This window comes from Oncorhynchus gorbuscha, linkage group LG02 (genome assembly GCF_021184085.1).
Source record: "Oncorhynchus gorbuscha isolate QuinsamMale2020 ecotype Even-year linkage group LG02, OgorEven_v1.0, whole genome shotgun sequence".
NCBI lineage: Eukaryota > Metazoa > Chordata > Actinopteri > Salmoniformes > Salmonidae > Oncorhynchus > Oncorhynchus gorbuscha.
Window position 1 is genome coordinate 63,512,668 of NC_060174.1, and position 71,494 is coordinate 63,584,161.

Below are 71,494 nucleotides of genomic sequence, written 5' to 3' on the forward strand. Positions count from 1 at the left end.
GTGATGTCATCAGCGGGAGCCATGCTTTTACTCCTGTTTGCTCAAAGCGTGATGAGAGCTCTGTGCCCTCATGTTCTGGCGGACCAGTTACCAACACCAGAAAGCATGAGGGGTTTGAGCTGATTGTATGGAGATTGTGACAGCTGGTTAAATGGTGTCCCTTGACAAGGCAAGAACAAGATGTCAGGAGAAGTGCAGTATTATCATAAGGAGACACTTGGAATACGGAGGGGGAATGGAGGGGAAAAGAGAGAGGGAGGAAGATGGTGAGCTTGAGTAGGTTAAAATTTTGGAAAAATGGAGATGGCTTGTAAAAGAAGAATGGTAGAAAGTGTAAGCCGAGTTAGTTGAAGACAGGAGGAGAAATGGAAGTGAATTGAGGGCAAAGTGTGGTAGGTGTGGTGAAGTTCTTGGAGCATGAGGCTTGCACCGAGAGTCAGGATAAAGATGAGTCTGTGACAGTAGGACTGAAGCTTTTTGGAAAAAGTGGACCCTTGCCTTTTGTCTGATCCATTTGTGGTTACAGAGTGGGTGAAAACAGAGTTGGGTGCTGTGAAATCTGTGAGGGTAACCAGTAGTGGTCTAGTGATAATTGTTTGTTTCTGCTGGTCAGGAGGGAGCAGGTGTTCCGTGTTAAATGAACGGGGACAAGACAGGTGAATTGTTTTGCTCTCAAGAAAAGGGCAAAGTGATTACTGGGGTAGCGGTAAATGTAAAAGCTGACGAACTGAAGGGGAAGATTCCCGGTGTGATGCACTGCACTGAGGCTAGGAAACAGTGTCACCACCAATAAATCCACTATAATTGATAATTTCAATAAGCATTTTCCTACGGCTGGCCATGCTTTCCACATGGCTACCCCTACCCCGGTCAACCGCACTGCACTCTCCACAGCAAACCGCCAAAATCTCCCCCATTTCCCCTTCACCCAAATCCAGGTAGCTGATGTTCTTAAAGAACTGAAAAACCTGGACCCCTACAAATCAGCCGGACGAGACAATCTGGACCCTCTCTTTTTAAAATTATCTGCCAAAATTGTTGCAACTCCTATTACTAGCCTTTTTCAACCTCTCTTTTGTATCGTCTGAGATTCCCAAAGATTGGAAAGCTGCCGCGGTCATCCCCCTCTTCAAAGGGGGAGACACTCTGGACCCATATTGCTACAGACCTATATCTATCCTACCCTGCCTTTTTAAGGTCTTCGATAGCAAAGTCAACAAACATATTAGCGACCATTTTGAATCCCACCGTACCTTCTCCGCTATGCAATCTGGTTTCAGAGCTGGTCATGGGTGCACCTCAGCCACGTTCAAGGTCCTAAACGATATCATAACCGCCATCAATAAGAGACATTACTGTGCAGCCGTATTCATCGACCTGGCCAAGACTTTCGACTCTGTCAATCACCACATTCTTATTGGCAGACTCGACAGCCTTGGTTTCTCAAATGATTGCCTCGCCTGGTTTACCAACTACTTCTCTGATAGAGTTCAGTGTGTCAAATCGGAGGGCCTGTTGTCCGGACCTCTTGCAGTCTCTATGGGGGTGCCACAGGGTTCAATTATTGGGCTGACTCTTCTCTGTATACATCAATGATGTCGCTCTCGCTGCTGGTGATTCTCTGATCCACCTCTACGCAGACGACACCATTCTGTATACTTCTGGCCCTTCTTTGGACACTGTGTTAACTAACCTCCAGACGAGCTTCAATGCCATACAACTCTCCTTCCGTGACCTCCAACTGCTCTTAAATGCAAGTACAACTAAATGCATGCTCTTCAACCGATCACTGCCCGCACCTGCACGCCCAGCATCACTACTCTGGATGGTTCTGACTTAGAATATGTGGACAACTACCTAGGTGTCTGGCTAGACTGTAAACTCTCCTTCCAGACTCACATTAAGCATCTCCAACCCTAAATTAAATCTAGAATATTTTGCACTTATTAGCAAATGAGTAGTGTATTGGTGTACTACATTTATAAATTGAAATGTGAGTCTTTTGAAAATATTAACATGTACAATGTACTCTGGCTCCCCAATGGTGGAACAAACTCCCTCACGACGCCAGGACAGCGGAGTCAATCACCACCTTCCGGAGACACCTGAAACCCCACCTCTTTAAGGAATACCTAGGATAGGATAAAGTAATCCTTCTCACCCCCCTTAAAATATTTAGATGCACTATTGTAAAGTGGCTGTTCCACTGGATGTCATAAGGTGAATGCACCAATTTGTAAGTCGCTCTGGATAAGAGCGTCTGCTAAATGACTTAAATGTAAATGTACAATGCATTTTTTGTAGATTCAAATTTGCTCAAAGTTCTATTAGTTCTATTGAGCACCAACTTGCCTTCTGAACGTTCTACTCTCAGCCTATTGTTCTATGTCACAATGCATGCGATTGCTATTGTTGGCAATGAGAACTGCCCACGTTGCTGGTAGAAAACAACAACAAAAAATTACTCATAGGACTCTGAGGTTGTCCTATTGTTTCCTATAGGGAAATATAGGTACAGTTGAAGTCGGAAGTTTACATACACTTAGGTTGGAGTCATTAAAAGTTGTTTTTCAACCACTCCACAAATTTCTTGTTAAACTATAGTTCGGTTAGGACATCTACTTTGTGCATGACACAAGTAATTTTTCCAACAATTATTTACAGACAGATTATTTCACTTATAATTCACTATATCACAATTCCAGTGGGTCAGAAGTTTACATTCACTAAGTTGACTGTGCCTTTAAACAGCTTGGAAAATTCCAGAAAATGTCATGGCTTTAGAAGCTTTTAATTATTTTTTTGATTATTTTTTAACCTTTATTTAACCAGGAAGGGCTCATTGAGATTCAAATCTCTTTTTCAAGAATCTGGCCAAGATAGGCAGCACCAAGTCATTACAAAAGAATTACAGACAGACAACATGAAAAACTACAAGTAATCTAGTAGAAACCATTGAATTCACAAGAGTATAAAACAGCAAATTAAAAACATTGACAGGTCAGGGAATCAGCCTCAAAATCCTTCATCAGTGATTTTAAAAACACCAATCGGGACAAGTTCTTCCAGTTTAAAACTATTTTGTAAGGTGTTCCAAGACGATGGCGCAGAGTACATAAAAGCCCTTTTACCAAATTCAGTTCGGACATTTGGATCAGTTAGCAGGTTAAAGTCCAGAGAACGAAGAGAGTCCCACCACATTTCTGAACAATAAAAATGCACAAATAAAAAAAGGTAGTAAACCCAAAATGGCTTTGTAAATAAAAGTATACCAGTGACTGAGCCTACAAGTGACTAGAGAAGGCCAGCCAACCCTGGTATACAAAGTGCAGTGGTGCAAAAGGGTTTTGCAGTTTAAAATACATCTCAACGTGCCATGGTAAAGAGTGTCAATTGATCTCAAACAGTGAGCGGAAGCATTCATATATAAAATATCACCATAGTCTAGTAAAGGCATAAATGTAGCTGATACTTGCCTCCTGGCTTCAAAAGAAAAACAGGCCTTATTCCTAAAATAAAATCCCAATTTCAGCTTTTAAAGTAAGTTGTTGAATATGCAATTTAAAAGAGAGGCCGTCATCAATTAAAATTCCAAGATATTTATATGAGGTTACAACCTCCATCTCCTTGCCCTGACTGGTAGTAATAGGTGAAAGGTTCAGAGGTCTATTTCTTGCATTAGAAAACACCATTAGTTTAGTTGTCAGTATTGAGGATAAGGTTCAATTGACACAAGGTATGTTGAAAAGTATAAAAAGCAGTTAGCATGTTCTGGAAAGCTTTTGTAAGAGACGAGGCACAACAGTAAATAACAGCATAATCAGCATAAAAATGAAGTTGTGCATTTGACATTGGTCTAAATAATTTATATAAATAGTGAATAAGAGAGGACCAAGTACAGAGCCTTGGGGCACACCATTCAAGACAGACAATTTAACAGACATAAGCCCATCAAATTGAGTGCACCGAGTTCTATCAGACAGATAGTTAACAAACCATGCAACAGCATGCTCCGAAAGACCTACACTCGACAATCTCTGCCTTAGTATTGCATGATCAACTGTATCAAAAGCCTGTTTTTTGTCAATGGCTTCAGTGATATCATTTAAAACCTTCATGGCTGCTGTAATTGTGCTATGCTTCTTCCTGAAGCCCGATTGGTACATTGATAAAATAGATTTAGTAAATAAAAACTATTTTAGCTGTTCACTTACAAGGGTTTCAAGTATTTTCACCTGTGGTGACAGCTTTGAGATTGGCCTATAATTATTTAAAAGAGTTGGATCTCCCCCTTTTAAAAGAGGTAGGACAAATGCTGATTTCCAGATCTTTGGAATTTCATTACATTCCAGGGTTAGATTGAACAGAGATGTAAGTGGTTCAGCTATGAAATCAGCAGGGATCCAAAAGATCAGGACCTGCAGGCTTTCTCTGATCTAAAGATTTCAGGGCTTTATGTACCACCTGCACTGAGAATGGCAAAAAGCTAAAAGTTTGACCGGCTCTCACTGGTTCATCCACACAGGGTTGTACAGAGACAGAGGACACTGAATCAGACATCCTACCAGATGATACAAAGTGCTCATTGAAACAATTCAGCATTTCAGTTGTCATATATAGGAACATAGTCCTTCAAAACACATGACGGTAATTCATTAACATTACTGTTACCAGACATAGACTTAATAGCATTCAAAAACTTTCTAGGGTCATTCATGTTATCAGTGGTAATATTCAGACTTGGCCTTCCTGAGAAGAAAAGAACACTTGTTTCGTAACTGCTAAAAATAACTAAAAATAAGCCAATCAGCATCAGAACATGATTTCCTTGCTTTAGCCCAGACTAGATTACAGTCGTTAATAATACAAGACAGCTCAGAAGAAAACCATGGATTAGCCCGCCCTTTAACCCTGAACCTGCGGAATGGGGCATGTTTGTTTACTATTTGGGAAAAAACATAATGAAATAATTTCCAGGCAGTTTCCACATCAGGGATAAACTCAATCTTGCTCCAGTCAAAATTAAACAAATCATGAAAGAAAGCCTGCTCATTAAAACACTTCAAATTTATTTTACGAATAAAATGTGGGTTTGTCTTTGGAACCTTAGTATTTCTAACAGCACAATGGCTTTAACCAACACCAGTTGAGATCACCAATCAAGATCATTTCACTGTAAAGAAGTTTAGACATAAGGTGCATCAAAGAAGAAAATGCATCACGGAGAGCAATTCCAACTGTTTACAAATAGTTTCAGACTTTGCCACACTTACATGAAATTTAGATTGTACATATATAGCCACACCCCCAAATTTCTTAACCCGATCAGTGCGATAAACATTGTAACCACTTATTCAAATATCAGACTTGCTGAGTCAGGTTTCAGAAAACACGATTACATCAGCATCAGTTGATTTAGCCCAAATCCTAACCCCATCATTTTTGACAACAGGCTGCGTACATTTAAATGAAAAATACCAAAACCAGATCTTGATTTAAAATCAGGGGATTTGGAGACATTGCATATCAGGGCCAGGGTTAGGTTGCGCGTTACTTGATATCAACAAAATAAGAATAACTAGGCACCTCTGTTGAATAACCTTGCAGGGCTTCTCTTTTTTAAGATACCTACTGCAAGTGAATTATACAAGTGAGTTTCCAGACAATACAAAACAGTCATTTAAAACCATTAGACTTCGGTAGTGACACAAATTCGTACTGTTCACATCATGCCACAAATACATCGGCACTTGGACGAGTGGACCAAGTGAAAAAGAGCAAGTTCCTGCAGACAAAATGTCCAATGGACGGGAGTCAAATGTACTCACCCAGCGACAATGTTCGTTTTCTCCAGAGTTCAGTAAAGTCAGTGCACGAAGCAATACCACGAAAACTATCATTTTATCTGACAAAAAAAAATAGAGGCCAACGAAGGTAAGGGGAGAGAGAGACAGCGTGTATGTATGAGTCTGAATGAGAGAGTTTGCGCGTGTGAGTAGATTGGGTGTTGAGGTCGAGAGATCGTTGAGCTGCCACTGACATCCAGGCGAAGAGCAAAAAGGAGCAGCTTGGACAAGACACTCCGCAGACGAAGGAGGAACTCAGGCCAGCCAGAGATGGGGTTACTTTGGTAAACTTCAAGTAATGAAGTGCCGAGTTGAGGAGGACCCGTGATCTTTACATCAGCAAAAATAAAATAGTTTGCACTACACAACAACGAAGTTACGCAACCATAAATAAATAGGTTATTAGTAGGTCAAAATATACTGATTGACTCAAATTATGTCAATTTGCCGATTGGAAGTGCCAATGTGGATGTATTTCAAGACCTACCTTCAAACTCAGTGCCTCTTTGCTTGACATCATGGGAAAATCTAAAGATATCTGCCAAGACCTCAGAAAAAAACTTGTAGACCTCCGCAAGTCCGGTTCATTCCTGGGAGCAATTTACAAATGTCTGAAGGTACTACGTTCATCTGTACAAACAATGACCATGGACAATGACCCCAAGCATACTTCCAAAGTTGTGGCAAAATGGCTTAAGGACAACAAAGTCAAGGTATTGGAGTGGCCATCACAAAGCCCTGACCTCAATCCTATAGAGCATTTGTGGACAGAACAAAATGCGTGTGCGAGCAAGTATGCCTACAAACCTGACTCAGTTACACCAACTCTGTCAGGAGGAATGGGCCAAAATTCACCCAGCTTATTGTGGGAAGCTTGTGAAAGGCTACCCGAAACATTTGACCCATGTTAAACAATTTAAAGTCAATGCTACCAAATGCTAATTGAGGGTATGTAAACTTCTGACCTACTGGGAATGTGATGAAAGAAATGAAAGCTGAAATAAATCATTCTCTCTACTATTATTCTGACTTTTCACATTCTTAAAATAAAGTGGTGATCCTAACTGACCTAAAACGGAATTCTTACTAGGATTAAATGTCAGGAATTGTGAAAAACTGAGTTTAAATGTATTTGGCTAAGGTGTATGTAAACTTCCAACTTCAACTCTGTCTGTCTATTTTGCCAAATATCTCGCAATGTGTATATTTCGATTTTTTTCAAATTGGACACCATTTTAATAATGAGAATCTCCTCTTTCTAATTATGTAAGGCTGGGCAGCATACTCCGTTGTCGGACACCATTCTAATCAGAATAATCTTCTCTTTCCAATTACATAAGGTTGGGCAGCGTACTCTGGTGTCATCGATTGTTAGACCAGAAATAGTCAAATGTTGCAATTTCTTCCAAATTCCTCATTATGTAGACATAAGCACACTTGCAGGGATGCAAACTAGTCACCTTTCGGTGAAATTCGATGTTTTCAATCCAAAACAGGTGACCTACATGATTCGTGTAGATCGAATGACAAAAGTTTGGGTGGGGGGGGGCTTTGGATCACTATCGGCTGTAAACGAATGAGCAATGCGCATTTGGATCAATACTGGCTGTATCTAAAACTCAGCCAATCGTTCACATAACAACAGAATGAAGCAAGTGACTGAGGAGAGACTAGACAACCAATTGCTAGTTACAGCATCAGCGCGTGCGCTCTGTAAAGACAGTAGGTGAGAAGCTTGACCTGGGTGAGGTGATGAAGCCTACTTCATGAGCTTCAAGTATTGTTAGCACTGTTAAATATCTTGCAAGCTGGATCGAATTCTCTGTGTCACATCTGCTCCTGCCACACCCCCTAGTGGACATCCGGTGTCTCATTGACCTGCAACCGTTGCCTCTCCCTTTCTCTCTGTGTGTGTGTGTGTGTGGTTGGAGACAGGTGTGCTTGAGTCAGAGCAGTTCCCCACCAGCTGCAACCCGTTCCATAATTAAGAACTCTACAAATATTCAGTCCTGCCACTTCCACTCGGCCAGATCTTAATCTCTGCTCATTTTGCCACTCTGGCTCCTGTTCCACATCTCGCTACCCTGTTCTGGATTCACCACACCACCACTCCATTGGATTCCTCTCCAGACCTGTTTACCCTGTTCCAACCCAGCTCACTCCAACCTCAGCTTCCACATCTAATTTCCTAATACTCATCCGAGCTTCCCTGGATCTGCACTCCATATCTCCCTGTGTTAAAATAAATACCTTGGTTCATTCATCCCTGTTTCTTGGTCTGTGTCTGCTCTTGGGTTCCCCTGTGTCGCTCCACCTAACAGTTAGCTAGCCAGAGAAATGTTGAGCAACATTAGCCAATTCAACTGATAAAATAATTGAGTTTATGGTGTGAAAATTAGCTGGCTAATAAAGTCAGACAGCTAACTTAGATGAGTTAATATTAGTAACCTAACCAATTCGCAATAGTATTAACTGGTATACGAGTCCTTGTTGTTCCTCAAGTTATAATGCGTTAGTTACTTACCGGACCCTGGCAATCTGTGTGAGATCAAGTGTAGCTGTGCCTAGCTTATGGAACACCACACTCTTTCCCTCTCTCACTTTTCCAATGCAGTGGATAAAAAGGGGTATGCCTGAAAGAGATCAATTATGCCAACAAAGGGTATCATGCTCTGCTGGCACATTGTAGAACAGATGCCCACAGGCAGAAAGTGTACAATGTAATAATGTGCAGTGTAGCCCAAAGATATTGCTTTTGTTGTGTTGAACTTGAGTAACACTTGTGAGGGGGGATTATTCAATGTTTTACTCCATGAATGTTATTTTTGCACATGTAACCAACTTCACATAACCCCCCAGACGAAAGGTACACGGGCACCCACACTTCAGGTTGACTCGGGTTTTATCTGCAGTAAAAGATGTCAAACAGTGATGACGGGCATTGACAGGATGGTCACAGCCTCGTTCACTGCCTTCAGAATATCTCTCAGACTCAATCCACAAAGTGATCATATAGTATACATGCGTTGTGTTTAGAAAATAACAAAAATACAGAAAAGTATACCTGCAGTAAAATATATCAAATGGTGATGACAGGCATTGACAAGACCGTCATAGCCACATGTTCACTGGTTAGGTAGGACACAAGATATATTTTAGATAGGAGCAACTGTAATGATACATGCCCTCAATGTGAAGTGATATTAATCCATAAATACAGAGCACAAGTACAACCCTTTTTATATAAACCTTTTAAGGTAGTAAAAAAATAAACATTCACTTAATATTTCAATAAATCACCTGCTAGCAATAGATAGCGTGACATTTGTTAAGGGTTGTGTCAATCGAATCTGGTATCAGGATAAGTATGACACTGAGTCACCTAATTGTATACTATGTATTTTTTATTAGATAAGCAATAAGTGGTAAATGCAATTTTCGTATATACGGTCTCTCTGTCCCACCTCGCAGGGCAAACAGAGAACTGACTTGTTCCTGACAAAGTTATTATAATATACTCTGACAGAAGTAGTTCCTGCTTCCGAGCCGGCCTGTCAGAGTAGAGACTGGGCGTGGTTTAAACTCACTCAGGCTATCGTTGATTGTTGGCGCCCGAGCTGGTCCCAGCCCCCTAGGCGCTTCAGCGGTCAGTCGTCGTAGTTTTGTAGAATATCTATGCGCTCATGCTTGATACAGTTATCACACACCTGGCTCCTGTTATCTAACAAAATACCGTTTGTTCTCGCAACACTACGTTCTGAATGTGCCCCCACAACTCAATGCACAGTTCCTGCCTTCATGTTATTCTGTAATTTTCCATCATGAGAAAGGTCCATGGCCCTGAAACTGTTAACAATGTCTCAAGTCAGCTATGTTGCATAACACATACACCCAAACAAGCCAACAGCAAATAAAATTCCATCACATATGATATGGTAACGGGCTATAGTGTATAACACAGAACCTCACACATTGCAGTGCAGTGACCGACGGCGCTAGTTAGCTCGTTATTAACATGGCTAGCTAAGCCAGCATCAACTTGGTTAACTTGCCGAAATAGGTCTTAAATACATTAACGGAAAGATAAGATAAATGGTTTCACCCACTACTCTACCCGCGAACTGAGCGTTCTTTGATATCTACATTGCGCGCGAGGTTGATGGAAACTACATTTTTACATTGTCACACACATGTGGCCTTGAGCACTTACTCGATGTCTACTAGAGTGGCCACTATAATAGAGCAAAATTAGAATGCCCGTGTCACGATCGTATGGAGGGAACTAAAGCGCAGCGTGGTTAGAATACATTCTTCTTTATTGAATGGAGAACACTTAAACAAAACGAACGTGACGCTATGATACCGTGTGTTGACACATGCAACTACACAGACAATAACGCACGAAATACCCAAAGAGGATGGCTGCCTAAATATGGTTCCCAATCAGAGACGACGATAAACACCTGCCTCTAATTGAGAACCAATCTAGGCAACCATAGACCAACATAAACACCGAGATGAAAACAACCCCATAAATCTACAACAACAAAAAACCTAGACAGTAACAAACACCCGAGAATGAGACAAAAACACACATATCCCCCATGTCACACCCTGACCTAAAGAAAACAAAGAATACTAAGGTCAGGGTGTGACAGCCTGTTTGTTTCTACTTTAAAATGTTTTGGTTTTTTTCCCAAGTACAATATTTAGATGTGTATGGTCACAAGCATTCTATTATAAAGGCTGTCATGGGTAACTGCAATATTAGTGTATTGTTTTTTCTCAAGACTTGAGTGTCATTTGCAGGTAAGTCTAGGAAACAAATAACACCGGGTTGCTTTCTTTACATTTTTTAGCTGTGAGTTAGGTTCACATTAACCACTTTTTAATTTACACAATAGACTGATCATGTAGATCATATTCTTTGTTGTATAATTAGTTAAAACCTGCATTTCCCCCTAGCAGGGATTTTTTTTGCAAGTGTCACCTTTTTGGGCCCTCACCAGTTTGCATCCCTGACTTGGCACCATCGAGGTGCGGATGTTTCCTTTCTACATTAGTTATTTTTCAGTTTCGTCCTAATAACAGATTGTAGTGGTAAAATAAAAAGGGCAAAAAATTTTGGTGCCATTTAGGCGAAATGGAATTCTAAGCGTCACTCCAGTCAGAGGCTCTGCGAACTTCAATTCCATTTATTTGCTATGGGCTCGCGCTAGTGTTCCAGTTTAGCCAACGTTATTTTGCCATTTGTCAGCCTTGGGTGAATTTTGACTCTTTCTATTGTCCAGCCTAAGTCCAGACGGCAGCATAAACGTTTGCCTTCTATTTGTATCCATTCCATGCAGTCATTAAAATAGAGACAACCGGCAGAATTATGTCCAGAGCCTTCTCTTCCCTTCCACCTACACCTCACCAGAACACAACGCAAAAAGGTACCGGTACAGAACCGGTTACACATGCACAAAGCCCCACTGCTAGCAGGTGACACGTACTTCTCCAGCACCTGTGATGCCACCATAATAATCCCACCACTGCCACAAATGTAGCGGGAGAGAGAACAGCTGACAGGCTTGATCTTAGTTTTATGGCGCAGTCTTCCAGTCTTATCGAGGCTACTGCTCTACCACCTGTAACATGAAAGCCCAGGCCTTAGGTTGAGGCAGTAGAATACCCAGTCACAGCTGTAGGCTAATACACTGTAATTTACACAAGCATTTTTATTATATTTGTGTGCAAAGCAAGAGAAGAGAAAATAAACAGCCATAGGAGTGGAAAATGTTTTTTGGGTTAGGGTTAGGGTTAGTCTTGCTCAAGTTGAAGTTCTAGTTCAGGTGGATGGCACATTGTCCATATCATCCAGAGCAAGCTGTCTTGTCCACAAGCAGAGTTTCTCTGCTTCCTCTTCCCACTCAGAATCCGAGAGGGAATCCTCACTGGAGTCTTCCTCCAATCCCAATGGCCAACCTATCTGGGGTGCTTCGGGCTTTACACTTCCTTCCATGTCTTTCTCTTGCTCTCCTCTTTCTGGGTTGTGTTTTTTCTCTGTTGTTTCATTACTCTCATCCTGTAGAACGATGTAGAAATAAACTGATCAGGAATCGAGGCTACCTCTGCTATGTCCTGTTATCTACTGCACAGCGCTGATTGACCCCCCCCCCCCCCCCCACCAAAACAAAACATCTGAGCAAGTACAATTTATGGTGTGTATATAAACTGAACAAAAAAATTGACGCAACATGTAAAGTGTTGGTCCCATGTTTCAAGAGCTTCAATAAAAGATCCCAGAAATGTTCCACAGGAGGACAAAACCCCCGAATTTCTCTCATTTTGTGCACAAATTTGTTTACATCGCTGTTAGTGAGCACTTGTCTTTTGCCAAGAAAATTCATCCACCTGACAGGTGTGGCATATCATGAAGCTGATTAAACAGCATGATCATTACACAGGTACTCGTTGTGCTGGGGACAATAAAAGGCCACTCTAAAATGGGCAGCTTTGTCACACAACACAGTGCCACAGATGTCTCAAGTTCTTAGGGGTGGCGTGCAATTGGCATGCTGACTGAAGGAATGTCCAACAGAGCTGTTGCCAGAGAACTTGATGTTCAGTTCTCTACCATAACCCGCCTCCAATGTCATTTTAGAGAATTTGGCAGTACATCCAATAGGCCCCACAACCGCAGACCACGTGTATAGAGTCGTGTGTGAGTGGTTTTCTGATGTCAACATTGTGAACTGAGTGCCCCATGGTGGCAGTAAGGTTATGGTATGGGCAGGCATAAGCTACGGACAACGAACACAATTGCATTTTATCGATTGGCAATTTGAAAACTGTGACTTGATCCTGAAGCCCTTGTGAGGCCCATTTTCTTTAAAGATATCTGTGACCAACAGATGCATATCTGTATTCCCAGTCATGTGAAAACAATAGATTAGGGCCTAATGAAATTATTTCAATTGACAGATTTTCTCATATGAACTGTAACTCAGTGAAATCTTTGAAATTGTTTAATATTGCATTTATATTTTTGTTCAGTATATGTTTCATATAAACTCACCTTTGGTGTACCCCCAAGGATATAGAGATGTCTCATGCGGGCAGCTGTGGTGCGTGCACGGGCAGAGCGACGAGTTGAGGGGAGGGGGGTGGAGCTAGTGGCAGTTTGTGAGGCATGGCGTGCTGTAGAAACCACAGAAGAAGGGGGAGCAGCAGGAGACCTAGGATCAAGTGAAGACTATTGCCATCATGATGCCATTTGTCATGAGTAGTAAACTCACAGTTACTCAAGTAATGTGTATATACACTGAGTGTAGAAAACATTATGAACACCTGCTCTTTCCATGACAGACTGACCAGGTGAAAGCTATGATCCCATATTGAGGCCGTTATTGTAAATAAGAATTTGTCCTTATTAACTGACTTGCCTAGTTAAATAAAAAAACGTGTTAAATCCACTTCAATCAGTGTATATGAAGGGGAGGAGACAGGTAAAACAAATATTTTTAAGCCTTGAGACCAGTTGAGACATGGATTGTGTATGTGTGTCATTCAGATAGTGAATCGGCAAGTCAAAAGATTTAAGTGTTTTTGAATGGGGTATGATAGTAGGTGCCAGGCGCACTGATTTGTGTCAAGAACTAGGTTTTTCATGGTCAACCATTTCCTGTGTGCATCAAGAATGGTCCACCACCCAAAGGACAACCAGCCAGCTTGACACTTTGGGAAGCATTGGAGTCGACATGGGCCAGCATCCATGTGGAGCGCTTTTGACACCTTGTAGAATCCATGCCCTGACGAATGGAGGCTGTTCTGAGGGTAAAAGGCGATGTAACTCAATATTAAGGTGTTCTTAATGTTTTTTACACTCAGTGTATACAGTATATCTTCCTATTGTAAATGCAAGAAACCACAATAATGACCTAATACAGTAGGGAATCTCACTCATAGTGCCCTCCTGAGCTTGTCTTTATGCTTACCTGAGCATCCGAGGTGGGATTGCTCCTCCAATCAGAGGGCAAGGAATTTGAGGCGCTAACAGCAGCAGCTCTTGCCTTAGCCTGTCTGCCACAGTGCCCTTCCCGCCCACCTCCAAGCTATCCCACTGTAGGATGTTTCGTGACAGTCCTTGAAGAGAGAGAGACCTCCAAGTGTTCTCTCGCCCTCCAAGGTATGCAGGTAGCTCGTCAAGGTGACTTGAGTACTAAAATTATGGTACATACTAGTGCTGTCAGATTTGTCTGGAAATCATGTCCATTGCATATGGTACAATTGTTTCATGTATGATGTAAAACTATTGCTCTAAAATACTCTGAATGTGAAGACTACTCTTATCAAAAATGTACTCAATCTCACCTGCATAAAGTCCCTCATACAGCTGATATAAGACGTGTCAGAAATCATTCTCCCTTGCCTCTGGATCTCATCAGCAATAATGTGATTGATGAATATCCTATTTCCCATCATCCTGCAGGTGTCTGTTGTGGCCTACATGGAAGTACAAATAGGTTTAGATGATATGAGACATGTCGAACCAACTAAATCATCCACTTGTATTGACCACATCTTTGCTAATGCTGCAGAAATCTACTCAAAAGCAGTATCCATACCCATCAGATGTAGTGATCATATCTAGGAAAACCAGTTCCAAAGACTGGACCTAAAATAGTGCATAAGTGATCAGGATTTGCCATGATTCCTATGTTGAAGATATGAAAAATATTTGTTGGTCTGATGTGTGTAATTGAGGAACATCCTGACGCTGCACTTGAAACATTTATGAAATTGCTTCTTCTGGTTACTGACAGGCATGCACCCATGAAGAAACTGACTGATAAAACTGCCAAATCCCCATGGATAGATGATGATTGAAAAACTGTATGGCTGAGAGGGATGTGGCTAAGAGAATGGCAAATAAGTCTAGCAATACAGCAGATTGGCAAAAATACAATAAATTGAGTAATCACGTAACTAAACTAAACAAAAAGAAGAAGAAACTACCGTAAAACTTAAATTAATAGCCCAGTCATTTCTTTTTCTTAAATCACAGAACACAACAGGTGCTTATTAGAGGCTGGCTTCTATTTGAGCCAGGTGTCTATTTCATTAATGTACATAGCTTTTGCTCATTTGCATAGTTCATTGTTTAATTCCAGCATTCACTTCCAGCAATTTAATGCATTTCTTAATTTGTTGCACTAATGTGTTATCATTTACACGATGTGTCACATTTATTTTGTCTTATTAGGACAAAAAAAATAAGAATAATGATTCTTGCTTTGACTGTGCATTTTAGTCAGTTCTTACTTTCGCCACTAGGCTGATTTCTGGGGGTCTACTCCTAAAGTTGACTTTTTGTGCTTCACAGTTAGCTAGTAGTTCTCAGCTGTTAGCAGCCAACGGCAATTATGATTGGCATCATTTTTTGTTTGTTATTACTGAATTATTTAATATAACAAATCAAACATTTAACTTGCAAAAAAATCATGGTAATTCATGGTAACCTCATAAACAATTCATTTAGACCCAGCACTTATTTGAAACACTGAATTGTGTGCCATTGCCGGCTATCAAAAGGGACAGGCGGCTATTTGAGACTTAGTGTTTAATTGAAGTTTTACAGCATACTGTAGAACAAAGATAAATGATATAAAGAATGATAGCAAAAAGCTATTGAGCAAATTCCAATTCTAAAAAGCTCTGGAGGACATTAAATTCTAGGCAGAAAAGCTAACTCAGCTCCAGGCTGGTGGATCATTCATAACATAACCCTTTGATATTGCCAACCACTTGAATAACTTTTTTGTTGTTGACAAGATTAGTAAGCTTAGGGATGACATGCAAACAACAAATGCTGAGCCTTCATATTCATGCATAACGGACCATATAATGAAAGATGAGCCCTGTAGCTTTGAATTTCGCAAAGTTGGTTAGTGTGGAAGAGGTGAAAAAAGTATTGCTATTTAATAAATAAGGACAAACCATATGGAACCGACAACCAGGATGGTAAATTACCGAGGTTGGTAGCGGAATACATTACGACTCCTATTTGCCACATCTTCAATCTAATCCTAGAAGGCGGAGTGTGCCCTCGTGCCTGGAGGGAGGCAAAGGTCATTCCGCTGCCCAAAATTAGCGAAGCACCCTTTACTGGTTCAAACAGCAGACCAATCAGCCTGTTAACGATGCTTAGCAAACTTTTGGAAAAAAATAAAATTTAACAACTTTAACAACTTACAAATTAACAACTTTCAGCATGCTTATAGGGAAGGGCACTCAAATAAATGGATAATAATAAGATTGTGGATGCTGTTTTGTTAGACTTCAGTGCAGCCTTTGACATCATTGATCATAACATATTGCTGAAACGTAGGTGTTATGGATTAACTTCCTCTGCCTTTATCATGGATGGACAGTTACTGTACCTATCGAATAGAACACAGAGGGTTTTATTTAATGGAAGCCTCTCTAATGCAAATTTGGTTGAGTGTGGTGTACCACAGGGCAGCCGGCTTGTACCATTATTGTTTTTTTTGTTTATTAATGACCTTCCACTGACTTTGAATCAAGCCTGTGTGTCCATGTACGCTGACAACTCAATAGTATACACGTCAGCTGCAACAGTGAAATAAATAACTAACGCCCTTAACATAGAGATCTAGTCAGTTTTAAAATGGGTAACAAGAAATAGGCTCAAAAACAAACTTCATCTGGATCTATTATTGAATAATGTGGGTATTGAGTAAGTTGAAGAGACCTGACTGCTGGGTGGCACCGTAGCTAGGAATCTATCATGGAATCTATCCATATATCAATCTATCAAAACATATAGACTCAATGGTTACTAAAATGGAAAGAGGTCTGTCCATGATAAGGTGTCGCTCTGCTTTCTTGATATCTCAGTCAACCAGACAGGTCCTACATGCCTTAGTTTTGTCGCACCTGGTCTACTGTCCAGTTCTATGGTCAGTTGCGGCAAAGAAGGCAAATTGCAGTTGGTCCAAAACAGAGCATCACATATTGCACTTAGATGTACACGAAGGGAGAATGTCAATGGCATGGATCTCTCCTGGCTCAAAGTTGAGGAGAGATAGACTGCATCACTATTGGTCTTTGTTTGAGATGGTGATGTGTTGAAGGTACCAAACTCTCTGTTCAAGCTGTTGGCACACAGTTCAGACACTCATCTGTATCACACAAGACATGCAACCAAAGGTCTCTTCACAGTCCCCAGGTCCAGAACAGAGGCTGGAAAACACATGATATTAAATAGATCCATGACTAAATGGAACTCTTTGTCACCGCAGCTTTCTCAAGCTAGCAATAAAACCAGAATTTAAAAAACAGGTAAAAGAACACCTTACAGCACGACAGGGACTGTGAAGAGACACACAGGCATTTTTATGCATCTTGCATTGTATTATGTATTGTACTACAGTGCATTCGGGAAGGATTCAGACCCCTTGACATTTTCCACATTTTGTAACGTTACAGCCTTATTCTAAAATGGAATAAATAAAAAGAAAATCCCCATCAATCTACACACAATACCCCATAATGACAAAGTAAAAACAATTTGTCTAATATATAAAAAATGTATTTAAAAAATAACAACATATTTACATACTGTAAGTATTCAGACCCTTTGCTATGAGACTCGAAATTGAACTCAGATGCATCCTATTTCCATTGATCATCCTTGATGTTTCTACAACTTGATTGGAGTCCACTTGTGGTTAATTTAATTTATTGGTGTCACGCCCTGACCATAGAGAGCCTTTTTATTCTCTATGTTGGTTAGGTCTGGGTGTGACTAGGGTGGGTAATCTAGTTTTTTTTTCTATGTTGGCCTGGTATGGTTCCCAATCAGAGGCAGCTGTTTATCGTTGTCTCTGATTGGGGATCATATTTAGGCAGCCATTTCACCACTGTGTTTTGTGGGATCTTGTTTATGTGTAGTTCCCTGTGAGCACTCCCTAGCTTCACGTATCATTTGCTTTTTATTGTTTTGTGCGTTTCACAAATAAAAAGATGTGGAACCCATATCACGCTGCGCATTGGTCCGAATGTTATTTCGACGATCGTGACAATTGGGCATTATTTGAAAAGGCACACACCTGCCTATATAAGGTCCCACAGTTGACATTGCAAGTCAGAGCAAAAACCAAGCAATGAAGTTGAAATAATTGTCTGTAGAGCTCCTAGACAGGATTGTGTCGAGGCACAGATCTGGGGAAAAGTACAAACAAATTTCTGCAGCATTGAAGGTCCCCAAGAACACAGTGGCCTCCATCATTCTTAAATGGAAGAGGTTTGGAACCACCAAGACTCTCCCTAGAGCTGGCTGCCCGGCCAAACTGAGCAATTGGGGGAGAAGGGCCTTGGTCAGGGAGATGACCAAGAACACGATGGTCACTGTGACAGAGCTCCAGAGTTCCTCTGTGGAGATGGGTAAAACCTTTCAGAAGGACAACCATCTCTGCAGCACTCCCCCAATCAGGCCTTTTTGGTAGAATGGCCACATGACAGCCCGCTTGGAGGTGCCTAAAGGACACTCAGACCATGAGAAACAAGATATTCTGGTCCGATGAAACCAAGATTGAACTATTTGGCCTGAATATCAAACCGTCACGTCTGGAGGAAACCTGGCACCATCCCTACAGTGAAGCATGATGGTGGCAGCATCATGCTGTGGGGATATTTTTCAGCGGCACGGACTTGGAGACTGGTCAGGATTGAGGGAAAGATGAAAATAACAAAGTACAGAGAGATCCTTGATGAAAACCTGCTCCAGAGAGGTTCACCTTCCAACAGGACAACGACCCTAAGCACACAGCTTCGAGACAAGCCTCTGAATGTCCTTGAGTGGCCCAGCCAGAGCCCAGACTTGAACCCAATGAGACATCTCTGGAGAGACCTGAAAATAGCTGTGCAGCGACGCCACCTGACAGAGTTTGAGAGGATCTGCAGAGAAGAATGGGAGAAACTCCCCAAATACAGGTGTGCCAAGCTTGTTGCGTCATACCCAAGAAGACTCAATGCTGTAATCACTGCCAAAGGTGCTTCAACAAAGTACTGTGTGCAGGGTCTGCATACTTACAGTGGGGCAAAAAAGTATTTAGTCAGCCACCAATTGTGCAAGTTCTCCCACTTAAAAAGATGAGAGAGGCCTGTAATTGTCATCATATGTACACTTCAACCATGACAGACAAAATTAGGGAAAAAATCCAGAAAATCACATTGCAGGATTTTTAATGAATTTGTTTACAAATTATGGTGGAAAATAAGTATTTGGTCACCTACAAACAAGCATGTCATGGCTTTGGTTGAGAGCTTCAAGTTCCTTGGCGTCCACATCACCAACAAACTAACATGGTCCAAGCAAACCAAGACAGTCGTGAAGAGGGCACGACAACCTATTCCTCCTCAGGAGACTGAAAAGATTTGGCAAGGGTCCTCAGATCCTCAAAAGGTTTTACAGCTGCACCATCGAGAGCATCCTGACGGGTTGCATCACTGCCTGGTATGGTAACTGTTCGGCCACCGTACGCACTACAGAGGGTAGTGCGTACGGCCCAGTACAGCACCAGGGCCAAGCTCCCTACCATCCAGGACCTCTATACCAGGCAGTGTCAGAGGAAGGCCCTAAAAATTGTCAAAGACTCCAGCCACCCTAGTCATAGACTGTTCTCTCTGCTACCGCACGGCAAGCAGTACCGGAGCGCAAAGTCTCGGTCCAAAAGGCTTCTAAAAAGCTCCTACCCCCATGCCATAAGACTCCTGAACAGCTGATCAAATGACTACCCAGACTTCTGCATTGCTGCTGCTACTCTGCTGCTACTCTCTGTTATTATCTATGCATAGCCACTTTAGTAACTCTTCCTACATGTACACAATTACCTCGACATCGGTGCCCCCGCACATTGACACATTGACTCTGTACCGCTACCCCCTGTATATAGCCCCGCTATTGTTATTTACTGCTGCTCTTTAATGATGGGGGGGTATTTTCTTAAAACTGCATTGTTGGTTAAGGGCTTGTAAGTAAGCATTTCACTGTAAGCTCTACACCTGTTCTATACGGTGCATGTTACAAATCAAATTTGATTTGATTTGTACTGTACTGTATTGTGTTCTAATGTACTGTGCTCTACTGTACCCTAATTTACTGTTCTGTACTGTGCTCTAGTGTACTGTACTTTACCCTACTGTACTTTACCCTTACAAATTGAAGGACCCATGGACTCTTGATCTAGTGGTCTTGGTCTTGAGACCACTCAAGATCACATCAATTTGTTTTTTAACTTGTCATGGTCTCAACTCACTGGGTCTGGATCTTGGGACCAATGTCCTGGTATTAATCTTGGTCTTGGCTCCAAATCATAGGCAACCCAATTTGAAGAAGATCATTGGCTGATCACTCCCAACCCATAGGAATCCCCATCCAGTTGACTACTTTTAAATAGTGGAAGCCCTCAATAGCTTATTTAAAGGTTTAGAAAGTCTGGTTAAAGTAATGTTTTCACTATTTTGTTAATTTGGTATGCAAATACAATTTATTAAATGAATCTGTAATAGGTTCATCAAAATGATCACTACTGTGCATTATTCTCTCTTTATTGCAACTTTGTCACAGTTTCAGTAGTTTCACAGTTTCAGTTTCACACATTTAGTGGGGTGGTAAGCAATTCAGGTAAAATGTCAAAATGCAACACAAAATATGTGTGTGTGTGTATTATATGACATATGTTGGAAGACTTGTGCTGTACATTTGGGAGGAATAGGTTACATATTTTTTTTTCAACCCCCAATTTATACCTCTTATGTAGAATGACCCATACAGTATATTATGAAAGGTGAGATGTCTCTCTCAGGCTTACCTGATTAGATGGTCGGAACACTCTTTTCCCAGAAATATATTGTCTTCCTCCTCCAAGGTGGAAGATCTTGAAGACAATCACTGGAGGAAACTGGGAACCTGAAAATCTATCAGCCAAAGAACAAAAACAGGTCCATTACTGTGTTAGTGAGGTTTAGCATGCAATTTGGTCTCTTTGAATAGAACTACATCCACATGCTTTTTACTGTCAGCATTTTAATTTGGATTTACCAGACAATCTTTACACTTGTTGAGACCATAGCAGCAAAATGGGTATTAGGTCTACAGATGGTGTACCTGAATCTGACCTTGCAGTGCATGCTTGGATCTCTGACCAGATCAGCTTCTCTGGGGCTGAGTTGGCGGAGAATAGCAGGTGCAAGACAGTGCTCCTGAACAGTAGCATGACAAAAACAAATGACTCACTTCCTAGCCCACTTATAGTGCCTTGCAAAAGTATTCATCCCCCTTGGCGTTTCACAAATTGGTGAAGTGAAATTGATAAAATAACTTGTTTAAAAAAATGAAAAACTGAAAAGCGGTGCGTGTATATGTATTCACCCCCTTTGCTATAAAACCCCTAAATAAGATCTGGTGCAATCAATTACCTTCAGAAGTCACATAAAGTCCACCTGTGTGCAATCTAAGTGTCACATGATCTGTCACATGATCTCAGTATATATACACCTGTTGTGAAAGGCCCCTAAGTCTGCAACACCACTAAGCAAGCAGCACCATGAAGACCAAGGAGCTCTCAAAACAGGTCAGGGACGAAGTTGTGGAGAAGTACAGATCTGGTTTGGGTTATAAAAAAATAACATAAACTTTGAACATCCCACGGAGCACAGTTAAATCCATTATTAAAAATTGAAAGAATATGGCACCACAACAAACCTGCCAAGAGAGGGCCGCCCACCAAATCTAGGCAAGGACGGCATTAATCAGAGGCAAAAATGAGACCAAAGACAACCCTGAAGAAGCTGCAAAGCTCCCCAGCAGAGATTGGAGTATCTGTCCATACAACCACTTTAAGCCGTACACTCCATAGAACTGGGCTTTAAGGAAGAGTGGCCAGAAAAAAAGCCATTGCTTAAAGAAAAATGTTTGTGTAAATTTGGTGTTCGCTAAAAGGCATGTGGGAGACTCCCCAAACATATGGGAGAAGGTTCTCTGGTCAGATGAGACTAAAATAGAGCTTTTTGGCCATCAAGAAAAACGCTCTGGCACAAACCCAACACCTCTCATCACCCTGAGAACACCATCCCCACAGTGAAGCATGGTGGTGGCAGCATCACGCTGTGGGGATGTTTTTAATCATCAGAGACTGGGAAACCGGTCAGAATTTAAGGAATGATGGATTGAGCTAAATACAGGGAAATTCTTGTGGGAAACCTGTTTCAGTCTTCCAGAGATTTGAGACTGGGACGGAGGTTCACCTTCGTCACATTTAAATGACATTGATTGGCCTTGTCAAAGCCCAGACCTCAATCCAATTGAGAATCTGTGGTATAACTTTAAAGATTGCTGTACACCAGTGGAACCATCCAACTTGAGGAGCTGGCGCAGTTTTGCTATGAAGAATGGGCAAAAATCCCAATGGCTAGATGTGCCAAGTTTATAGAGACATACCCCAAGAGACTTGCAGCTGTAATTACTGCAAGGTGGCTCTACAAAGTATTAACATTGGGGGGTGAATAGTTATACACACTCAAGTTTTCAGTTTTTTTGTTTTATATCTTGTTTGTTTCACACAAAAATATATATATATTTGCATCTTCAAAGTGGTAGGCATGTTGAGTAAATAAAATTATACAAACCCCCCCAAAAAATATATTTTACTTCTAGGTTGTAAGGCAACAAAACAGGAAAAATTCCAAGGGGGGTGAATACTTTCGCAAGCCACTGTATATAAGTGAACATCTGATATAATGATTATATCAGATTTTCACACAGCTACCCTATAATTGAGTTCATATTAAGGCTATTTAGCCTATGATCAATTGAAATCTGAATTGCAATGTTGTGTTGATCAGTAAGGCTGCCAGGCTTCAACTCAAGCACTCACAGCAGCACGAACAGTGAGCGACATCAGCTGGAAAAGTCTTTTGTCTTGGTGAGACCTCCAGTATTTCTGGATCTTCTTCGCGGAAAATACACGCTCCTCTTGATTGAATCTGAATGATGTAAATTCACAATCAGAGACTCAGAATATATCAATGTCAGACATTTAACAACAGAAGCAGACTTTATCATGTGCGAGGCCTCGTCTTGTACAATTAATCTACGGACCGGACCCTTACCCATATTCCATTTTCCACTCCAGCAATGCTGTTTTCTCTGCCTGTGTTGTATCTTGTTAGAGACGAGTTGCTAAGGGACGATTAGAATACTAACCTCACCGGCCAGTAAAGACACATTTCCTGAGCTAATCAGAGTGTTGGTGCTATACGGAATCGTTGCGACGCCCATACCCTAACTCCTACCCTTAGCCTAACTTTAACCTTAATCCTTTCCTAACCCTAACCATTTTAAATCGGTTAGGGACCCTTCCTTACCTTAATCATTTTCAATGTTAACTTCAATGAGGATAGGGATGTCCCAAGGATCCCAGATAGCATTGTAAAAAGCCTGCAAAAAAATGTACAAACTGATTGTCGACCTTTGCATTCTTATGTGTTAATAACGTGTTTATTAACAAATAGTTTATTATCAAGTAATTATCTGGTTAGTCATTGGCCTTATTACGAAAACACCGGCCTATGAGATGAAGAGCTGAGGGAAGATAGCGAGAGTCGGATTGGAATGCGACCTGAGGCGCAGCATGTTCCCTTTCGGACACCGTAAGTACTCGAAGCTTGGCACGTTAAAAAAAAGGATCATGTACAAGGTGAGAATAGAAACTTTATGTACTACGTAATAACTTGATGTTAGGAAATTAATTTATTTCCGATTCAGTCCACACTGAGTTATGCGTTTTATTAATTTACTGTTTTAGTTGAATAGCGATCTGTTTCAATAAAATTAAGGGGAATCGATCCCCCGGTGAAGCACAGAGGGCGTAAGGACAGCGAGCAAGACACCATGATTATCAAGGGCATTGCATTAAATGCACAACACAGTATATATTTTTCTTCATTGTGTCGGAGTCATTCATACTGATACTTAGAGTTTCTGGCGCTCTGAGGTAGATGTCTCTTGTCACTCATGCATAGCCAACTAAAGTCGAAAGTAAGAAAACTCAGCTAGTTTTTCACACGCGTTCGGGCTGAGTTTAACACACTCTGTAGGTCCTTACTTGGTCTATCCACGGGGTACTTGAGGAGACACATGAGAGCATATGAAGGGGTACTCTGGGCAGAACAAAATTCAGTTGGTGGTACAGTAACCGAAAACGTTTGGGAACCACTGCTTTAGGCTAGAAGTTCATGAACTAGACAGACATTCGATATACCGGTATTGTCACATGCCTACTTAATGGGATGAACAATATACTTTTTTTTTACACTAGATGGCGCCATTGATCTTCTGTAAGACTTAAGGGCCACAATTCTCAATTCCATTACAACTTCTAGCTTCTACTCTTTTGGTGTTTCCAGGTGTGAATGTACTGCTTGACAGGTGAAATTTCCAACATTGTGATGGCCCTCACTAGGTAATAGCCTGGCTGACTCGATTCACGTTACTCACCGCGAGACCTACCATCTTCCCGTGAGAAGGTGTAGACCGAACTGCAAATGTACACCTGAGACTTACCCCAGTGTTTTACCAAAAAGGCTCAGTGGAACTGCTTTGACTGTGCTTGGTACTTTTCAGCTGGCATTTTAAATAACAATGGCTAACTGTGAACATGGGTTTACACGTTCCACGGTTAACACCTTCTCACAAAGCAACTGCCTTGACGATGCAGAGGTTGTTGATTCCACTCACTCCAAGTCTTGTGTCAAACACAGTTCCCGAAGAATAACACTTGAGCCTACGTTAACATAAACGCTGGCCACAACACTGGCGTGGGTTAAGTCTCAGATGGAAATGCCCCATTGATGTCCCAGTCATCCTGTGTCTTCCCAGGTAGCAGGTGTGGCTGCTGTGCCTGGAACCCTATGCCTGATTTCAGGGACTGTGTTTGCTGCCACCAAGGACAATCCAAATGTCACCTTAAATACAGATGAGGTACCGCATTGTGCGCACAATCACACTTTCTGAAGTCTTTCAGCATACATCCAATCTGAGGCAAGCCCACATTGGGATGAGGTAACTGACCCATATTGTTTGTTACAGCTCTCCCTCTACACTATACCGCAGCAGAAGTTCCGCTATGTGGAGCCGGAGATAGGGCACTTGGAGCAAGGTGTTACCACTCTAAGGAAACTGGCAGAGCCCTACACTACTTGGTGTCAGGTACATTGATATCCCTACTCACCTGTGAGCTACTGGGTGATAGTAATTCTTTCCTCTGTTAGGAACAGTCTTTTCTACCCGAAAAAATAAGGACAGTTGTTGGGTGTTTGTTTAGATATGCAACTCCAGGCAAGATTCATAATGTCTGATACCCCATCCTCACTCCAAAATACCTTCACATGGCCACTGTAAGGTGAAATGTTTTTGCCCTGCTTTACATTATCATCACAGCTGCTTTTGCGTATTTTACAATGCATCCCTGCAAAGATGTACTGTGATTAGTTGTAACGGGTAAATATTAACCACAGTAGGTCTCACTAATATCAATTCGTCTTTGTTTTCTCTTTGAGTATGAACAGTACTTATTTTCCCAGAGACCAGTTAATATTTACTGGTAATTCCTTTGTGTCTAGAGCTATTATACATCCTGTTTCACAATGGCCGGTAAATCTGTACAGTGTTTCGTCATGGCCAGTAAACATTTACTGTTGATTCCATGCTGCAATCAATAATCATTGCACGTGTTGAAATGATTTTGTCTATCACCAATGAAGTGTTAGTCATGATTGTGCTGCTCTGCTTCTGCCCCTGTGATCACGCCAATGATCTGCTCCCCTTTCAGCAAACAAGCCATTCAGCAGTGGAACATGTTCAGGTACTCCCCCATAGCCACTCACACATGATTAAAATCAAAACAAATCAAGCTTTATTTATACAGTGCATTTCAGACATGGAATGCAACATAACGTGCTTTGCAGGGGGGGGGGAAACAAATAAAATACAATGAAAATAAAAGCTGAAATATTTACTGCACAACAAGTATAAGATTTAAAAAATACAAAAAATGAATGACAAACTGAACAATTAAAAAAGACCCTAAGGAAAAGCAACGCTAAAAATGTTTTGATATCTCTTTTGGGCTCCTGAGTGGCGCTTTGGTCTAAGGCGCTGCATCTCAGTGCTATAGGCGTCCCTACAGACCCTGGTTTGATTCAAGGCTGTATCGCAACCGACCATGATTGGGAGTCCCATAGGGCGGCGCACAATTGGCCCAGCGTCATCCGGGTTTAACTGGGGTAGGCAGTCTTTGTAAATACGAATTTGTTCTTAACTGACTTGCCTAGTAAAATAAAGGTTAAGTAAAAATATGTCCACAGTTTTGTATCAAACTTCTCATCAGGTCTTGCTTGACTGATACCCAGCCTAATATTGATTATCTTATCTTTGAAATATGCTGCAAACTCATCACATTTAGATGAGGAAAGTTCACATAGGTTTGCGGGGGTAGGATTTATCAGGCCATTAATGGTCAAGAAGAGCACTCTCAAATTATTCTGATTTAATAGTAATCAAGTTATAAAAATGAGCCTGTCTGGCATTTCTAATTGCCTTGTTATAAATGCCAAGTTGCTCTCTCAGAATATCATAATGGACGTGCAACTTTGACTTTCTCCACATCCGCTCTGCAATTACTTCTTAATTGATTCGTTTCCTCACTCATCCAAGGGAATCTCCGTTTGGATGTGACCTTTTTCAACTTTACTGGAGCTATGGCATCAATGGTTGTCCTTAATTTGCTATTAAGGTTTTCAACTTAATCATCACAAGAGGAAGACAGAACAGGTGGTGGAGTATTGTTCATACATTCAATAAAAGCTGTAGCAACTTCAGAGGTAAGATAGTGTTTCTTAATAATGCGTTCAGTATTACCCTGTGCTATGGGCAACAAGGTAGTGAAAAATCCACAGTGGTGATCAGATTAAGCAACATCAACAATAGAGGATACAGTGGGACAAACAAGTATTTAGTCAGCCACCAATTGTGCAAGTTCTCCCACTTAAAAAGATGAGAGAGGCCTGTAATTTTCATCATAGGTACACTTCAACTATGACACAAAATTTGAGAAAAAAATCCAGAAAATCACATTGTAGGATTTGTAATGAATTTATTTGCAAATTATGGTGGAAAATAAGTTGGTTAAAAACACTGGTGGGCTAGCTCTGTTAGCGTTAGCCGTTAGCCTGCTCTGTTTTCACGATGGCTTGCATCTAACTGCTACTTATCAGGAATCCGGAACACAAAATTGCGGCTGACCGGGTCGCGGAATCTGTAGCAATACAAACTTTGAAAACTTTTTCATAAAAATATCAAATCGAGTATAGACCGTACACCGTTCTGTTGTGCGCTTTGATGACACACACAATCATCATAAACTCACAGAGAGGGATTGAGATTCAGCTGGTTAGTTGTTATGTCTAAAAGACTGGTAAATTACTCTGTAAATGTTTTTTTCAAACCCATTCAGCCTCTCCATTTTTGCTCGGCCAGGCTGTTCCATTTTTGCTCTAGAAGCTTCTGTTTGTGGCTGTGATCACTGCTTCTAAGTCACCCATCTGACCTCATGCCCCATTGGCTCCCTCAGTTAGGAGATAAGCAGCTCATTAACATACATCACATGTTTGTCAGTAAAGTGCAGTGGTTGGAACTTTATTGGTAGTTGCTCTTTTACAGTGCAGAATGTCTTTGCAACGTTTCAAGGGTACACAAAGTGTTGTTTGTTGATGTTTCAACTAGAGCTCCCTACTGGGTGACAAATTGACCTGTGCTTTAGGCTGTAAAACCCAATTTACAAATCGTGATTGTAAACAGTCAAATAAACCTTTGTATTGTAGGTAATTCTGACTCTATTGCAGGGTAAATAAAGACAGGTTTCTTCGTAGGCAAACAGAACTGTATGAGGGTTCTAAGGGCGTGGCAGTCCTACTGTAACCGGTTCTGTACCAGTACCTTTCTGTGTTGTGTTCTGGCGAGGTGTAGGTGGAAGAGAAGGCTCTGGACACACTTCTGCCGGTTGTCTCTCTTTTAATGGCTGTATGGAATGGAGGACCTGAGCCCTAGGACCGTGCCCCAGGACTACCTGACATGATGGCTCCTTGCTGTCCCCAGTCCACCTGACTGTGCTGCTGCTCCAGTTTAAACTGTTCTGCCTTATTATTATTTGACCATGCTGGTCATTTATGAACATTTGAACATCTTGGTCATGTTCTGTTATAATCTCTACCCGGCACAGCCAGAAGAGGACTGGCCACCCCACATAGCCCGGTTCCTCTCTAGGTTTCTTCCTAGGTTTTGGCCTTTCTAGGGAGTTTTTCCTAGCCACCGTGCTTTTACACCTGCATTGTTTGCTGTTTGGGGTTTTAGGCTGGGTTTCTGTACAGCACTTTGAGATATCAGCTGATGTACGAAGGGCTATATAAATAAATTTGATTTGATTTTTGATTTGATACAAATGCAAGGCAAACTTTAATGCTGCCGTCTGGACTAACATGCACAACAAGTATGTTTGCCTCTCATCTCGCTTTGAGCAAACTGAGGAGTAAAAGCATGGCTCCAGTTGATGACGACCTTATCAACACAATTTAGAAAATAAATAAAATAATTCATCCTTGAAAGTAGTGTAATACATTTCAAAATAACCATAAAATAACAAATGAAAATAAATATGAGAGATTTTCAGTAAAATACATAAAGTATATTTTACACCTGTTACACTACCACTAGTTATACTACCACTATAACAATCACAGTACAAACAATATAAAGCTATCACAAGTACACAGTAAACTTGAATTGAAGATTACTGAGCAAGAGCATATTTACTGTGAAATACCATATTATCATGTTATTAAATGTCAACTTGTTCTGTAACAATGAAAAATAAGCATTGATCCATTATTGAATGGCTCTGAAGGTGCAGAGATTGGGTGACATGGGCTGATGTACGTTACGTGTTCACTGTACTGTCCTCTTCTCTTGTGGGATTCAGGGTGCCATTGGACAAGTGAAGCCCAAGGTTGAAAGTGCCATCCAATTAGGAAATGGTAAGAGAACACACACCCCATGATACACATAAATAAAGTGGACTCATTACTCATACACTGTAATGTACACCCATTTGTACAGATAGGATGTCCGTTTCAGTTTGGTAACAGAGTCACTTTCTGTTATTTCAGAGACTTTCACTTTCCTGCAAAACCCTCCTGCTGAATTCTACCCCCGGGCTGGGGTCATTGGTTTTGCTGGTATCCTTGGACTCTTTCTTGCAAGAGGTAAATAGTGGGTGTAAGTTTTGGGTTTGGATGAAGAGTACCCTGTTTTTGATCCCAATTGTTTTAGGGGTTTTATCCACTTGTCCTTGTGCTAAGCAAGCACTCTGTGAGTCACTGTGCCAGAGGCTGATCTAGAGGTAGAGCTGTAGCCTCCAGACCATACAAGGCCGGGGTACAAATCTCAAACCTACTGCTGCTTCCTGTTGCCCTCTCCGGCTTCCTTTTCTTGTTTTTAATCTCCTTGAATATGGTCCATGTGACCCTCTCTCCTATGTCTTCTAGGTTCCAGGGTGAAGAAGCTGATCTATCCTACAGGACTGATGGCTGTGGGCTACACTATGTATTACCCCCAGCAAGCCGCATCAATCGCCAAGGTGAGTTAGCGTGTCAATACTGTATGTCAGATGTTTTTTTTTACCTACTCGTGTGGGAGATAATGCATATTGTTCCATACCAAGACATAAGACGGTGTTGTAGGGTCATTCTTAATCCTGTGATGTTTGATTCTTAATGTATACTATTTTGCTTAAACCAATTTATCGGTTCCCCTCCTTCCCACAGAACACAGGAGACTCGTTGTACGATTTTGCCCTGCAGGGCTACGTTAACATAGAGAAGGTGTTCAAGTCAGTGGAGGGGAAGGTGAGCTCATCTTGTAAGGTCAAAAACTAGTTTGATCCTGAGGATGGAGATGGTACAGAGTTACTGTGCAGATCAATGCAGATTATTTGGAATGGGTTGACCAGTCTGAATTTTCACTTCCTACCATGAATCCTTCCACAGCCAATGAAAAAAGAGAAAACAGAGGAAAAGAAACCAGAAGAAACCAGATGAGAAGAGCTGCAGAGGCCAAACCATGATCACAGCAGGTACAACAAACCTGAACATTTTCGCACAATAACAGCCTGCCAGCCTGCCAGCACCCAACACTTTAATCATTGACCTAGTGGTCAACCTGCAGGCTTATGTAACACCCCAATAACTTGCCACAAAATGTTGTCAATTCATTATAAATCCTTTTATAGTAACATTTATGCCAACTTTAAAATATTTGGGGGGGAAAGCAGAGAACAAACCAGTGTACTTTTCATATCAGGTGCTAATGCTAGCAAAGTCTTGTCGATAAAAGGCTAACTGTTATGCTGGTGAATGAGGACCCAAAAGCGACTTAGCGAAAACAGAATCTTTATTCCAGTAAATGGCAAAAGTAATAATCCTGGAACACTAAAGAAGAAAACAAAACAGGAAAAAACTTAAATCCACTCGTAGTAACGAGGACAGACTGGAGACTCGACCATTGACTGCAGGTTGCTTCGGGAAGGCACCGACCGTAGCAGACTAAGACACCTGCTCACACGCAGCATCTGAAGGAGACAAGACACGACAGGGCGAGACAAGGACACAGCACAGCGAACATCATACAAGGATCCGACAAGGACAGAAGTGGAAAACAAGGGGAGAAATAGGGACTCTAATCAGAGGGCAAAATAGGGGACAGGTGTGAAAAGACTAAATGAGTGAGTTAGGAGAATGAGGAACAGCTGGGAGCAGGAACGGAACGATAGAGAGAAGAGAGAGAGGGAGGGGGAGAGAGAGGGATAGAAAAAGGAACGAACCTAATAAGACTAGCAGGGGAAACGAACAGAAGGGAAAGCACCAGGACAAGACAATATATGACAAAACATGACAGTACCCCCCCACTCACCGAGCGCCTCCTGGCGCACTCGAGGAGGAATCCTGGCGGCAACGGAGGAAATCATCAATCAGCGAACGGTCCAGCACGTCCCGAGATGGAACCCAACTCCTCTCCTCAGGACCGTAACCCTCCCAATCCACTAAGTACTGGTGACCACGTCCCCGAGAACGCATGTCCATGATCCTACGTACCTTGTAAATAGGTGCGCCCTCGACAAGGACGGGGGGAGACGAACGGGGTGCGAAGAAAGGGCTTGACACAGGAGACATGGAAGTCAGGATGGACGCGACGAAGATGTCGCGGAAGAAGCTTTTCGCACAGCGACAGGATTGACGACCTGGGAGACACGGAACGGACCAATGAACCGCGGAGTCAACTTACGAGAAGCTGTCGTAAGGGGAAGGTTACGAGTGGAAAGCCACACTCTCTGGCCGCGACAATACCTAGGACTCTTAATCCTACGTTTATTGGCGGCTCTCACAGTCTGCGCCCTGTAACGGCAAAGTGCAGACCTCACCCTCCTCCAGGTGTGCTCACAACGTTGGACAAACGCCTGAGCGGAGGGAACGCTGGACTTGGCGAGCTGGGACGAGAACAGAGGAGGCTGGTAACCCAGACTACTCTGAAACGGAGATAGCCCGGTAGCAGACGAAGGAAGCGAGTTGTGAGCGTATTCTGCCCAGGGAGCTGTTCTGCCCAAGACGCAGGGTTTCTAAAAGAAAGGCTGCGTAGTATGCGACCAATCGTCTGATTGGCCCTTTCTGCTTGACCGTTAGACTGGGGATGAAAACCGGAAGAGAGACTGACGGAAGCACCAATCAAACGACAGAACTCCCTCCAAAACTGTGATGTGAATTGCGGACCTCTGTCTGAAACGGCGTCTAACGGGAGGCCATGAATTCTGAACACATTCTCGATGATGATTTGTGCCGTCTCCTTAGCGGAAGGAAGCTTAGCGAGGGGAATGAAATGTGCCGCCTTAGAGAACCTATCGACAACCGTAAGAATCACAGTCTTCCCCGCAGACGAAGGCACACCGGTAATGAAGTCTAAGGCGATGTGAGACCATGGTCGAGAAGGAATGGGAAGCGGTCTGAGACGACCGGCAGGAGGAGAGTTACCTGACTTAGTCTGCGCGCAGTCCGAACAAGCAGCCACGAAACGGCGCGTGTCACACTCCTGAGTAGGCCACCAAAAGCGCTGGCGAATAGAAGCAAGTGTACCTCGAACGCCGGGATGGCCAGCTAACTTGGCAGAGTGAGCCCACTGAAGAACAGCCAGACGAGTAGAAACAGGAACGAAAAGAAGGTTACTAGGACAAGCGCGCAGCGACGCAGTGTGAGTGAGTGCTTGCTTAACCTGTCTCTCAATTCCCCAGACCTTCAACCCGACAACACGCCCATAAGGAAGAATCCCCTCGGGATCGGTAGAAGCCACAGAAGAACTAAAGAGACGGGATAAGGCATCAGGCTTGGTGTTCTTATTACCCGGGCGATAAGAAATCACAAACTCGAAACGAGCGAAAAACAACGCCCAACGAGCTTGACGTGCATTAAGTCGTTTGGCAGAACGGATGTACTCAAGGTTCTTATGGTCAGTCCAAACGACAAAAGGAACGGTCGCCCCCTCCAACCACTGTCGCCATTCGCCTAGGGCTAAGCGGACGGCGAGCAGTTCGCGGTTACCCACATCATAGTTGCGTTCCGATGGCGACAGGCGATGAGAAAAATAAGCGCAAGAATGGACCTTATCGTCAGACTGGAAGCGCTGGGATAGAATGGCTCCCACGCCCACCTCTGAAGCGTCAACCTCGACAATGAATTGTTTAGTGACGTCAGGAGTAACGAGGATAGGAGCGGACGTAAAACGCTTCTTGAGGAGATCAAAAGCTCCCTGGGCGGAACCGGACCACTTAAAGCACGTCTTGACAGAAGTAAGAGCTGTGAGAGGGGCAGCAACTTGACCGAAATTACGAATGAAACGCCGATAGAAATGAGCGAAACCTAGAAAGCGCTGCAACTCGACACGTGACCTTGGAACGGGCCAATCACTGACAGCCTGGACCTTAGCGGGATCCATCTGAATGCCTTCAGCGGAAATAACAGAACCGAGAAAAGTGACAGAGGAGACATGAAAGGCGCACTTCTCAGCCTTCACGTAGAGACAATTCTCTAAAAGGCGCTGGAGTACACGTCGAACGTGCTGAACATGAATCTCGAGTGACGGTGAAAAAATCAGAATATCGTCAAGGTAGACAAAAACAAAGATGTTCAGCATGTCTCTCAGTACATCATTAACTAATTCCTGAAAAACAGCTGGAGCATTAGCGAGACCAAACGGCAGAACCCGGTACTCAAAATTCCCTAACGGAGTGTTAAACGCCGTTTTCCACTCGTCCCCCTCTCTGATACGCACAAGATGGTAAGCATTACGAAGGTCCAACTTAGTAAAGAACCTGGCTCCCTGCAGAATCTCGAAGGCTGATGACATAAGGGGAAGCGGATAACGATTCTTAACCGTTATGTCATTCAGCCCTCGATAATCCACGCAGGGGCGCAGAGTACCGTCCTTCTTCTTAACAAAAAAAAACCCCGCTCCGGCAGGAGAGGAAGAAGGCACTACGGTGCCGGCGTCAAGAGAAACAGACAAATAATCCTCGAGAGCCTTACGTTCGGGAGCCGACAGAGAGTATAGTCTACCCCGAGGGGGAGTGGTCCCCGGAAGGAGATCAATACTACAATCATACGACCGGTGAGGAGGAAGGGAGTTGGCTCTGGACCGACTGAAGACCGTGCGCAGATCATGATATTCCTCCGGCACTCCTGTCAAATCACCAGGTTCCTCCTGAGAAGAGGGGACAGAAGAAACAGGGGGGATAGCAGACATTAAACACTTCACATGACAAGAAACGTTCCAGGATAGGATAGAATTACTAGACCAATTAATAGAAGGATTATGACATACTAGCCAGGGATGACCCAAAACAACAGGTGTAAAAGGTGAACGAAAAATCAAAAAGGAAATAGTCTCACTGTGGTTACCAGATACTGTGAGGGTTAAAGGTAGTGTCTCATATCTGATACTGGGGAGATGACTACCATCTAAGGTGAACATGGGCGTGGGCTTCCCTAACTGTCTGAGAGGAATGTCATGTTTCCGAGCCCATGCTTCGTCCATAAAACAACCCTCAGCCCCAGAGTCTATCAAGGCACTGCATGAAGCAGCCGAACCGGTCCAGCGTAGATGGACCGACATAGTAGTACAGGATCTTGATGGAGAGACCTGAGTAGTAGCGCTCACCAGTAGCCCTCCGCTACTGATGAGCTCTGGCTTTTACTGGACATGAATTGACAAAATGTCCAGCAAAACCGCAATAGAGGCACAGGCGGTTGGTGATCCTCCGTTCCCTCTCCTTAGTCGAGATGCGAATACCTCCCAGCTGCATGGGCTCAGTCTCTGAGCCGGAGGGAGGAGATGGTTGCGATGCGGAGAGGGGGAACACCGTTAACGCGAGCTCTCTTCCACGAGCTCGGTGACGAAGATCTACCCGTCGTTCTATGCGGATGGCGAGTGCAATCAAAGAGTCCACACTGGAAGGAACCTCCCGGGAGAGAATCTCATCCTTAACCTCTGCGTGAGTCCCTCCAGAAAACGAGCGAGCAGCGCCGGCTCGTTCCAGTCACTAGAGGCAGCAAGAGTGCGAAACTCTATAGAGTAATCCGTTATGGATCGATCACCTTGACATAGGGAAGCCAGGGCCCTAGAAGCCTCCCTACCAAAAACTGAACGATCAAAAACCCATATCATCTCCTCTTTAAAGTTCAGGTAATTGTTAGAACAATCAGCCCTTGCCTCCCAGATAGCTGTGCCCCACTCTCGAGCCCGGCCAGTAAGGAGTGAAATGACGTAAGCAATCCGAGCTCTCTCTCTTGAGTATGTGTTGGGTTGGAGAGAGAACACAATATCACACTGGGTGAGAAAGGAGCGGCACTCAGTGGGCTGCCCGGAGTAACATGGTGGGTTATTAACCCTAGGTTCCGGAGACTCGGCAGAACAGTAAGCTGGTGGCACGAGACGAAGACTCTGAAACTGTCCAGACAGGTCGGAAACCTGAGCGGCCAGGGTCTCAACGGCATGACGAGCAGCAGACAATTCCTGCTCGTGTCTGCCGAGCATAGCTCCCTGGATCTCGACGGCAGTGTTACGAGAACCGTAGTCGCTGGGTCCATTCTTGGTCGGATCCTTCTGTTATGCTGGTGAATGAGGACCCAAAAGCGACTTAGCGAAAACAGAATCTTTATTCCAGTAAATGGCAAAAGTAATAATCCTGGAACACTAAAGAAGAAAACAAAACAGGAAAAAACTTAAATCCACTCGTAGTAACGAGGACAGACTGGAGACTCGACCATTGACTGCAGGTTGCTTCGGGAAGGCACCGACCGTAGCAGACTAAGACACCTGCTCACACGCAGCATCTGAAGGAGACAAGACACGACAGGGCGAGACAAGGACACAGCACAGCGAACATCATACAAGGATCCGACAAGGACAGAAGTGGAAAACAAGGGGAGAAATAGGGACTCTAATCAGAGGGCAAAATAGGGGACAGGTGTGAAAAGACTAAATGAGTGAGTTAGGAGAATGAGGAACAGCTGGGAGCAGGAACGGAACGATAGAGAGAAGAGAGAGAGGGAGGGGGAGAGAGAGGGATAGAAAAAGGGAACGAACCTAATAAGACTAGCAGGGGGAAACGAACAGAAGGGAAAGCACCAGGACAAGACAATATATGACAAAACATGACACTAACAATGAGTTCTCTCTTTTCAGATACGTTGTGATACTAGGATCGTGACAACAAAACAAGATTAGCAGTCTTCCCAGGTCCTCCCAATGTATGCTACCATAAGTCATGGTTAGGCTCGCTCCCATTTGCGACTAATGACCAGCTTTTGCACTAGCCTTTCTCTCTGGCATTTACCTAGGAGGGGGCAGGACCTATCAAAGTTTTAAACTTTATGTATTGAAGGTTCAGCTTTGTGATTTGAATGTATTTATGTAGACCGGAATAAAATCTATATTGTACGATCTATTGACAGCGTTGATTTTAAAATAAAAGGCCACCGAAAACTGTAGAGGTATTGTACATAGGCACCCTAAGCGTGTGTGAGAACTACTACATGAAGAAAAACATTGTTTGACAAGACAGTTAAGAAGTCTGTCCTTCCATAAACAAGCACCCACTTCTCCTTCTGAGCCAGACGTTATCGTCGAGCCAGTTATAAACCATCTATACCTGCTGAGTCATGTTGAAATCTATGTTCCAGTACAAGGTCACATGACTAGGATAGTTCTCCTTTTTGTTTATGGAAGGTCAATCAACCATTATAAGACATGAGTAAATGAAACGTACTGACTTCGAGTTTCAAAACCACCCAGATGTATAACAGGTCTTGCAGGAAGAAGTTGAACAAACTGTTTTTGTATTTATTTATTGAAATACATATTTATTTTAAAGAACATTGACATCAACAAATGAAAGGGAAGGCATTTCCGATAATGGTCATTTGCTGAATTTATCGTTTCTTTGCAGAAATCTTCAGCAGGTCATCCTTATCAATCGCATAGAGTCGCCAGCCCTCCTCATCGGACAGGTCTGAGGCTCCACGCCGCTTGTAGAACTCTATGGACGACTTGTTCCACTCTGCTACGATGAAGTGCATGCTACTGCAGCGAGTCTTAACTGCCGTCTGAAGAAGGGAGGACATTAAAACAAAGTTAGACAGGGAGGGTCATCATATAACCTTGGCTATAGGATGTACTGATCTATGTGATCAGTAAATTGATTGCAAAAAAGTCCTATAGACTTACCTCACTCAGAACCTTCAGGATATCTGACCCAATACCATAACCTGAGAAAACAGAATCAAAGATTGGCAGTTAAGTCCTGGATCCAAGGACCCTGATTCAGTTGCCAGCGTTGGGCCAGTAACCGAAAGGTTGCTAGTTCGAATCCCCAAGCCGACTAGGTGAAAAACCAAACGATCTGCCCTTGAGCAAGGCACTTAATCTTAGCCCAGTGTTTCCCAAACTCGGTCCTCGGGACCCCAAGGGGTGCACGTTTTTGATTTTGACCTAACTACCCAGCTGATTCAGCTAGGGCAAAAAACAAAACGTGCACCCCTTGGGGTCCCGAGGACCGAGTTTTGGAAACCCTGCCCTAATTCCACCAAGGTCGCTGTAAATAATGGCTGATCCTTGGCTGTGACGTTCCCTTTCCGAGGGTGTCAATAATGGCTGATCCCTGGCTGTGACGTTCCCTTTCCGAGGGTGTCAATAATGGCTGATCCCTGGCTGTGACGTTCCCTTTCCGAGGGTGTCAATAATGGCTGATCCCTGGCTGTGACGTTCCCTTTCCGAGGGTGTCAATAATGGCTGATCCCTGGCTGTGACGTTCCCTTTCCGAGGGTGTCAATAATGGCTGATCCCTGGCTGTGACGTTCCCTTTCCGAGGGTGTCAATAATGGCTGATCCCTGGCTGTGACGTTCCCTTTCCGAGGGTGTCAATAATGGCTGATCCCTGGCTGTGACGTTCCCTTTCCGAGGGTGTCAATAATGGCTGATCCCTGGCTGTGACGTTCCCTTTCCGAGGGTGTCAATAATGGCTGATCCCTGGCTGTGACGTTCCCTTTCCGAGGGTGTCAATAATGGCTGATCCCTGGCTGTGACGTTCCCTTTCCAAGTGTGTCTCAGGGGGTGTGGGATATGCAAAAAAAACACTGTTCTATTACACACCACACACTTATACATGTGTGAAACAGGACAAATATAATCAACCCTATTTATTTAATGTAACACACCATCATAGACTTACCCCTGAACTCTTTCATCACATAGAAGTCCTCTAAGTAGAGAAGCTTCCCAATCCAGGGGTCATAGGTGAAGTAGTACATGGCAAACCCAACGACAGTGTATCCTAAAACAGTGAAAACATCCACACCGACAGGTAAGTGTTTGTGTAAAACTACTAGGATCTGACAAAATCCCACTTGGCTTTTTGAGTATGATATTTTTGTGTTATGATGAAGGGGATTTTCATTGTCAGGGAAACACTTGGGCCCTAATTATGATATCACTGAGAATTTAAAAGGAGTTTCTCCGAGAATTGAGAACATTAAATTCCAAACTCCAGATCACGATTCACTTTGAGTTCATGCCCACCAACACTACCCAGACATTGTGTTGTGTCTACCAACACGTACTCTTGTTTACCTTAGCAGCGCTTCCGTTTTTTTTTACTAGCCATAAATGTTTGGAATCTTGATTGTCAAACCTTTGCACTATTTCCTTACGAACTGACATTCTGTGAAACAGGATTACAACATGATTTACCGTCTGAGCTCTGCTTATCCTCAGGAACTTCTGCAACGACGCAATGGTAGAAGGGATGATCCCCAAAGCCGTCCTCTAGTAGTTCTGAAAGTAAATTGTAAAGTCAGGGACTTCTGATTTGTTGGGGAAACATTTGATATGTTTACAATAATCAGCCATCACACACAGTAGACTTAACGTTACCTTTCTCCGTCAAGATGACCTGCTCTTCCATTTTTTCAAATTTCGCAAGTTCCTGAAATAGTTTTTTTTTTTAAAGCATTGTTGTTAGTCAAATGTCATAATATTGAAAAATATGCTTAGGCTATGTCTGTGATTATAACTTAAGCTACGGATATTTAAACACATACATACACACATATACATACATACATACATACATACATACATACATACATACATACATACATACATACATACATACATACATACATACATACATACATACATACATACATACATACATACATACATACATACATACATACATACATACATACATACATACATACATACATACATACATACATACATACATACATACATACATACATACATACATACATACATACATACATACATACATACATACATACATACATACATACATACATAGTTGAATACACGCATCCGTTTACCTTTATGAGTCGCAATATGTCTGACACGTCCTTGGGCTCGGCTTTCCGTAATATGAAATTTGACATTTTCTTTTTTTACTCTTTTTCCCTTTTCTTACAAGTCCTCTGAATGTGAAAATAAGCAAAACCTGTTTCTTCATCCGCTTCTTAGGAGTTGACCCCCTGCAATACGTTTAGGATTCCAGTACGAGCGGAATTACATTCGCTTTGGTCGCTGGCAGCTAATGACTTTACTGAGCGCTTCACCCTCTTTTAAACGCATTCTGTAAACTCGTCACAATCACATCCCGGAAGACTAAACGGGAAAATAGCTTACCAAATAACTGTTGACGTCATCGGGTCTCTACTTCCCATGACTCATAAGCGGTGCTAATTATAAGCCAGCTGGCTGACGATACTACACTTTCTGAAAGACGCGAACCAAATGCACATATAGATCAATGTCATATACAGTCCTTTTCCAAAGTATCGGGTCTATATCTTAACATTAATCAATGTGAACTCATGGCTGTCAAAGATTGTGCGACACCTTCATATTATGGTGTTCCGGTGAAAGAAGAACTTACTTATTTAGGAATAACCATTACTAAGGATCAGAAGTCGAGAGGGTTACTAAATTTTAACCCTCTTATTAAAGAAAAACAAAGAAGCTAAATCAATGGCTACAGAGGGACTTATCTTTTAAAAGAAGAGTTCTAATAACCAAGGCTATCTCTAGGCTAACATATGGCGCTCATTTTATTTTTTTGACAGTTAAATAAGGAAGGAGTAAGACCTGATGTTTTTCAACTTTCTGTGGAGAAACCGTAACCATTACATTAGGAAAACTTGTACTGAACACATGAGTATGGTGGGCTGAATTTTCGGGACTTTAATACCTTAAACAATACTTTTAAGATCAATTGGATCAACAATTCCTAAGAAGACCAACTTCTATCTGGAATTGTATTCCTCATCATGTCGGTCTTCTCTACTTTTGGTGGCCTTAAATTCATGTTGGTTTGCAATTACAATATTGACAAAGTTCCAGTGAAACTCTGCTTTTCATCGGCAGTTTTTCTTGTCATGGTCCTTCATTTATAAGCATAATTTTCCCCCACATAGATATTATATATAGAACAATCGGGATATATTGTATAAAAATACTCATTTGATTTTAGAACATTGGTTCCGAAATAATATCCTATTGGTGAGCCAACTTGTAAATGCAGAGGGCTTTTACTTAGTTATAAGGAATTCTTATCACTTTACAAGATTCCTGTAACGCTAAAATATTTTGTGATTGTTTTAGACGCCATTCCCTAAGGTATTGCTTTATTATTCAGGAACGTGTCAAGACCTGACCCTCAGAAGCTACCTTCTATTAACCCTGTTGACTCATCAGTAGGAAATATTTGTTTCTCTTTCGGTCCTTTCAACAACAGTACGAACCTTGTTTCAGCAGGATGTTGTATCTACTATACCTTATGTCCTGCCTTATTGAAACGGTTTTATTGATAATATCTGTTGGAAAAAAGTTTGGATTTTGCCACATACCTACTTGTTAACCAAATGAAGGAAGTTTCCTTTAAAATAATTCATAAATATTATCCTGCCAACCATTATATAGAGAACTTTAAGGAAAACATCAACTTAAATTGCACCTTTTGTAATGACCACCCAGAAACGGCGATGCATCTTTTTTTGGCATTGTATTCATGTAAGGCAACTGTGGCAAGACATCAGTAGATTTATAATTGTACACATTTAAGAATATTTGACACTATTGTGGAGAGATGTATTGCTTCTTTACCTACGATAGAAATACGTTGAAACAATTTTATAGAATTACTTTCATTATTCTTTTGGACAGATTTCATATTCACAAATGTAAATTTACAAACAAAACACCACATTTGCTTACCTTACAAAAATAAATGGAAATATATTTTAAGACAATTAAATACTCTACTAACAAAAACGCTGTTAGTGTATGTATGTATGTGTATGTCTCTTAAGGTCCTTGTGTAATGTGATGTTGTACCCCCTAGCCCATTTCTTCTTTGTATATAATTTATATATACTTGTGTTCCCACATGTACTTCCTGTATTGACTTGAAAAATAAAAAATACAAAACAAAAAATACCAAAAAAAACACACAAAAAAATAAATATGTATATATATATATATATATATATATATATATATAAATAAATGATACATGCTGTCCAGCATCCTTAGGACATCCCTTCCTACCCTATTGACGTTGACATTTCCAATGGTTAAGGTTAGGGTAGGGGTTAAGGTTAGGGTTTATGGTACTTTACAACTGGGAAAGCTGAAAGATCGGAAAAGTAAGAGCTCTAAAAATATGCCAGTTTCCAACTAAGAATTCCGAGTTTGATGATTCAAAACGATTTTACCCAATAGAAGTTCGTTTTTTTTCCTGAGTTCCCAGTTGTCTTGAACACACTGAAGTTGGAAGTCAGAGATTTCCCAGTTCCCCGTTGTTTTGAATGCAGCATCGTTTCCTATATGTCGGACTTTGACAAGGCTGCTCTTGATGACAATGAATTTAGGCCTACATGCATTCTAAACAGTCTCTAAAATTGGTTTAAATAGGGCAGTGGTTCCCAACCTATATATACTTTGTATATATAAGTATATTTTGCTCTGTCTGAAGTACCCCCTCATGCAAATTTGACCAGTAAGCCTATGGTCTCATGAGTCTCCTCAAGTACCCCCTGTAGATAGGCCAAGTACCTCTGGTTGGGAAACACTGAACTGTTGAGTAACTTTAATGAAGTCCTATTTGCCAAGCCCTAGATAACATACTTGACTTTATATGATGGTTCCATTTTTTTTTAAAGTTATTAAATCACTACACAATGACAAAATTACCTCTCTGTCACTCACACACACACAAAGTAGGCTATGTGATGGCCATGTCATGCATTTATGTAACCTGTCCTTGTCACATGGTGTAGGCTACAGTATTTGCATGACATCTCCATTGTAAAACGAGGTGTATTCGTTTTGCAACAGAAACAGTTTACTCCAAACAGAAAACGTTAAGCAATAAAACAAGTTTATATTGCACAAAATAAAAATGGGAGGTGCTTATATTGGTCCTTTCTCAGTGCATGTCAAGTGGGTTAGCTGTGAGGTGTTTGGTTCCTAGTGAATACACCCAAGGTCTTACAATGCCTTGAATCTGTTATCCTATATGCATACACATCTGTTTCACTGTACCATCAGAAACACATGTGACGTGTTTAGGATGTGTCACAAGAGAAGGCTGAGAAGGGATGGTCAATCAAATGACCTAAAACATTTTGTTACTTACAGCCTTATTCTAAAATTGATCAAATATTTTTTTCCCTCGTCAATCTACACACAATACCCGATAATGACAAAGCAAAAGCAGGATTAAATTTTTTTTTGTGTAAATGTATTCAAAATTTAAAAAACAGATACCTTATTTACATAAGTATTCAGAACCTTTGCTATGAGAATCGAAATTGAGCTCAGGTGCATCCTGTTTCCATTGATCATCCTTGGAATGTTTCTACAACTTGGAGTCCACCTGTGGTAAATTCAATTGATTGGACATGAATTTGAAAGGCACACGTCTGTCTATATAAGGTCCCACAGTTGACAGTGCATGTCAGAGCAAAAACCAAGCCATGAGGTCGAAGGAATAACCCGTAGAGCTCCGAGACAGGATTGTGTCGAGGCACAGATCTGGGGAAGGGTACCAAAACATTTCCGCAGCGTTGAAGATCCCCAAGAACACAGTAGCCTCCATCATTCTTAAATGGAAGAAGTTTGGAACAACCAAGACTCTTCCTAGAGCTGGCCGTCTGGCCAAACTGAGCAATCGAGGGAGAAGGGTCGTGGTCAGGGAGGTGACCAAGAACCCAATGGTCACTCTGACAGAGCTCCATCTCTGCAGCACTCTACCAATCAGGTCTTTATGGTAGAGTGGCCAGATGGCAGCCACTCCTCAGTAAAAGGCATATGACAGTCCGCCTGGAGTTTGCCAAAAGCTACCTAAAGACTCTCAGACCATGAGAAACAATATTCTCTGTTCTGATGAAACCAAGATTGAAGTCTTTGGCCTGAGTACCAAGCTTCACATGTGGAGGAAACCTGGCACCATCCTTACGGTGAAGCATGGTGGTGGGAGCATCATACTGTGGGGATATTTTTCAGCGGCAGACACTGGAAGACTAATCAGAATCGAGGGAAAGATGAAGGGAGGAAAGTACAGAGAGATCCTTGATGAAAACCTGCTCCAGGGTGCTCAAGACCTCAGACTGGGGCAAAGGTTCACCTTCCAACAAGACAACGACCCAAAGCACACAGCAAAGATAACGCAAGAGTGGCTTTGGGACAAGCCTCTGAATGTCCTTGAGAGGCCCAGCCAGAGCCCGGACTTGAACATCTCTGGAGAGACCTGAAAATAGCTGTGCAGCGACGCTCCCCATCCAACCTGACAGAGCTTGAGAGGATCTGCAGAGAATGGTCGAAACTCCCCCAATACAGGTGTGCCAAGCTTGTAGCGTTATATCGAAGAAGACTCAATGCTGTAATCACTGTCAAAGATGATTCAACAAAGTACTGAGTAAATGGTCTGAATACTTATATTAAATGTCATATTTCTGTTTTCCTTTTTGTTGTTGCTAAAATTTGAAAAAATTAAAATCTTTTGCTTTGTCATTATGGAGTATTGTATGTAGATTTATGAGGGGAAAAACAATTTAATCCATTTTAGAATACAGCTGTAACGTCACAAAATGTGGAAAAAGTCAAAGGGTCTGAATACTTTCCGAATGCACTGTATATAACATATGAGAGTACAGAGTAATTACAGTGTACACATTACGTCACAATAACTACTAGCCTACACCTGTTTTTGGCTAGCACAATTTAAATGTAAAGCAAATAAACTAACGATACAACCAGGTGATCTAAAACAGGGTGAGAGGTTTAGCCACAATAACTTGTGTTTGTTACAAAATCCTATGCATGAAATGGCAATGTAAATTGCACCGAATTTTACAAACCACAAATACATCACAGTTGTAAGTACCATAACTATACCTACAATGTAATTACACAGTACCTGCTGCTTATGTAACTACATTGTAAATACATAGGCTTTAGGCTACTTAGATGTAAATCACTGGCGTTGTGGGCCCTTTCATCTTTTCTTTTCCTTCATGTCAACAAAAACATCTCCAATATGCATATTCATTAAGAACATCCCCTATTATTGTCGAATAATCCTGCAGTCTTGTCCAAACCCATTGGCCCTTGACAGCAGTATTCTACTGCCGGTCTATGAGTTATTTTAAATCCCAGGATTTATTGGAAGTGTCAGTTATAAAAGCCATTGTGTGATTTAAACTTGATAAAAGAGACAGTATTTATCTTTTGACGACTCAGCCCGTTTGCTCTGCAAAGCTTCACAGTAGTGACCCAGTGTCACGTTCTGACCTTTATTTCCTTTGTTTTGTCATTAGTATGGTCAGGGCGTGAGTTGGGGTGGGCAGTCTATGTTTGTTTTTCTATGATTTGGGGATTTCTATGTTTCGGCCTAGTATGGTCACCATCAGAGGCAGGTGTCATTAGTTGTCTCTGATTGAGAATCATACTTAGGTAGCCTGGGTTTCACTGTTTGTTTGTGGGTGTTTGTTTCCGTGTCTGTGTCTTTCACCACACGCTACTGTTTTGGGTTTCGTTCGTTCCACATTTATTGTTTTTGTATTTCAGTCCTGTTTTTTAATTTTTTTAAAAAAAAAAAAACATTTCCACCTTTATTTAACCAGGTAGGCTAGTTGAGAACAAGTTCTCATTTGCAACTGCGACCTGGCCAAGATAAAGCATAGCAGTGTGAACAGACAACACAGAGTTACACATGGAGTGAACAATTAACAAGTCAATAACACAGTAGAAAAAAAGTCTATATACATTGTGTGCAAAAGGCATGAGGAGGTAGGTGAATAATTACAATTTAGCAGATAAACACTGGAGTGATAAATGATCAGATGGTCATGTACAGGTAGAGATATTGGAGTGCAAAAGAGCAGAAAAGTAAATACATTAAAACAGTATGGGGATGAGGTAGGTAAAATTGGGTGGGCTATTTACCGATAGACTATGTACAGCTGCAGCGATCGGTTAGCTGCTCAGATAGCAGATGTTTGAAGTTGGTGAGGGAGATAAAAGTCTCCAACTTCAGCGAATTTTGCAATTCGTTCCAGTCACAGGCAGCAGAGAACTGGAACGAAAGGCGGCCAAATGAGGTGTTGGCTTTAGGGATGATCAGTGAGATACACCTGCTGGAGCACGTGCTACGGGTGGGTGTTGCCATCGTGACCAGTGAACTGAGATAAGGCGGAGCTTTACCTAGCATGGACTTGTAGATGACCTGGAGCCAGTGGGTCTGGCGACGAATATGTAGCGAGGGTCAGCCGACTAGAGCATACAGGTCGCAGTGGTAGGTGGTATAAGGTGCTTTAGTAACAAAACGGATGGCACTGTGATAAACTGCATCCAGTTTGCTGAGTAGAGTGTTGGAAGCTATTTTGTAGATGACATCGCCGAAGTCGAGGATCGGTAGGATAATCAGTTTTACTAGGGTAAGTTTGGCGGCGTGAGTGAAGGAGGCTTTGTTGCGGAATAGAAAGCAGACTCTAGATTTGATTTTCGATTGGAGATGTTTGATATGAGTCTGGAAGGAGAGTTCTAGGTACTTATAGATGTCCACATATTCTAGGTCGGAACCATCCAGGGTGGTGATGCTAGTCGGGCGTGCGGGTGCAGGCAGCGAACGGTTGAAAAGCATGCATTTGGTTTTACTAGCGTTTAAGAGCAGTTGGAGGCCACGGAAGGAGTGTTGTATGGCATTGAAGCTCGTTTGGAGGTTAGATAGCACAGTGTCCAAGGACGGGCCGGAAGTATACAGAATGGTGTCGTCTGCGTAGAGGTGGATCAGGGAATCGCCCGCAGCAAGAGCAACATCCTTGATATATACAGAGAAAAGAGTTGGCCCGAGAATTGAACCCTGTGGCACCCCCATAGAGACTGCCAGAGGACCGGACAGCATGCCCTCCGATTTGACACACTGAACTCTGTCTGCAAAGTAGTTGGTGAACCAGGCAAGGCAGTCATCAGTTCATGTGTAGTATTTCTTATTAAAAGAACCATGGACACTTACCACGCCGCATATTGGTCCTCCGATCCTTCTCGCCTCTCCTCTTCGGAAGAAGAGGAGGAAATCCCTTACACCCAGATGTACTATCCAATCTTCAGGGAGGCAGACACTAACTCCACTTAAACAGGGATGATCCATGAACCTGTGACCCCACGAACTGCCACTCTCTTACTGTTTGGTTTCTCTTTCGGTTAGTGCTAGTGCTACAATGAAACATCAACAGAATACATGTGACCATGCAGACTTACATGTTTCGTAAATGGGAAGGTTGTATTGTGTGTGCCAAGATGCACTGTAGTTACATTTACAACTTATTTAAAGTGTGCATGTTGTGAAGGGTCATGGCACCCCCAAAGAACTCCAAATATTTTAAATTACCCTAGGACCTAGGCCACACCCCTTCCCTCCACACCTGTTCCCACTCCCTTAATCACCTCTCCGCTGACTTTCTCCCACCTGTTTCCCCATGTAAGCTGCATGCTCCTTCCTACCTACGAGTTCAATTCACGCTTGGTGATTCCACGTGCGGCCCTAGCCTTCCCCCTACCACTGTGGGTGTGTTATGAAATAAGTACAAACAGTTATTTTGCTGTATAGAGAATGTTTTAAATATTATATCCTTGTTGCCCTACATTATATCACTTTGTATATCCATGACCTCAGTTTGCTAATGATAATGTCAAATGCTATGGCTCCTTGCTCTAGTTATGTGTTGGCAGTCTCCTCGGTTTAGTGTTAAACCCATATTCCCTACAGAGCTTTCAGAAAGTATTCATACCCTTGACTCATTCCACATATTGTTGTTACAGCCTGAATTAAAAATGGATAAGTAACATTTTTTTCTCACCTATCTAGAAAGAAATTCCCCATCATGACAAAGTGAAAACATTTTAGCAAATGTATTGAAAATTAAATGAAGAAATATCTAATTTATTCTGAACAAAAACAAACGCAACATGCAACAATTTCAAAGATACAGTGAGGGAAAAAAGTATTTGATCCCCTGCTGATTTGGTACGTTTGCCTACTGACAAAGAAATGATCCGTCTATAATTTTAATGGTAGGTTTATTTGAACAGTGAGAGTCAGAATAACACAAAAATCCAGAAAAACGCATGTCAAAAATGTTATAAATTGATTTGCATTTTAATGAGGGAAATAAGTATTTGACCCCCTCTCAATCAGAAAGATTTCTGGCTCCCACGTGTCTTTTATACAGGTAATGAGCTGAGATTAGGAGCACACTCTTAAAGGAAGTGCTCCTAATCTCAGTTTGTTACCTGTATAAAAGACACCTGTCCACACAAGCAATCAATCAATCAGATTCCAAACTCTCCACCATGGACTGCCAAATTATCTAAAATGACGGAGGCGGCTTTTGATAGAGAAATGAACATTCAATTCTCTAGCAACAGCTCTGGTGGACATTCCTGCAGTCAGCATGCCAATTGCACACTCCCTCAATACTTGAGACATCTGTGGCATTGTGTTGTGTGACAAAACTGCACATTTTAGTGGCCTTTTGTCCCCAGCACAAAGTGCACCTGTGTAATGATCATGCTGTTTAATCAGCTTCTTGATATTCCACACTTGTCAGGTGGATGGATTATCTTGACAAAGGATAAAATGCTCACTAACAGGGATGTAAACACATTTGTGCACAAATGCATTTGAGAGAAGTATTTTATTTAAACTCATGAAATATGGGACTAGCACTTTACATGTTGCGTTGATATTTTTGTTCAGTGTACATAAGTATTCACACCCGAGTCAAGTTTGTTGAAGCACCTTTGGCAGCGACCACAGTCTTTCTGGGTAAGTCTCTAAGAGCTTTCCACACCTGGATTGTGCAACATTTTCCCATTATTCTTTTTAAAAAATGCTTCAAGCTCTGTCAAATTGGCTGTTGATCATTGCTAGAATCATTTTCAGATCTTGCCATAGATTTTCAAGTAGATTTAAGTCAAAAATGTAATTTGGCCATTCACTGTCTTCTTGGTAAGCAACTTCAGTGTAGAGTTGGCCTTATGTTTTAGGTTATTGTCCTGTTGAAAGGTGAATTCATCCCCCAGTGTCTGGTGGAAAGCAGACTGAACCAGGTTTTCCTATAGGATTTTGACTGTGCTCCATTCGTTTCTTTTTTTTTATCCTGAAAACTCCCCAGTTCTTAACAATTACAAGCATACCCATAACATGATGCAGACACCAATATGCTTGACAATATGGAGTGGTACTCAGCAATGTGTTGTATTGGATGCCTTAAACATAACACTGCATTCAGGACTAAAAGTTAATTGCTTTGCCACAATTTTGCAGTATTACCTTGTTGCAAACAGCATGCTTGTTTTGGAATATTTTGTGTTCTGTACAGGCTTCCTTCTTTCCACTCTCGTCAATTAGGTTGTTATTGTAACTCCAATGTTGTTGATCTAGCCTCAGTTTTCGATCACAGCCATTCAACTCTAACAGTTTTAAAGTCACCATTGGCCTCATGGTGAATACCTGAGTGGTGTTCTTCCTCTCCAGCAACAGAGTTAGGAAGGACGCCTGTATCTTTGTAGTGACTGGGTGGATTGATACGCCATCCAAAGTGTAATTAATAACTTCACCATGATCAAAGGGATATTCAATATCTGCTTTTATTGTTCCCCATCTTCCAATAGGTGCCCTTGTTGAGGTATTGGAAAACCTCCCTGGTCTTTGTGGTTGAATCTGTGTTTGAAATTCACTGCTCGACCTTACAGATAATTGTATGTGTGGGGTACAGGGATGAGGTAGTCATTAAGTCATGTTAAACACTTAAGTCTATGCAATTTATGGGACTTGTTAGGCAAATTTACAAAAACATTCCACTTCGACGTTATGGGTTAGTGTGTGTAGGCAAGTGACAAAAACAAAATCTCAATTGAATTCATTTTAAATTTGGGCTATAACAACTATGTGGAAAATATCAAGGGGTGTGAACACTTTCTGAAGGCACTGTACTTTGTCATGCCTGCACCTTTTATGTTATGTGTTCCTAATGTTTCCCCTATGTGCGTGAACTCTCAAGCAACAAGTTTATAGACTTCTCTGTTCTGGTGTGTCAGAATGTCAGACATTTCTAAGAGACATTATACGGTTGTCGTAGTTCCTGTCCTGTTTCTCATCTCAAAAGGTCACTAGTTTACTCAGATCGCTAGATGAGATTGAATTAGATTTGCCAAATATGGCTAAACATTGCTAAAAACAAAACAGACACCAGATTATCAAAACTGTTTTTATTCTGAGCTTAAACCAAAGTGTTTATTAGAGGGGAGGGTCAGTTCAGCTTGTCAAAGTACTTGAGTTTGCCCGCTGGGTCTGGGATTATCTGTGAAGAGTAATACATTGAATTAGTGCACAAGCAATTGTCATAAGAAAATCCTATCAAATCAAATGTATTTTTAAAGCCCTTTTTACGTCAGCAGATGTCATAAAGTGTTTATACAGAAACCCGGCCTAAAACCCCAAACAGCAAGCAATGCAGAAGCACGGTGGCTAGGAAAAACTCCTTCGAAAGGCAGGAACCTAGGAAGAAACCTAGAGAGGAACCAGGCTCTGAGGGGTGGCCAGTCCTCTTCTGGCTGAGCTGGGTGGAGATTATAAATATAATCTCATGCACTCACTCAAAGCGGCAGTTAGCAGTTGAAACAATAATAAAGCGTATTCCCGACCCTGTTTCGGTAAAAAGATGGAGGGACGCGGCTGGAGAAATGTAACTACTCAAACTCATCGACAGAGCTATGGGGATGCAAGGATTGACCATCCATGGTTATAGTTTTAACCATGTTGAGGCTATATAGTGTTGGTTTACAAACATTGGAATAAAACAAGCTCCTATTTTCAGGTTCTGATAGGGTATGACAGTTGAACTAAGCTCATGAGGCATTTAGAAGTTATTCTTCAAGAATCAAATGGGTAAAAATTGATGTAGCAACTGCTGATTGCCCCTTTAACCACACACAGTATGAAACTTACTGTGTCACTGCCGGGCTTCCATCCTGCTGGACACACTGCAAAAAAATTATATTTTAATTCACACAAACTGTAAAAAAAATAATGTAAAAAGACCATCCATAGCAACCACAGATAATTACGTGTTTAGCTGTATTATCTGAGAATGTTATGTGGCGAGACTGAATTTGGAGGCTGAGGTGTGAACCGTACCTTCACCGTGTTTGTCAGTATACTGGAAGGCTTGGACAAGCCGCAGGGTCTCGTCTACAGAGCGCCCCACAGGGAGGTCATTCATGGTGATCTGCCTCAGGACGCCCTTGTCATCGATGATGAACAGGCCCCTGAGGGAGACAATTAAAACAATGAGAAGTTCGGTTCAGTTTCAAACCGCATTACTTTAAACCTCATGAACTTATAAGAGTTAACAGGTGTTTTGTTGTACCATAAAATAAAAAATAAAAATGGTAGTAGTACTAGTAATCTTCTTTTGAAGTGGCTTCTACCCCCGTGAGCAAGTGGAAACTGTACCTGAGTGTGTGTCCTGCGTCCTCCAGGAAGACTCCATAGTCTTTGGAAATCTGGTGTGTGAGGTCAGACAGCAGAGGGATTTTCATTGGTCCGAGTCCCCCCTGCTTCCTGGGTGTGTTGATCCTGTTAACAACAAAGCCGGAGGGAGAAAAAAAAAAACTCTGAAATTAAAGTCCAAGCACCTCTGAAGAGGGGTGTGATGCATGTAATCTTACCATGCCAGATGTGTGAATTGGGAGTCAACAGAGCAGGCAACAACCTCAGCATTGATGGCACGGAACTCGTGCACACGATCACTGAACGCAATAATCTCAGTCGGGCAGACAAACGTGCTGCAGGTACACAGAGTTCGTGTCATCAGAATAACACATAGCCAACAACATTATTACTTTACCAAAGCATACTGGATTTTCATTAAGTCACTGGTTCTAAAATACAGCAAACATTTGTATAACAGTTACTACAGAATATATTTTACAATACACTACTAATAATTTCTCGCTTTCCCTGAATCTCCCAATTAAAATCAGATGATTTGGATTGCTATTTTATATTTATTCATCCTGGTACATTACTAAAATCACTTTAATATCCAGACAAAATACCATCGTTATACTGCCTTTTCTTTATATCTGAAAGGGGAAACCAATAACAAACCCAGTTTGCCAACAGCTCTGAAAACCCAACAGTAACATTTTTTCTAGGCATTGGGACAATGCTTTAATTGCATGTGTTCTTTCCATTTAAATGCATGTAGTTCAGTCCTTAAGCTGTTCTTGTACATTAATGTTCAGTCTGTCATGTGTGTGGACCCAAGGAGGAGTAGCTGCTGTGTGAGCAACAGCTAATGGGGATTCTAATAAATAATTTACATTTCTGTTGCTTGATTAATTTCACCAGTTATTTCTCCTTGCATGTTTAGCTCCAATTATTTAGATAATTGCCTAGTGCTTTAAGTGCTTCTTTAAGCAAAAATGCCATTAAAATATATGTATTTTTAAAATTTTACCCCTTTTTCTGCCCAATTTCGTGGTATCTAATTGTTGTAGTAGCTACTATCTTGTCTCATCGCTACAACTCCCGTACGGGCTCGGGAGAGACGAAGGTTGAAAGTCATGCGTCCTCCGATACACAACCCAACCAAGCCTGCTTCTTAACAGTGTGCATCAAACCCGGAAGCCAGCCACACCAATGCGCCGGAGGAAACACCGTGCACCTGGCCACCTTGGCTAGCGCACACTGCGCCCAGCCCGCCACAGGAGTCGCGATGAGACAAGGACACCCCCACCGACTAAGCCCTCCCTAACCCGGGCGAGGCTAGGCCAATTGTGCGTCGCCCCACAGACCTCCCGGTCGCGGCCGGTTACGACAGAGCCTGGGCGCGTACCCAGGAACTCTGATGGCACAGCGCCACCCGGGAGGCCCTAAAATATATATTTTTAAATCACGTTCATCTAGGTCAGACATTTGATTTTAATACAATCGGAAAGAGCAAATTCTAGGGGTTCTAAAGCACTTAAAAGCGATGTGGGCAATGGCTCGGTTTCAGAAGATCACTTTTTAAAATTGATTAACAGCGGGTCCACATGTTCCCGCAACACTCAAGTTGTTTGGGAAAAAAATATTATTTATATTTTATTCTTACTAGAAAATGTTGTGTTGACTGATCTGGGCAGGGGAATGGAATTGTGTCTTGTTTGATTAATGAACTATTGATTTCATTTGCATGGTGCAGCCATAGCCTATAGCCTAGGCTGCACAGACGAGTAACATAAAACTCAAAATATGCTATTCTATTGAAATACATTTTCTTAGCATCTTAATGTTTCTTAAGATCTGCCGAAACTTATAATAATAAATGGATTTCTTTGTGATGGTATATAGTCAATGGATTTATTCAAATAGACATCCGCTGGCTGCGCAATGGGCTGTAGCCTGTAAAATGTGCAAACCGACAAGTGGTAAAAATGGGACTGTTTGAAAGGGGGGTCATATAAAACATTGCCCTTTAAAAATAATAATAAATGATGTCTGAAACACGTATAACAACGTTTTTAAAAAACAAAACAAAAACATTTTATGACAGTAGCAAAAAACACCATAAAAGAGGATTATTTTAGGATGGAGGTCAGTAAGAGATAGTACTCACAAGTCCAGGGGGTAGAAGAAGAAGATGAGGTATTTCCCTTTGTAGTCCGACAGTTTGAGCTCCTTAAACTTACCATCGATGACAGCTGATCCCTCAAAATAAGGTGCAGGCTTTGAAACTGCAAAAAGACGAAATAACAAAAACACATTTGATGACAGTTCAAAGCACGAGCAAGCAAGTTATTTGCTTATCACATTTTAGGGAAAACCCAATCAGAACAGACTTCCTGCTGTGTATCCCAAATGTTGCATATACCAACAAACCATTATTTAGTGTCCTTGGTCAACAATGAATAGTATTTGTTCATAGTTGGTGAGCAGTGTGCAGATAGGCCTATGGCAGGCTTGGGGCACACAGCTTTCGTTCACCAAAGAGGGCTTTTTTGAAAGTAGAGGGCTTTTTATGCTTCTATAACCGTATCGTATTTGGTGGTTTTGGCTGCCAGTCAGTTTACCTCAGAACATTTTTGGTCCTTGGATGTTAATCGCTTAGGCTTGCCCATGTAACCAATGTGAAATGGCTAGCTAGTTAGCGGTACACGCTAGTAGTAGTGTTTATTTCGTGACGTCATACACTGAAACCTTGAAGTAGTTGTTTTCCTTGCTCTGCAAGGGGTGCGGCTTTTGTAGGTAACGATGCCTCGTGGGTGACTGTTGTTGATGTGTTCAGAGGGTCTGGTTTGAACATAGGTTCCGTCAAAAGAGAGGGACAGAAGCAATACTGTTACACCTACACTCCTTAACAGTACATCTTGGGATAGGGCACACCTGGCTACCTCTTGGGGTGCATCCTGGAAGTGGCCTCCTTATCTTCTCTCCTCTACTGATTAGAAAACGGAACAAATGTGAAAGCGATAGGGAAGGTACCAGCCTAGAATTTAATTTCACCTGCCTTTTTAAATGAATGCAGATAAAGAAAGCGCAGACCTGATGAGAGGAAGCCACTTAACATAACACTGACTTAGATGCATCCATTGGGATTGTATGGTGCAACAGCTGTTATTGCTAGGGCCCTCCTGTCTGGTTCCTTGAGGCAGTAGTTGGAGTAGCCAGCATATTCTGACCCTACCATCCCGCTTGTTTATACTGAGCTGCACTGGGGTCGGAACACAATCATGGTTAGATTAAGACACTGCAGTGCCAGATCACAAACTACGGTTTCAGAATTTAGGCTTCGATATCAATACCAGCTTAGTATAATGATAATCAACACCATAGCGATACTATTGTGAAAAAAGTACTTAATAAAGTCAAATATACAGCACTGTTATTGTATGAAACACATGGTCAACTCGCCATCTGGACTGCTAGGCCAATGGGTGTGCAGGCTTTTGATCCAGCACTGCTCAAACACACCGGACTCAGCTTAACAAGGTCCTGTTAAGTAGTTGATTTGTCAAATCTGGTGTGTTAAGATTGGGGCTCGAACAAAAAAAAGTGTACCCCCCCTGCAGCTCTCCTTGACCTATTATGCTGTACCATTTGAACATTAGCCTAAAACCAAAAAATAGGTATCAAATGGCTATACTTCGAAGCAAAGTAGCCAAGCGGTTGAGTAGGGCTCTAGACTTACAAGTAAGACGTGAAAGAAGTAATGGAAAGCCTAAATAACTTCAGGAGTAAAAATATGCTTAACCAGTCACATAATAAGTTGCATGGACACACTGTGTGCAATAGTGTTTAAAAAATTTTTTTGAATGACTCTCATCTCTGTATCCCACATATACAGGTAATTAACTCAAAATGTACCTATTGGTAGATAAAATAAAGCAGACATTGAATATTCCTTTGAGCATGGTGAAGTTCTTCATTACACTTTGGATGGTGTATCAATACACCCAGTCACTACAAAGACACAGGCATCCTTCCTAAATCAGTTGCCAGAGAAGAAGGAAACAGCTCAGGGATTTCACCATGAGGCCAATGGTGATTTTAGAACAGTTACAGAGTTTAATGGCTGTGATAGTTCTCCTAAGGATGGATCAACAACATTGTAGTTACTCCACAATACTAACTTAATTGACAGAGTGAAAAGAAGGAAGTCTGTACAAAATATTCCAAAACATGCATGCTGTTTGCAACAAGGCACTAAAGTAATACTGCAAGAAAATGTGTCAAAGCAATGAACTTTTTGACCTGAATACAAAGTTTTATATTTGTGGAAAATCCAATACAACACATTACTGAGTACCAATCTTCATATTTTCAAGCATAGTGGTGGCTGCATCATGTTATGGGTATGTTTGTACTTGTCATGAACTGTGGAGTTTCAGGATAAAAAAAAAGCTAAGCACCTAAATCCTAGAGGAAAACTTGGTTCAGTCTGCATTCCACCACTGGGAGATTAATTCACCTTTTGGCAGGGCAATAACCTAAAACACAAGGCCAAATCTACACTGGAGTTGCTTACCAAGACAGAATGTTCTGGAGTGGCCGAGTTACAGTTTTGACTTAAATCTGCTTGAAAATCTATGGCAAGACTTGATCTAGCAATAATCAACAAAAAAACTTGACAGTGCGGAGCATGAATACTTACCACTGCAAATGGCGCATTCTGTTCCGTTGACGCATCATCTCGACTACATACTGCGCTTGTAAAGTGATTTTATTTCCTCTATATTGAAAGTTCAGAAATAAATTGTTATACTCAAAGCTGAGACGCGCAATTAAATTCTGAAATGTTACTCAACTGTCAGTATGCTTGCGCTTCACTCCATGTGCAAATGGGGGACTAGGAGTAGTTAGAGCCAGCAAAAGAGGGACAGGGCAGATTTTTTAATTGCAGGAAGCAGGTTAATGCATATTAGTGTTGACCAAATAATGAGTTTCGAACCAAAAAGAAACCAGCAGCAACATTGTGTAGCCTAATCACTGAACTTACCGACATAAGCAAAATGATTCACTCAGAGGGCAATGTCAGTGTCGGTAAGTGTCGGTATCGTCCCAGCTCTAGTTAGTATTGTTGTCTATCAAATTGTATAGGCTTCCTTGCTCTCTCCTCTGGCAACGGCCGACTCTCACACTCACTTGACGTGCACACACTGAGGCACAGACGTGGATAGCTCTCTAACATCTTAAAAGTGCACCTGAAGCATTATTTGATGTTCAATCTTTTTCCGTGGTGGAAACAAGCAGCGGCACAATATAACGGAAACACTGCAGTCATCTCCCTCACATTTTTTAAAGACTTTGAAATTTAAAGACATTTTAATACTTAAGGCCTTGAAATCAGATAAATGAATGTAAGACTTTAAAGACCTAGCAGACACCCTGATCTTAGTAAAATAATCAGTGGTGTGTAGCCCAGGCCATATGCAAACAAAATCAAATGTACTTCTCATAATTTAAATTCACAAGATAGAATGAACTTGTGTCAGCAATCGAGAATCGGACCTTGATTCTTGAGTTTGGGCGCTGCCATTGGACATGACACAACACAAACTCAACATTGGCAGAAGCAACTTTCATTGATTTCAAAAGTTAGCATTTCTTCAGCGACTGATGGCAATGCCACACCAATGGCTATAGTGTAGCAGGGCCTTTAATCTAATCATGAGGGCGTTCTGACCCCAGTGCAGCTTAGTGTAAACAAGCGTAATCGTATGGTCAAGAAAACTGCAGGCTACAGTTGGAGCCAAGTTTTTTGGCATGACGTGTCTAAATGTACTACTAGCTACAATTTATGAATTTGGGTCGACAAGTCAAATCTGGCAGATTACAATAACGCGAATACCGATTTGATTCAAACTTCAGTTGTGAAAATGTGCAGTATAACTGGAACGGTATCTAGCTAACATTAATCAACACTACTAAGTTAGCTATCTAATTGGCTGCAGGCAAACTAGTTAGCTAGCTTTGTAGTTACCATTGTATTGTTGGGTAAGACATCCTCCCGTTATTAAAATAATTTAAGTCAATATGATTGCCAACTACAACTACAGTACCGTGCAGGGGGACAATACCCACTTTTTGCCTTGCTGAGGTGCAAGGAATGATCAGAGACGGGTACACGGAAAGCCTCTCCGGGGTAGACGTGTCCTCCAGCGTAGTTGTAACACTCTTGGTCCTTTTTCCCATTAGAGCCGTCTTGGGCTGCAGTGGTAAACTTGGTGACAAGACAAATTGTGCAAAACACACTTAAAATGTCCTTTAACATTTTCATATGAAGCATGACGTTCATCCCACTGTCTTGCTAAAACCACGTAGCTAGCTGCTAAGAAAGTACTGTACAGGAAGAACTACAAACCCCCTTCTTCGTGTGAATTTTCGGCAGACTAGACGCTGTGTTGCATATTGCTGCCTTTCGCAGGTCAGAATGCGGAGTGCACATTTTGTCACAAAAAAAAGGGGGCATGTGGACATTTTAAATTGCACCACCTTCTAACCCTGCAACTATACACAGTAGGGGTGCGAGGGTAAAATCACTGGGGAAGCCAAGCCAGAAAAAAAGCCATATTACAACCTATGAGTTGTGATAATTTAATTGTTTGCTCTAGCCTGATAGTTAATATGCATTGGGATCATGATATTTAGGCCTAAGGTAGAGACAATAAGAAGACAGTGGCAAATAAATTCAACCACACCTTTGTTTCATCACAAAACCAGAGAGCTACCTCAGTCCGATTAAGTCCACAAAGCATACTGCATGTAACAAACAGCATTGTCAAGCAAGTTAATATTTCTGACTTTTTCGGACTACTAAACAACTATTTATTAAGAATCACTTGGAGAGTTACCGCAAGTTGCAAAGAAAAAACAGTAAACACTACCCTAGCACCATTTAAACTTCAACATTTAAAAATCATCAAATCACATATGCTTACTCTAATACAGTGACAACTAATAGATACCAAAAACGATTTAGTCCAATCAACGTAAGCTAAATATGATGTGGCTGTCCAGGGTTCCGATTTCTGTGTATGTGTGCGGGTTCGTGCAAGTAGAAAAAAAACATGTTGACTCACCCTACTTGTAGAGACACCAATGCCACCCTCCTCTCCTTCATACTGACGAAACGGTCTATGACTCTGTCATGCAGTAAACAATTTTATTTTTTGTCCTAGGCTACCTGGCTAAAATGTTCTGCCTTGCATAACTTCCTTTACATGGCCAACGTTAGCCTACATCTAGCTACATACTGAACTTCCATCCTCTCAGGCCAGGGGCACAATGTATGAATTTATGTTTGGATTAGAATCACCGTTATAATTATTGGCCATTTTAGAGAATTAAGTAAAACCACAAGTCCAATCCCTGTCTCCATCCATGGCTAATTTAGGAAAGGGTCCATTTTAGCTAGCTGGCCACTGGACAACAACACAACAAGATGCAACAGTTCAAGTTGTTTTTGTCAATGACGCATTGCTCTCCATGTGATGTGATTGGAGAGAAGCCAAATCCAAACAGACTTCCCTTGAAAAAAAAGGTGGGGTGCGCCAGGACTATTCAGTTGCGCTCACTCAATTTAGCTCAATGCTGATTGGCTATTATTTTATACTTTTTTTAAATCAAGGGAGGCCAAATGCTCACTGGCTTCCTTCCCTTGCAGTCAATACTATGGGCGGCAACAATGTCACTATTTTTTTACCTGACAGCATCAGATAGATGGCCTAAATTATGAAAGTGAGAGAGCAAAATATACATTCTTTATGTTTCTCTTTTTTCTTAGTCATTTTTTGGGAGAAGCCTGGCTTCCCTTGGCACCCCATCCCACCACTTTGGCCCTAAACAATCCTACACCAGGCTGTCGGCCTGGCAGGAATCCCTTTTCTCAAAACTCCCTGTAGATCTTCTGCACTGAAATCTCTCAAACCCAAATATTTCTCAACTGCTGCAACTACCACATCTATTTTCTGTGATAACCGCTCCATCAGTGCAGTGCAGTTGATCATGATGGCTATAAAGACAAGAAATCCAAATTTACCAAACTCAGTTGGAACACTAATCCCTCAAATCGTCTTCCTGACTCAAATTTGGCAAACTATACACAGTGGTTTCTCAACCCCCACTTCACACTCCCTCTGACTATGACCTCCTGCACACTTTCCACATTGGGGGATATACCTTCTACATATTGCTACAGTCTGAATCCAGTAAAAAAAAATCTAAACAATTCCGCTTCTCAAAACATTGACAGATGTAACAGTCCTTTACTAAGCTTGAAACAATATATGGGTCAGCCAAAAAGCAGGGATCCCCTTTTTCCAAAGACTTACCTGGGAAAATGTTGGAAATCTCTACCCCCACAGGTAGGTCTTCATCCTGCCCTCATAATGATGCCACTTTTCTCTGATTTCTTCTCTGTTTGTGCTGTGCAGTTTATGACCATTGTAATAAATGACACCTTTTCACATGCAATATATCAGGATACCTCTGTTGCCGAGAAACTTCAGGTTACTTGCGTAACCCCGGTTTTCTGATATTATGGGTGAGACATTTCACTATACTAGTGGAATTCACCAGAATCTTCTAAGTAGCTCGAAGAAACAATCATACAAATCTCTCAGAGACAGACAGGTTGAGTGGCGAATGAGTGAGCCACCCGCCTGCCCTCCGATAATTTTGGAGCGTGCCAAACTTCCTCACACTCTTGTGAATAGGGGAACGTGGTGAGATGTCTCACTCATAATCTCAGGGAAGAGGGGTTACACAAGTAACCTTAAATTATCTTTCAATTATTTGTTTCGACATATCACTAGCAGGATATTACCAACTCACGTATCCCACATGCTCTCTGAAGCCAGGCAGTCTCAATGTCAACCCACAGAGGCCCTGACAATGAGGACATTATGTGCCAATAACGGAGCAGTGGCGTTTAGTCGGAAGAACCTCAAAAGTATGAGGAATACCCAACAAGCTGCACTGCAAATCACCTGCAAGGAGAGTCCCTTGAACAGAGTCCAAGAGGTAGCCATACCTCTGGTGGAGTGAGCCCTTAGGACCTCCGGAGGCTGTAACCCCTCGTTATTATAGGCCAATACAATTGCTTCCACAATCCAATGAGACAACAGTTAACAAGAGAGGGGGCTCCCCTTGCAGGGAGGCACCAAGGACACAAAGAGTTGGTCACTCTCTTCCTATCCAAGTATATGCGCAACACACATACTGGACAAAAACGGTGTAGCCGCTCCTCTTCAATCGAAAAGAAAGGTGGCGGGTGGAAAGCCGCAAGCTCCAAGGCCAGACAATTGTAATTGCGCTAACCTCAGGCATAAAGGCGGGATTGGGCATAACATACGGGACTCAGAGCTTCCACAGGAGCAACCAATGTCTTAGACCTTTAGACCTAGAGGAAATTCCCCCCTTGGGTAGACACTTGTTTTGAAGTTCACGGGCAGGGCTACTTCATCACGTGACCATAACCACTACATTCACCCCCCTTTGACCTCTTCACTCATGAGAGACCACCCCACGTTGGGCAGCATTGTATGACACGGGGCATGAACCCAGAGCAACCAACGTCTTAGACCAAGATGATATTCACCCCTTAGGCTGCGAGCAGACACTGGGTTTAAAGTTTGCATGGCTTCCTCATCAAGAGACGATGACCGACTCATGGGCTAATTGGGTGTAACCGGTGTGAAATGGATAGCTAGTTAGCAGGGTGCGCGCTAATAGCATTTCAATCGGTGATGTCACTCGCTTTGAGACCTTGAAGTAGTTGTTTCCCTTGCATTGCAAGGGCCGCGTCCTTTGTGGAGCGATAGGTAACGATGCGTCGAGGGTGACTGTTGTTGTGTGCAGAGGGTCCCTGGTTTGAGCCCAGGTAGGGGAGAGGGACGGAAGAAAATCTGTTCATTGATGCTGCTGACCCAGATCACTGGTTGCTGTGTCAAAAGGGGGGTGAGTGTAACCGGGGTGTGCGCTAATAGCGTTTCAATCGGTGATGTCACTCGCTCTGAGATCTTGAAGTAGTTGTGCCTCTGCAATGGCCATGGCTTTTGTGGAGCAATAGGTTACGTTGCTTTGAGGGTGACTGTTCTCAATGTGTGAAGAGGGCCCTGGTTCGAGCCCAGGTAGGAACGAAGAGAGGGAAGGAAGCAAACCTGTTACATGGGCAACAAGGTGAACTTGGAAAAGCCATGGTCAAACTGCAAGCACGAATGATGACTGACAGTACATGCAGCTCATTCACTCCTTTTGCAGTAAAGTTGTCTTATAGGACAGATATTTAATCTCCATAGTTCCAGCGGCTCAAAAGGCTGCTGTGAAATAGCCTCAAGCACAATAGACTAATCCCATGATGGGGCTAAGGGCTTGGGAACTGGACGTACGGGATGTGCCGAATTATGTATATAAACCCTGGATTGCTTGCGCTATTGGCCATCGAGAGGCTTTGAAGCCACTGGTCGGCCATATTGGCACTCCCCAGTAGGAACAGTCCTCCATAGGAATTAATTCCATGTATAAGTATTTTTTTGTTGTGGTGGGGACAGTAACATTAGCACTAAAAAAATACTTTAAGAAAATGTTTATATATTTTTTCATTTATGTGTTTAATATAAAGTGTGCATTAAGGTGTCCATAATATAATAAATGTGTCAAAAGCTAATATAGACATGAATAAATGCATTTCTATATCTTCCAAAACCTACCAATATGGCTGCGTGGTGACTTCAATACAGCAACCCCTGTCAGTCATCCTCGGTTCCTACACATCATTGGACATGCCCCCTTCATGAAACAACATAACATGGGGTGATTTCCCACCTTGGTTCTTGTGGAAGCCTATTTAACAGAGATAGACCTTAACATCAGAGAAAAAAACTTCCCTCTGTCCAAAAGGTCCTGCAAGAAGCATAACAACGCAGATCCAGAGCATCTGTTTTTTTATTTCCATACAGTAAGCGTGTAGAAGGGCGGCGCGTATCCTAGTGGTTAAGAGCATTGGTCCAGTAACTGAAATGTCGCTGGTTTGAATCCGAGTTGACTAGGTGAAAAATAGGTCAATCAAGGCACTTAACCCTTCCTCAAAACAGCTAACTTGGCAAAATGTGTACAATTGTAACATGGGACTGTTTTATAGCTAATCTCAGGCTATTCTACACATTTTGCCATGAGGCTGAGAGAAGGTTGGTGGCACCTTAATTGGGGAGGACAGGCTCCAGGTAATGGCTGTAATGGAATCAAACACATAGATACACATGGTGAGGTGTGGCTAAACGTGACCATGCTCCCGAGTAGGGTATTCCCTGGACTCACATGTTAAATTGCCAACTTTATTTTGCCTACTCATAACCCGACAACGGCTGTATTTTTTTTTCTTTCTATCGTTCTATAAAACATTTTGAATATGCTTGGTTGGTCGTTTAACATACTCCCATGTCATCTTAATCAAACTACATCATATCTAAAAACACTGATTCTAAAAGTAAAAATGTTATCATGAACAGAGACTGCCACATGGAATGTATGTCACCATCAGCCAAATTACCGGTTCCAATGGACTTTCTTCAGCTAGCTAACGTTAGATAACTCTTTTATAGCTAAGATGCTGAAAAGCTGTTGTGTACCGTTTTGTTTGAATAATAGTCAAAGAAAAGACAGCTAAATTACATTTCATCAACTTCCCACGGTCCAGGTTCGACGAAACTCGTGGTTTCAGGCTATACCCTGCAAAGATAATGGAAATCTGTTACTCGATACATTTGTGTGTTCGAAGCACTTCATTCACAGTAAATTGCTAGCTAACACTTGTTTGTATCTAACTAGCTATATGTATTGCCTGTGTAAACCTGGAGATTACACGAAGTAGGTGTAGATATCGCCATAGGCTACTTTGGCAGGATTGTCTTCACAACTGGTCTCCGGCAAGTTGAAAGTATACAGGCAAGCCAACAATAAACGTTTCTAAATAGTTAGACCATTCAAGGGCAGGCAAAGACGAGAAGTAGTTATGCGGCATTTTTAAGACTTGAGAATTAGATCGAGCATCCAATAAATTCTACACAGAGTACCACAGAGTCATAATACACATAAAACCTAGCGGTCAAACTGGGAAATGGTTCCAATCCATTTTCCACCATACATTTTATATTTAACCAGGCAAGTCAGTTATGAACGCTTGGATTGCGTCCTACCTGACAGGTCGCTCCTACCAGGTGGCGTGGCGAGAATCTGTCTCCTCACCACGCGCTCTCACCACTGGTGTCCCCCAGGGCTCTGTTCTAGGCCCTCTCCTATTCTCGCTATACACCAAGTCACTTGGCTCTGTCATAACCTCACATGGTCTCTCCTATCATTGCTATGCAGACGACACACAATTAATCTTCTCCTTTCCCCCTTCTGATGACCAGGTGGCGAATCGCATCTCTGCATGTCTGGCAGACATCAGTGTGGATGACGGATCACCACCTCAAGCTGAACCTCGGCAAGACGGAGCTGCTCTTCCTCCCGGGGAAGGACTGCCCGTTCCATGATCTCGCCATCACGGTTGACAACTCCATTGTGTCCTCCTCCCAGAGCGCTAAGAACCTTGGCGTGATCCTGGACAACACCCTGTCGTTCTCAACCAACATCAAGGCGGTGGCCCGTTCCTGTAGGTTCATGCTCTACAACATCCGCAGAGTACGACCCTGCCTCACACAGGAAGCGGCGCAGGTCCTAATCCAGGCACTTGTCATCTCCCATCTGGATTACTGCAACTCGCTGTTGGCTGGGCTCCCTGCCTGTGCCATTAAAACCCTACAACTCATCCAGAACGCCGCAGCCCGTCTGGTGTTCAACCTTCCCAAGTTCTCTCACGTCACCCCGCTCCTCCGCTCTCTCCACTGGCTTCCAGTTGAAGCTTGCATCCGCTACAAGACCATGGTGCTTGCCTACGGAGCTGTGAGGGGAACGGCACCTCAGTACCTCCAGGCTCTGATCAGGCCCTACACCCAAATAAGGGCACTGCGTTCATCCACCTCTGGCCTGCTCGCCTCCCTACCACTGAGGAAGTTCAGTTCCCGCTCAGCCCAGTCAAAACTGTTCGCTGCTCTGGCTCCCCAATGGTGGAACAAACTCCCTCACGACGCCAGGACAGCGGAGTCAATCACCACCTTCCGGAGACACCTGAAACACCACCTCTTTAAGGAATACCTAGGATAGGATAAAGTAATCCTTCTCACCCCCCCCCCCTTAAAATATTTAGATGCACTATTGTAAAGTGGCTGTTCCACTGGATGTCATAAGGTGAATGCACCAATTTGTAAGTCGCTCTGGATAAGAGCGTCTGCTAAATGACTTAAATGTAATGTAAATGATGAACATATTCTTATTTACAATGACTGCCTACCAAAAGGTCTCCTGCGGGGACGGGGGGATTAAAACTAGAACAAAAACACACACATCACGAAAAGAGAGAACACTACATAAAGAGGGGCCTAAGACAACAGCATGACATGGTAGCAACACAAGATGGCAGCAGCACAGGTTAAAAATATTGGGCACAGACAACAGCACAAAGGGCAAGAAGGTAGAGACAACAATACATTATGCAAAGCAGCCACAACTGTCAGTACGAGTGTCCATGATTGAGTCTGAATGAAGAGATTGAGATAAAACTGTCCAGTTTGTTTGTTGCAGCTCGTTCCAGTTACTAGCAGCTGGGGTGAAAGAGGAGCGATTACAATAGAGGAAACCAAGTCTAGATTTAGATTTAACTTTAGCCTGCAGCAATTATGTGCTGAGAAAAGGACAGTGCACCGTCTAGTCATACTCCCAAGTACTTGTATGAGGTGACTACTTCAAGCTCTAAACCCTCAGGTGGTAGTAGTCACACCTGTGGGGAGAGGGGCATTCTTACCAAACCACATGACCTTTGTTTTGGAGGTGTTCAGAACAAGGTTAAGGACACTAAGAAAGCTTTGTTGTAGAGCGTTGAACAGAAAATGCCCCATTGGGGATTATGGAAACACTTAAAGGGCTGTGCCATGGCGTTACATTTTAATAACGGTGTAAAGCTCGAGGACAAGGTGACTAAGCAATATAGTCGCCTGTATTTACCCCCAACAAATGAGATGCTAATTAGCTGCTATTGTGACTATTGCTTTATAACTACAAATGCCATGAGCTGGACGAGACTGCCGAATCAAGGCAAAAGGTAAGCATCTCTGGATTAACTAGCTAATGTTAACTAAATGTAGTAATTCATAAAATTGGTTATATTTCTTTCTTGTGCAAGTTTTTAAATTGACACAACACCTGTTAGCAAAGTTATCAGCTATCATGACACGAGGCAAGATCCAAATGCAGATACCGGAGACAGATGATTGGAGTTTAAGAGGTTTAATAAATCCAAAGGGAATAGGCAAGAGAATGGTCGTGGACAGGCAAAAGGTCATTAACCAGATCAGGGTACAGAGTGGTAGACAGGCTCAAGGTCAGGGCAGGCAGTTTACAATTGGCTCATTAATCCCCCTCCTCTCCCCTGTAACTATTCCCCAGGTCGTTGCTGCAAATGAGAACGTGTTCTCAGTCAACTTACCTGGTAAAATAACAGATAAAAAAATAAAAGGCAGGTCCAGAACAGGCAAGGGTCAAAACCAGGATGACTAAGAAAACCGCTGGTAGGCTTGTGCATACAAGATGAACAAGGCACAGAGAGACAGGAAACACAGGGATAAATACACTGGCGGGAAAAAGCGACACCTGTATGGGGTGGAGACAATAACGAGGACAGGTGGAATTGATCAGGGTGACAGTCAGCTGGAGATAACGTATAGGAGCTGGCAGTGATTTGTAATTTGTCATGTCTACTTTGATGCTAATTAGCATTCTCGAATATGATAGTAAATAGAGACTAATATATTGCTAAAACCTTGTCCGAGAGAGAATTACATGGTTATCAAAATGTTACGCCAGGATAAACCTACATGAAAGACACCTCCACTGTGGGGCTCTATTGCCATGGAGCAGAGAAAAATGTACAGTTTGATAGCTAATCTCATGCTATTTGACACATTTTGCCATGAGACTGAGATAATATTTTGCAGTTTTACAGCTAATTTCCTGTAATTCAAAAATGTTTTGCCTTGGTTTATGACGTGTTCATATCCTATCTCGTGAGGGGTGCATCTCCAGGACATATGCACGTTTGTTAACCCCACTGCCTGCAGCGCCCCCACCACTTAGATTGAGCAGTGGTGGAAAAAGTACCCAATCGTCATACTTGAGTAGAAGTAAATATACCTTAAATACCTTTAAATATACTTAAGTATCAATAGTAAATGTAAAAAATATAATTAAAGTATTAAAACTATGAATCATTAAAAAAATAGACATTTTCTTGTTTTTTTAATGTATGGATAGCCAGGGGCACACTCCAACACTCAGACATAATTAACAAACAAAACATGTGTGCTACAAGTCTGTCAGATCAGAGGCAGTAGGGTTGACCAGTGATGTTGTCTTGATAAGTACATGAATTGGACCATTTTCCTGTCCTGCTAAGCATTCAAAATGTAAAGAGTACATTTGGCTCTCAGGGAAAATGTATGGAGTAAAAAGTACATTTATTTTCTTTAGGGATGTCGTGAGGTAAAATTAAAAGTTGTCAATTATAAATAGTAAAGTACAGATACCCCCTAAAACGACATAAGTAGTACTTCAAAGTACTTTTACCTAAGTACTTTACAGAACTATGGTGGAGTTTAATGAAAATAATGATGGAAAAGCGTTACAAATTGGAGGAAAGTACCGTTTGTTTAACGTATTTGCTTAATGATTTGACAACTCGTGCACAAGTTATGTCCTTCATATCGGAGTACTGCGTGTCTTGACCAATCAGTCATGGAAATCACAGGTCGTGCGGGACAGCATAAGACACATCTAGCAAAGCGCTCTCTCCACGTTTCTCAGATATTTAGCAAGCTTGATAACAGCTCAACCCCGACAAACACAAGCTAAAATTCTTAACAGAAATGTTGCAAAAGCCCACACCTAAACATTATCTATTTGCCATGCTGTTTGGGATGAAAACTAGATGATTTTTCAGTGCGATCAAGTGTAGGCTACGGATTTCAACAGCAGGTGCATTACAGCCAATGCGCCCCGTCACCCAGGGCAGCGTAATCGGAGTGGTAATGTCATGTATTTATAGCCCATTTATTTATCTAAATGGGCTATAAATACATACAATATATTTTCTGAAAATGTGAATTTGACCACATTTTGTTTATATTTAAACTTGGGCTGGCTAGGCTACTTTGGCCTTTTCAATCACAAATTATTAGCCTACATGAATGTAATCAAACAACACAATAATGATGACAGACTAAGTTACATTTTTAATTAAAGTTGCATAGGCCTACAAGACAAACCTGCATAAAGCAAAACCCTCACCACCCCTGTTAGTCATATACAGTGCATTCAGAAAGTATTCAGACCCCGTGACTTTTTCCACATTTTGTTACGTTACAGCCATATTCTAAAATTGATGAAATCGTTTTTTCCCCCTCGTCAATCTATACACAATACCCCATTATGACAAAGCAAAAACAGTTTAGAAATGTTTGCTGATTCATATAAATTAAATATTACATAAGTATTCAGACCATTTACTCAGTACTTTGTTGAAGCACCTTTGGCAACAATTACAGCCTCGAATCTTCTTGGGTATGACCCTACATCATTCTTCTCTGCAGATCCTTTCAAGCAAGCTCTGTCAGGTTGGATGGGGATTCCATTTGAGCCGCTCCGTCCATTTCTTACGAGTCATTCTCCCCTCAGCAGGCTCCGGTGATGATTTTTTCTTCGAGCTGCTTAGGAGATTCCAGTGAAATGTAAAAATGAATAATTGAAAGAGAACATTCACTCACTCCTTCTGCTCTTCTCAGCGACTCCAGCTAGCCATGCTGGACCGCCCTTATTCTTGCCATCTCGGTCTCATTCACCCTAACAGAGCGATCTGGGCACATGTTCGCCACCAAAATTTCAGCATATAACCTCAACTGGCGTACGACATTCTTCCCATCTGCATACACTTGACAAATGGCCAAATGTTTTGCATTAATGACACTGAAGGGGGCTTGTGTACAAAAACTCTTACAGAATATCTCATAAATCCTAACTTTACATGAGAAGGGAGATACTCTTCATCAAAGAACAATGGCACGAATGAAGTGAATTTCTTTACTCGATCTACCGTACTGGTCAATAGACGTGAACCAATCACTTCACCTACTTCCTCAGGTATATAATCTGCATTCACTTCATGCGCCACCCCAGAGATAACCCCCTGAATAGGCGCCCTGATTAAAAATTCCATACATGAAACATTCCACCCTGATGTGTTTTTGAGGTGCAAAGCATGCTTTTTCTGCTCCGCAGACACACATACACATAAAGTTTAAGACCACTTGTTGTGACTCTCATCCACAACACATTATCCTCCAACGCATCCCAGATTTTCCTTGAGACGTCAAATGGATACCACAGGTAGCATTGATCAAAAACCCTAACTTTGACAAAAAAATAGTCTAGAGTAGGCTTGGATTTCCCCACAACTTTACTTCTCTTGTTTTCTTTATTTTTTGCCACTGTAACACACTCATTAGGACTCTCTGTGCTCTCTCATCTTTACCTGATGCGCCGTTGGTTTCAAACAGAACATCTGTTTCCGCCATCTTTCTCTCCAAGAACTAGAAATGCATGCAGGGGGTGCTCTTATTTCATGTGCACACGTAGTTTTGACCTCGATTGAACCCTTTCCAGGGGTACTTGCCCTTTCTCTAGTGTGTGATAAGGATTGATTTGGCTATATAAAACTACGTAAAAACAATGCGATGACAGCATTAAAATAACTCCTATTTTGTTGTGGCTCAGTCGGTAGAGCATGGCGCTTACAAAGCCAAGGGATGTGGGTTCGATTCCCGCTGGGGCCACCCATACGTAAAAATAAAAAAAACATGTAAAATTTTGCATTTGGCAAAAAGTGTCTGTTAAATGGGATATATTGTTATAATTGTAAAGAGTCCCTACAATAAAATGTATATTGTGTTACTCATGCTTAAGAGGGATGTGAAGGATGTATTGTCAGTATTTGAAATACACTTATCCAATTTAATCATCTGAAGGTCCTTGTTTAAACAGTCTAAACCAGTTTATGTATCGTCCTTTTTTCATGACTATTTATAAGTACTTGCTTCGTATGCAGTCATTCCTTTTGCAATCTAATGATTGAAGAGGAAATCTGCTTTATTTTTACCTAGCTATAGCTACCCCGGCCTATGCGCTTGTCCGATCTCTAAACATGCATTTATAAGGGTCGGCGTTATCTTGAAACCGTGGGACGTCCCTGCCGTAAACCCTAACCTGTGCTATCGTGCATACATTTCTTTTGCCCCACCACACCAAACGCGATCACGACACGCAGGTAAAAATATCAAAACAAACTCTGAACCAATTACATTAATTTGGGGACAGGTCGAAAAGCATTAAACATGTATGGTAATTTAGCTAGTTTGCTTGCACTTACTAGCTAACGTTAATTTGTCCTATTTAGCTAGCTTGCTGTTGCTAGCTAATTTGTCCTGGGATATAAACATTGAGTTGTTATTTTACCTGAAATGCACAAGGTCCTCTACTCCGACAATTAATCCACACATACAACAGCCAACCGAATTGTTTCTAGTCACCTCTCCTCCTTCCAGCCTTTTTCATCGTTTAATTTATATGGTGATCGCATCTAAACTTTCATTGTATTACCACGACTACCGGCAAAACAGCTTGTCTTTCAAATCACCCATGTGGGTATAATCAATGAGGAGATGGCACACTGGTACCTGCTTCTATAAACCAATGAGGAGATGGGAGAGGCAGGACTTGAAGCGCGATCTGCGTCAGAAATAGGAATGAGTTCTAATTTTATCCCTTGGCGTCGAGATGCTCGTTGGCGTGCGCGAGCAGTGTGGGTGCAATAATTGAATAACATGGGTTTCTACATTTATTTTGCGGCGCACGCGACGTGTCCGGTCTGGTCAGCATGTAACCCAGCGTTTCCTCGGGACCCCAACTGGTGCACGTTTTGGGTTTCGCCCTAACACTACACAACATATTCAAATGACCAAAGTTAGAAGATTTTTCCCCAGCAAAGTATAAGGGAGTTATACTCCAGTCTAGTAGGTGGCGGTAATGCAACATTTATTGGATGCCATCGCCGTTTAACCTCATCGAAGAAGACAGGCAGCAGAAAGGAGGGGAGAAACGTTCTGAGACCGCAGGTCGGTGGCAGCACGATAGTATGCAAAAGATGCTGACTATAATCTCCAACGTACTGAGGGGTAGGGCAAGCAGACATGTAAGTATTGTTTTTGTGTAGTACCTTAGTATAAGGATACAAAGGGCCGCATGCCTTTTTCTTAAACAAGACCAAATGCAGTCCTGACCTTGCTAGACAGCAAGGCCCCAATTCGTACGCGTACCGGGGTAACGTTAGCTTGCCTGTCTTTAGATACACAGGACTGTTGCCTAGCTGTAGTTAAATTAACCTGCTAGCTAAGATCCATCCTAGCGAATCATATTAAAGGCCTACGTTACCGGTACTTTATATAGTTAGCTAACTAGCCAATCGTTTACCTAGCTGTTAACGTGTCAAAAGATTTGACCTTTAACAAGCCTTCCCTCCAGCAGCATCCTCAAAGGCAGTCTAATGACGTTAGATGCGAGAGCGTCTCCTCATATCACATCATTGGTTGTTTTTGTTTCTGTGCCACAATGTCAGCAATTAATCAAGATACCCAATGGTAAGGTCTTAATGGGGCGGCAGCGTAGCCTAGTGGTTAGAGCGTTGGACTAGTAACCGGAAGGTTGCGAGTTCAAACTCCCGAGCTGACAAGGTACAAATCTGTCGTTCTGCCCCTGAACAGGCAGTTAACCCACTGTTCCCAGGCCGTCATTGAAAATAAGAATATGTTCTTAACTGACTTGCCTGGTTAAATAAAGGTTAAATAAATAAATAAATCAAATGTGAAAAAGCTTCTGACGGAAGTGTCAGTATGATGAGAGGATCAGTGTTGTGAAGGTAATCACAGGGAACTAATTGGCTGGCTTGGCCACCATGGATAACACAAGTCAAACATTTATTTTGATCTTTTTCCCGTTATCTCACTTTTCCCCTTTGGTTCTCTCTCCTAATAGGGAGCCCAGGTTGTGTCAGAGGTAAGATGTGGTTTAACTCAAGTAAGGGTGATTACAATCCCTGTGATGTCTGACTGCCTGTTTTGCACTCCAGCTTTAATCCAAATTATTTATTTCCCTTTCACATGGTATGTGCCATACTTAAACTCAATTAATACTTTTGTCCCTTTCCATCATCCTTAAACATTGTATTTACCCAACCCGCCACTAGAAAAACAGTTTATTTAATTTTCTCTTTAAGAAATCATGCTTTACTATATTCTTAACAACCTCTGATTTTTGAAAATTCTGAGCTATTCATTCTCACATGCACACTGACCTATCTCATATAGCTTCTAGCTAGACCTACTTATTTCACATTGGCTAGTGGTGTCAGAGCCAACAGGCTAGCGCAGATGCTTTGCACTATTTGGCTAAGCCAAATGTGGTCTGATTGGTAGGTACTGTTTATTTTATGTTGTGATGGAAAGTTGTTTGGTTTAAGTTTAGTGCAGAGAATGTGGTGTAGAACTAGCCTATTTCTTTTTAAAGGGCTTTAATTGGTGCGGTAGTTATGTGGAATAACAC

At 42.0% G+C, this 71,494-nt stretch overlaps 4 protein-coding genes, 1 long non-coding RNA gene and 1 pseudogene across 7 annotated transcripts in view; 2 read left to right on the top strand and 4 right to left on the bottom strand.

The window, feature by feature from the left end:
- Nucleotides 1-9,305: 9,305 nt before the first annotated feature.
- lg02hxorf58 (linkage group 02 CXorf58 homolog) lies at nt 9,306-23,224 on the bottom strand. Its single transcript, XM_046316760.1, has 8 exons — nt 23,025-23,224; nt 22,790-22,898; nt 21,022-21,116; nt 20,726-20,831; nt 14,202-14,333; nt 13,826-14,049; nt 12,907-13,066; nt 9,306-11,913 (listed from the first exon to the last, which is right to left on the bottom strand). The coding sequence occupies exons 1-8, from the start codon at nt 23,033-23,035 to the stop codon at nt 11,677-11,679; spliced, it is 1,074 nt and encodes a 357-aa protein (XP_046172716.1). The 5' UTR covers nt 23,036-23,224; the 3' UTR covers nt 9,306-11,676.
- A 302-nt stretch (nt 23,225-23,526) lies between these two features.
- On the top strand, nt 23,527-36,014 carry apooa (apolipoprotein O, a). Of its 2 annotated transcripts, XM_046316772.1 has the most exons (10): nt 23,527-23,611; nt 24,793-24,894; nt 25,003-25,122; nt 25,745-25,777; nt 28,949-29,003; nt 29,136-29,231; nt 29,514-29,605; nt 29,793-29,873; nt 30,015-30,100; nt 35,755-36,014. In XM_046316772.1, exons 1-9 carry the CDS (start codon nt 23,546-23,548, stop codon nt 30,063-30,065), a joined length of 696 nt encoding a protein of 231 aa, XP_046172728.1. In that variant the 5' UTR covers nt 23,527-23,545; the 3' UTR covers nt 30,066-30,100; nt 35,755-36,014. The 2 variants fall into 2 exon arrangements, with proteins under 2 accessions (XP_046172728.1, XP_046172737.1); XM_046316781.1 differs by lacking the exon at nt 25,745-25,777.
- A 386-nt stretch (nt 36,015-36,400) lies between these two features.
- On the bottom strand, nt 36,401-39,196 carry sat1a.2 (spermidine/spermine N1-acetyltransferase 1a, duplicate 2). The gene is made up of 6 exons (XM_046316796.1): nt 38,955-39,196; nt 38,500-38,551; nt 38,317-38,400; nt 37,799-37,900; nt 36,796-36,836; nt 36,401-36,674 (listed from the first exon to the last, which is right to left on the bottom strand). Exons 1-6 carry the CDS (start codon nt 39,018-39,020, stop codon nt 36,501-36,503), a joined length of 519 nt encoding a protein of 172 aa, XP_046172752.1. The 5' UTR covers nt 39,021-39,196; the 3' UTR covers nt 36,401-36,500.
- Nucleotides 39,197-49,401: 10,205 nt separating this feature from the next.
- Nucleotides 49,402-57,091, bottom strand: prdx4 (peroxiredoxin 4). Its single transcript, XM_046316810.1, has 7 exons — nt 56,777-57,091; nt 52,812-52,929; nt 50,878-50,994; nt 50,663-50,785; nt 50,345-50,475; nt 50,156-50,190; nt 49,402-49,508 (listed from the first exon to the last, which is right to left on the bottom strand). The coding sequence occupies exons 1-7, from the start codon at nt 56,988-56,990 to the stop codon at nt 49,458-49,460; spliced, it is 789 nt and encodes a 262-aa protein (XP_046172766.1). The 5' UTR covers nt 56,991-57,091; the 3' UTR covers nt 49,402-49,457.
- A 10,255-nt stretch (nt 57,092-67,346) lies between these two features.
- The window catches only part of LOC124006716, a 5,313-nt gene continuing 1,165 nt past the window's right edge, over nt 67,347-71,494 (bottom strand). Inside the window, exon 3 of one of the 2 annotated variants that reach the window (XR_006833826.1) lies at nt 67,347-67,551. This is a non-coding gene — a long non-coding RNA (uncharacterized LOC124006716). The remainder of the gene's footprint in view (nt 67,552-71,494) is intronic. The other variant, XR_006833827.1, reaches the window with a different exon arrangement.
- LOC124006711 overlaps nt 69,689-71,494 on the top strand; it is a 9,647-nt pseudogene continuing 7,841 nt past the window's right edge.

Bases quoted from the DNA above. Each gene is read 5' to 3' on its own strand.
- prdx4 (XM_046316810.1), bottom strand. From the start codon at position 56,990: ATGAACGTCATGCTTCATATGAAAATGTTAAAGGACATTTTAAGTGTG. The intron at 50,995-52,811 runs GTGAGTACTATC...GTGTACCTGCAG, and splicing joins TTCTTCTACCCCCTGGACTT to CACGTTTGTCTGCCCGACTG. The intron at 50,191-50,344 runs GTACGGTTCACA...ATTTTTTTGCAG, and splicing joins TACTGACAAACACGGTGAAG to TGTGTCCAGCAGGATGGAAG.
- sat1a.2 (XM_046316796.1), bottom strand. From the start codon at position 39,020: ATGTCAAATTTCATATTACGGAAAGCCGAGCCCAAGGACGTGTCAGAC. The intron at 38,552-38,954 runs GTAAACGGATGC...AAACTATTTCAG, and splicing joins ACATATTGCGACTCATAAAG to GAACTTGCGAAATTTGAAAA. The intron at 36,837-37,798 runs GTAAGTCTATGA...CTGTTTTCTCAG, and splicing joins TGTGATGAAAGAGTTCAGGG to GTTATGGTATTGGGTCAGAT.
- apooa (XM_046316772.1), top strand. From the start codon at position 23,546: ATGTTCCCTTTCGGACACCGTAAGTACTCGAAGCTTGGCACGTTAAAA. The intron at 23,612-24,792 runs GTGAGAATAGAA...GTGTCTTCCCAG, and splicing joins AAAAAAGGATCATGTACAAG to GTAGCAGGTGTGGCTGCTGT. The intron at 29,232-29,513 runs GTAAATAGTGGG...TATGTCTTCTAG, and splicing joins TGGACTCTTTCTTGCAAGAG to GTTCCAGGGTGAAGAAGCTG.
- lg02hxorf58 (XM_046316760.1), bottom strand. The intron at 21,117-22,789 runs GTGAGTGCTTGA...GCTACTGTTCAG, and splicing joins CGCTCACTGTTCGTGCTGCT to GAGCACTGTCTTGCACCTGC. The intron at 20,832-21,021 runs GTACACCATCTG...TTTGGCTGATAG, and splicing joins CACTGCAAGGTCAGATTCAG to ATTTTCAGGTTCCCAGTTTC.